The following is a 72,089-nucleotide window of genomic DNA, read 5'->3' on the forward strand; positions in this document are numbered from 1 at the left end:
AGAGCTTGCCTATAGATAGTAGATCTATAATAAGCAATGAGTCAAACCCTCAGGAAGAGAAAGTGAAATTGTCATTTGTAGACTCTCTTCATTATGTGATTATTTGTTTCTCCAAGTTGATTGGCTGATGTTGCCTCAAACATCAAGCTTAATGAGTTTACATCTTGATCCTGTGTATGTATATATGCATATCTGTCTGATATGTGTATGTATGTATTTGTGTGTGAGTGATCATGGGTATGTGTGTATAAGGAGGCCAGAGGTCAATATCATGTTCTTTCTCAACTGCTTTCCACCTTTGGGGGGGGGGTGACAGGATCTCTCACTGAACTTAAAACTCACCCACTTCCCTAGTAAGCTGCAAACGTCCTCCTGGAGTCTGCTCTTCTCTGTGCTGATATTATGAGTGTGTAGTACTGTACCTGTTTTTGTTTTTGTTTTGTTTTTAATGTGTATACTAGGGATCTGAACTCAGATCCTCATGTTAAAGCAACAAACACTTTATGAATCAAGCATGAATCAAGCCCTCTCTCAAACCCCTGCATTTTGTTTCTTAAATTGATACTTTGATAGAGATGTTTGAACCACAATATAATTAATAAAATTTGGGGTTTTTTTTCATAAGCTATCAGTAAGGCATTTGTATCACACATTTTGAAGAATTGGTGTAAGGTTTCTGACTTTAGATAGGAATACATTAAAAAAATAAAAGTGAGGCCAGAATATTTTCATTCTGAGTTGAGTGAATGTGATGATTAATGTAAAGCATGTGCATGGCAATACTAATTGAAGGAGGAGGAGAAAGAGGAGGAGGAGACATTATAAAGTTGAGAGGGAGAGGGGATGTGGAAGAATTTGGAAGGGGGAAGAGTTAGGTGAAAAATTATATAAAAATAGTACTCATGAAATTCTCTAAAACAAACTAAAGAATAAACTCTTAATTGCAATCTTGACAGAATATAGAGTCATCTGGATGATGTGCCTCTGGATGTGCCAATAAGGGATTATCATGATTGCTCATCAAGGAAGCTGACACCATCTGCCCCCTGTGGGCACACCATTCCTTAGGCAGGAGACTGTGGATTAGCCGAGAAAATACGCTGATCGTTAGATCTTCTCATTTGTTTCTCTCTTCCCCTGACTGTGGATGCAAAGCAGATCAGCTGCTTCAAGCACCTGCTGCCACAATGGACTGCAACCTAAAACTGTGAGTGGAAATACCCTCTTCTTCCCGAGGCTACTTTTGAAAGTATATACATGACAGCAGTGGAAAAGAAGACTCAAACAGTGAATGTGACACTGTTAGAAAATGGCAGTGGAATTGGAAAGGCTATGCAGTTCAAAGCAAACACTGTGATAGACAAATGAGTCATGAGAATCACCCAAGAGAGTCCATACTTGTGACATTGTTGAAATTATTCAAGTGTCTTTTATATTTGTGGTTCATTATAGAACCCATAATAATGTTAATTTAGCAGAGAAGTTGATTTTTATAGTGTGATTGTGTGGCATAGAGGAGGGCATGCAATTTATGGGAAGATCAGGTCTTTGTTCTCATTCTAGCTATGCATCTTAGTTCCTATCCAAGTGCTTCAGCCTCTAATAATGAATCTGCACATCTGTGAGTGGTTAAATGAGGAGGGTGGACCAATTCAATTGATAATTCAGCCTTGGCACACAATAAATGTTCCACCAATGACAAATTTTAACTGCTTTTTCTTTAAGACAAGCGTTAGATTAAAAATATGTTGTTAAAATAATATAAAGCCAGTCTCTGTAAAGGCTCACAGTTTTTTTTTTTTTTTTTTGAATATTTTCTATTGCCTGGAGAATAAGTGCAAATGTGGATTCTCCATAATGATTAGCTCAGAACTCTAGCTGTGTCACCCTCAGATGGGGTTGTATCTGGGCATTCTGCAGCTACTTCTTTCGTGTGTCACTATAAAACTTCATATGTCATAATGGTGGGGAGGATGCTGTCCTAGTGTCATCTCCGTATGTCAGAATCTAAGTAGACAGTGGGAGCGTCTGGAGTAAGGGCATAGTGGATGACCTGGAGGTTAGCATACAAAACCCAGATGGTAGCCCCACAGTTCTGCTACTTTAGTTCCAGCTTCATTGTCTCTTATATATACTGAACTAACGGGGTTTCTTACTACAAAGAATCTACTTTCATAAATGGATTCATGAGAGAGGTTAGTAAAAGCAGAGCCACAGATGTGATAACAGAATCCCGGGGCTTATCAACATCGTCATCCTTCCAGATTCTCATTTTTGCATGCCTAACCATCATGGGCCTTTATTTGAAAGCGAGTACTTCACCACTGAGTTAAAACGCCCGAATAATTTATGAGCTCCGACTACATTATTTTTTCCTCAAGGCACTGTCTAGCATGCTATCACAGCATCTGATAGCTGGTTAAGGCAGGAAGACACCCTTCTGCATCATGATTTAGACGGAGGCAAGTTCCATCTCTAATGGTGTAAGCACTTTTGCCTGTTAGTAGCAGAATGGATACATATGAGGACTGTTAATTTAGCTCTAATGTGGATTGCATGGGAAAAGCTATAGGGGCTCTGTTTAGTTGGTGGTAAACAACTTTGGAATCAATGTGTTTTTCTTTACTTGCTTAGTTCGTTGGAAAAAAAATTCTATTAGTTTGCCTCGTTTAGTCGTCACCAAGCAGCCTGACGTGTGTGAGCCAGTGCTACACATTAAGGCCAGTGTGACTATTTGCAGCAAACTGAACCAAGCCATCTGAATTCAACCCCTGTGGCATCATTCAGCAGGCCAGACAGAGCCATGATTTAGGACATTCCCAACATTTTATGGCAATTTGTTTCATTTGCCGCAGGCCCATAACGATGCAAATTGCCATAAAGTGGGATAATCAGGCAGTAGAAGTGTCATAAAACTGCAGGGGAAACAAATTTCCATCTTGGAACTTTGCATGCCGATGAACATGGGGGAGAGTAAATGTGGACCTGGCTTTCCCCGTGTTCTCTGGTTGCCAAAGTCTATGCCAAGCAGAAATGATTCCATTTTGTCAATTTGTACTCATTTCAAGCCAAGGAGAGGGGATGAAAAAGGTCCAGAAAATATGAGGACGCATTGGGCCAAAGTCTTCTTCACATACTTGGCCTCTGGTACCAGGAGGAATGGCCCAGTGAAGGGAGGCCAAATGTATGCCATTAGATAGATGGAGGCCAAATGAAAGAACTGTTAAGGGTTGGAATGCTTTGGCCTTCGGAAATGTCAAAGTACTTCTCTGGATACATTTCTGGGATCACTTCTCTGTCTCTCTTGCCACAAAAGGCTTGTGTCACAGTGAGAAAGGACAGAATGGATGGAGCAAGGTTAGGACACAGCTCTCTGGGCCCTGCTGAGAATGGGCTGAGGCTGCAATGAACAGGTCCATGCTCGAATACCCATTGATTGGTCTTGAAGAGGAGTGGGAAGTTTTCCTCAAAGGCTGGGAAACAGACTCTCATTGTTTTCGGCCATTTCCTTCCTCTTGTTTCCTTCTAGATCATGGACCACTTGTGTCGGACTCAGGGGTCATCCCGGGAACACCCAGAAAGCCCAGAGTTTTTGCTGATAATGGGTTGTTTTCTTTTATATTTGTGTTGTTCTCTAGTTTGTAATATTACATCGTACTGGCTTTAGAGTCCCCTAAGGGCACAGTCTATCCCGTGGCTCCTGCTAAGTGAACTCTTGATGGATCTCTCAGTAACATAGCGATTCTTTGCCAAGCTCTTGGGGGTGAGACCTAAAATTATTTCCTCCTTTAAAAATGTAAACTATAAGCCAGGAGGAGGAGCTCTAAAAGTCCTCTGATTTGATTTCATAAATCAAATTTGTCATGAACTACAGAAGAGCAAGACTGTTTCCTAATCACAACACCCACTGAATCCTGAATTATAGAACTCTGAAGCTTGTGGACAGAGCGCTCCTGAGTCCAGTCGATTTTTTTTCTATTTTTTAATTAAGAAGATATGAACAGCATGCTGCATGATGTTGGGTTAATTGGCTCTCTTTCTATCAGAGGACAAACTCCCTTGGGTTATGTAATTTCAAGGTGTTGTCTTACAGTGTGCATAGAGACTAGTCTCTTCATAACTGAGCATTTAAATATAATACAGAAATTTACATTGGCAAAAATCTGAGCAAATGAGAAATTATGTCCAAAATACAGAAAAATAAACCCACTAGAAATTCTTATAGTTTTGAAGTAATTCAGTGTGGTAGCCCATAGAACTCTATGTAATCTCTATCCTTAATCATGTTAATTAATTTTACATTTTAAATATTAATTAATAGATAATAGTGTGTGTGCATGTGAATGTAAGCATGCTGTGGCATCCTTTTCAAGTTAGAGGACAGCTTGGTAGAGTTGATTCTCTCTTTCAATCTCTCCATGGCTTTGGGGGACTGAACTCAGGTCCTTATGCTTATGCAGGGAACACTCAACCTGCTGAGACATTTCTCCAGCCCTGATGCATGTACTTTCTTAAACAATGTCAGGGTCTCCCTAAGACAAAGTGCAAACTGCCACTGCACTGTATGCCTTTGGTGATGTCCTTCAATGTGTTTTACAATCCAGATATCCTTCTCTCAAACTTCCTACTGTCTTGTATGTCCCTACCTATTTTGTTTTTCTAGAAGTTACTCCATGAGCGGAACTTACCTCATGTCTCTACCCATAAACATTTGTTCGAGGTCCTTATAATATCACAGCTAATTGAAGAAACCCAGGGGTTTCAGGTGGAAAAGCAAATGATGAACATTATATGTTCTCAAAGAATTTTTGTTTTGGGAGAAGGTTTCTTTTTCTGTTTTTAAGAATGACATAATTTAGGGGGTATAGCTCAGTGGCAGAGCATTTGACTGCAAGAATAACATAATTTTTTAAAATTTATTTTATTTTTATGCAATACATTTTGATCATGTTTTCTCTCCCAGCCAAACTCTCAAACTCTTCCCAAATCCTTTCCACCTTCTACACAATATTATTCTCTCTCTCTCAATCTCTCTCTCTCTCTCTCCTCTCAGTCCCCCCCCAAAAAAACCCCTAAAAATCCAAAAACCCCAAACAACAAACCAAAAGACCAAAGAATGAACAAACTAACAAACAAGAAACAAACAAAAAATACAGACAAATATCAGGGAGGTTGATTTAACTCATAAAGCCAAAAATATGCTCGGGAGCATGTCTGTTATGTACAGGAACACATGGAGAATTAATTGAATGAAGTAATTAATAACTCACCTGCCTCTTAGTAGAGAAATAAGTTAGAAATTCTAAATATGAAGAGGCAAGTGCACTTGTGTAGGTGCTAAGAGGTTGATGAGGTGGGCAGTAGATGCTATCTTAATATATGATAAGGTGGCACAGTCATATTTAGGTAGTATCCCATAAGTCTAAGGATTGAGCCTCATCATAATGGAGCTCTGAGTGAAGATAAAATGAGGAAGAAATGGAAATGGTATTTTTTTTTTACTGACATAACTATAGGTTTTTCAGCCAGATCTAATCTCAGAACTACCACCCCTGTGGTAGTTATATTACTGATGGGGACTACAATGGTGGGAAGAATATAGTTGAAGTCTCATTCAGCCAAAAACCATTGGCTTGCTTTTTATTTATTTCACTCATTAAAATATTCTCACTGCAGAATGAAGAATGGAACTGCTACTCTGGACCCAATTTTGATCAAGTAGGAGGAACAATGTGAGTAGTTACTAGTCTATAGCCTGATATGCACCAGAGATTATGTGTGATTGAAAATATTAGAAGCATGAAGACATTGATCTAAAAGTGTGAGGAGGCAAGGGATCCTAAATTTCAAAGAAGGAGTAAGAAGTTTTTCAAAAGATATTTTTATTTTCTGAAATGAAAATATCATTACATTGGTTTTCCCCTTCCTTTTCCTTCCTCCAGTCTGTCCCGTGCATTCTTTTGCTCTCTCTCAAGTTCATGAAATCTATTTTTGAAATTGTAGAGTTGTGTGTGTATGTGTGTATATATATATAGTACTAAATACATAAATACAGCCTGCTCTGTCTGTTTGACATTGCCTGCATGTATAAGAATCCAAGGTTAATTGATGCTGGATTACCAATTTGTAGGTTCTTCCCTAGGGAGAATATTTCTTCTACTTTTGACATTCTTCAGGTACCTGTAGCTCTTTATCTAGGGTTGGGATCCCATGAGATTTCCTCCTTCTGTGTCAGCATGTCTGTTGGTGTTGGACTTCTTAGGTCTTGTTTAGGTAGTCATGGTGACGAGACTTCATGGGTATAGCTTCTCTAGCCTTTATTTCTAGGAGATGAAATCTCATGGGAAACTTCTTCCTTGTCTCTTACAAGCTTTTCTGGCCCCTCTTCAGCCATGCTCCGGAGTCTTAAGCACAGGAGTTATGCTGTAGATCTCTTAAAATTGAATCCCTGCTATTGTATCACAAATACTCCATGCACATACTTTGGCACACAATGTGGGAAGTTCTATAACAAATTTCATGCTTCAATTCAACTTTGATAAGAAGTAGAATTTAAGTGTCAGATGTATACTTCAGGTAAATAGATTTTCGTGATAACTTAGTACTAAGCACTTCCATATGGTGACATTATTTATTTCTAGTATTTGATTAATTTTGTATAAAGTAGGTGCATCAGCAGGTGCTGAATTGTCAGTGAGTTCATCTGAGGAGCGAAGGAGCTACAGTGTCCATGTACAGCATAGCAATCTTGGTGGTAGAGTTCTGGTGGGATGTGACTTGCTCTAATGCATAGCACCAGGGTTGGAAAGGGCCTTCTAGGAGAAGTATGAGACCCACTCATCAATTGGTCTGTCCTCAGGGTTCTTATACATCATGGTTTGAAAATTCATTGACATCCAACATGCTTTACTAATTTGCCCCTAACTCAAGATGGCAACTCTCTGTAGGGAAAAGGGGCTCAATATGTGAGGAATCTTTCTTTTATTGACCAGAAATGAGGAAATACCCTAATAGTGAATCCACAACTTTTGCCTCATCAATAAGTGGACCATTATTCCTTTTTTATAGGAGCCTTATATTAATGGGTTGATTTAGGTTAAAAAGAGTGCTTCAAAGCTCTCAGAAATTATAGATACAACTTAGAATTTTACAAAAGGGAAGTGAGAATGATCCAAGTGATAGGAGAGATTCCATTCAACCAAGGCCATCCAAGAAAAGGAATATGAATCCCAGAATAATGTCAGAAGAAAAATGCACAACTACTTAAGACTGGCAGAACAGTAGAAGGGCCCATTCAAGGGAAAACATCTGAAATTGACTGTTTCTGAAAGGACACAAACAAATGGTTGCCTTTGTAGAGTTGCTGAGAACTGCTTAGTGGTTAGAGAGGAACTTACCTTGCACCAAATACTCCTTGGATTTTAATTTTCATTTGTTTATTTTTAAATTTGTTATTAACTTTGTGTGTATGGGTGTTCTATCTGGTGGGATGTAACCTACTTTAATGCATAGGGTCAGGACTGGAAAGTGACAGTGAAAATGAAAATTTGATGACTTCTGGAGGTGGAACAAATAGGACTTGCAGATGAATTGGAGGTAGAGATGAGGGGAAAATTCATGATGAGGATTTGCTTTTGTGCTTGGCCATATGTGACATTTTGAGGACATGAAAAATCAGCTGGTATGGAAAATGAAGTGCCCTATTAATCCACATCAGCTTGGTGTTCTTCAAATGAAGCTATGAAGTAAAGGGTTATGTTTATAAGTGTGAAGCTCAGTTGTGAGAGGAAATCTGTCTATTGATGTTTCCATCAGTGATGGATCTCATATTGGATGATGGCAGATTATAACTGATTTTAAAAATCCTATGTTAGCTGTTTTTCTTTGCAATCTTTTGTGTTTAGGGTGGTGGTGGTAAGACAAAACCGATGGTACCAACAACCAATAGAAGAATAGTACATACTTATATTCAGTATGTAATACTTGATAATGTTAATGCATGATCTCCTTATCTCTTATTGTTATTTTATAAAACACTGCATCTAAAAATTAGTTTAAAGCAATGAGCTGTATGATGAAGAAGTCTCACAGATCTGTCTTTGCTGTGCTTGTGATTCATGCTGAGGCCAGATCCAGTGACCAAGGAGGCTGTCATTCATGAGCCAACTGAGGTTCACCTGCAGAAAAAGTCACCTAATGATGCCTTCCTCATGTGTCCCTACCATGTATAACTATAGAGAAACATGCCATCTAGTGTAGGTTCTCGTATCTGTATTTAATTTGGCAGTCTTTTGTTTGTTTGGAACAGTGTGTCCATAAACAGATCAGGCTGACCTCAAGTCGTAATTCTTATACTTCTACGTGCAAAGTGTTGGGCAAAGAGTGTTGCTGTTTTCTGTCATTGTCCTAAGAGCTTGCCTGAGGCAAAATTTAACAGTAATGGACTAATTTCTTTGGCAGAGGAGATTTAAGACAGCCTAATATTGACTCTGTTGCATAGCTATTAGCAATCACTATTATAAAGGTCTTCAATGAAAAAGAGAAAGTGGTACAGAAAGAAATGCAAACTATGTGTTTGGGAGAGTAAAAGGGCACCCCTAAGCTTAATGTTACAACTAATGCTTTCACTGGAAGACAGGCTGCAACTCTTGAGGAGATTAGCAACATTAAGGAGGGGCCAAGTCTTCATTTGGAATAAAGGGAAGGATGCTTTATTTAGCTAAACTTCCACATTGTGAAAGGAAAGGTCTGAGGAATGAACAAAAGTTGCTGCACATATAATGTAGGTGGGATGGGGGAGAGAGTACAGTACAACAGGACTGTCTTGGACCCGCCAGTCATATAAACAATGACTCAGAGGCTTTTTAATATTTTAAGGCTTAGGTCATTTAGCTAGGGCAGTCTCCCAGCTACTGTAAACTTAACCCAACTAATCCTAATACTTATGTCCCAACACTTAGCGAGCTCTATCTCTCTGCTTCACTCTGGTCCATCCGTTCACCTCCATGTCTCTGGCAAATCCCCTGTATCTCCTTTCTTCTCCCAGTCTCTCTCTCTCTCTCTCTCTCTCTCTCTCTCTCTCTCTCTCTCTCTCTCTCTCTCTCTCTCTCTCTCTCTCTCTTTCTCTCCTGTATCTTGGTATTCCAAGCTTTGGGGCTACTATCCACTTATCAGTGAGTTCGTACCATGTGTGTTCTTGTGTGGTTGGGTTACCTCACTCAGGATGACATTTTCTAGTTCCATCCATTTGCCCAGGAATTTCATAAATTCATTGTTTTTAATAGCTGAGTAGTACTCTATTGTGTAAATGTACCACATTTTCTGTATCTATTCCTCTCTTGAGGGACATCTGGGTTCTTTCCAGATTCTGGCTATTAAAATAAGGCTGCTATGAACTTAGTGGAGCATGTGTCCTTGTCATACACCCTCATAGATGCAAGGGGGAGGAGGGATGGGATAGAGGGTTTTCAGAGAGAGGGGCCACTGGGAAGGGGATAACATTTGAAATGTAAATAATGAAAATATCCAAAAAAAGTAACAATACCATAAACCTTCCAGGATTCAGTTCTCTGCTAGTACAGAATTAACAATTGAAGATACAGAGACACACCTTCACACAATGTACCCCACAGCAGTGCAGATTCACCCCAAGCAGGTATCTAAACTTGGCAGTGTCATCTATGTGGTTCTGTCTTTAAAGTCATGAAATATAAACAGGTAAAGAGACTGAAGTCTTTCTCTGCAGTCAAGGAGAGCTGCTGAGATTAGGTAATGGGTCAGTAAGTGAGGCAGACCATCCAGGAAAAAACCAATAGGGCCAAAGGTTTTGAGAGGCTGTTGTGTGAAAGTGAATACATTGTAGACCCCAAGATTCTAGAAGTGCCTGAGCCATGGTTGATCTTCCAAGTAAGGCTGCACACAAAGAACGAGAACAATAGCACACACACACACACACACACACACACACACACACACACACACAGAGAGAGAGAGAGAGAGAGAGAGAGAGAGAGAGAGAGAGAGTATAAGCAGCATATTTGGAAGACCAGAGCCATCTCATCCCTTTGCCATCAAACATGGAGTAATAATAGGATTTAGTGTTTGTCCTGATGGGTTTTGGTCTTGATTTGGCTCAGTATTTCTTCACTATGTCCTCATTCCTCCCTTTTGAATTGATAATGTATATTTTGTGCCACTGTATGATTGAAGTATGTAATTTGCATTTTGATTTTACAGGAAGTTATAATTAAGAGATTGCTTAGAGTCTCAGAAGACTGCAATTTTTAAACAGTGTTTAGACTGTAGGGACTTTTAAATTTGGACTAAATGGATTTTACATTACAATATGACCATGAGATTGTGGGTGCTAATAGAGCAAAATTTGGTCGTTTGAATGAGATATCCTCCTTAAGTCTTTCTTGGATACTTGGGTCCTCATTGCTAGTGTTATTTATTTATTTTTTTTAAATTTGGATATTTTCTTCATCTACTTCTCAAATGTTATTCCCCCTTCCTGGTTTCTCCTCCAGAAACCCACCATTCCATCCTTCCTCCCCCTGCTTCTATGAGGGCACTCCCCCCCAACCACTCTCACCTTCCTGGGGCATTGGGCCCCCACAAGGCCAAGGGTCTCTCCTTCCATTGATGCCCGACAAGGCCATCCTCTGCTACACATGTGGCTGGAGCTATGGGTCGCTCCATGTGTACCCTCTGGTCTGTGGTTCAGTTCCTGGAAACTCTGGGGCTGGGGGAGGTCCGGTTGGTCAACACTGTTGCTCTTCCTATGGGGCTGCAAACCTTTTGCTTTTTAGCGAGGCTTAGGAGCCATGTCCTCACTGGAAGAAGTTGCTGTGTCAAAAGCCATGTGACATTCCCAGTTAGCTTTCTCTGCCTCCTATTTGTGATTTGAGCTGTGAGCTCTTCACTGCCATTCCCACTGCCTGCTAATTCTGCTTCTCCATAATGGACTCTCACCCCATGGAACTGTCACCTTAAATTAAACTCTTCCTTCTATAAACTGCCTTAGTCATGGGGTTTTATCACAGCAGTAGACAAGTAACCAAGATACTAATTGACTTTAGTTTGCAATACTTAAAAAAAAAAAAAGAAAAGAAAACCCTCACATTTAGTCAATAAGAAAGTTTCTGTATATATACTAATCATACATACACACACACACACACACACACACACACACACACACACACACACACACACTTCTAACCTGAATCATCTATTAAGTTCCACAAAGATTCTGGCTGTCAGTTACTAATAATTCTCATTACATTGGTAGTATCTGTAAATAATTATACATGTCTGATTTCCCTTTCTCCTCTTTATATTTTTAAATCTGTATTCATCTTCATGGAAGTGTTTTGAAAACCAAGCAATGTAATAACTTTTCAAGATTTTGACGGGCCAAAGTCTGTCTTTTCTATATGGTTAGTCCCGAGAAAAGAGGAAAATATCACTCTTGATTTTCTATTATGGGTCCTTTTTCATAGCTATGGAGACAAAATTCCAGATGAATCTTGCCCTCATTTTGAACTAGTCTTATAGACACACGAGAGTTAGATGACAATATTTAGTTTGCTTACATGTTAATTACCTTATTTCTGTTTTTCTGTTTTGCATATATATCTTCACATCACATTTAACAATTTAATCATTTGTTCATTGTGTTGAGATTATGGTATATCTATGGGTTTCACTATTTATACCACAAAAAGCTTTGTGAAAAGATGAATCCATTACTCCTACTGATATTTAAATCAGATTTATGGCTTTCAAATATAGCCCTAGATGTTAAAATTTTAATTCCATTTGAATGTATTATTTAAACACTATTTCAACATTATATCTTGCTTTTTAACTTTTGAATTATCTCGTATTCCATTACTCATTAGTGTTTTCTTAGTGTTTGGTGTGTATATGAAATATGTTCTTGCTCCTTCATTGTAGTAATTAGACAATAGTTCCCACTTATCCACAGTTTAACTTTATACACATTCTGTTACTATTGGTCAGCTATAATATAAAAATTTTAAGTGAAAAATTCTAGAAGTAAGCAATCAAGGGGTCTTACATATCTCATATCTTGTTAAAGTTATTTTCTTGTATTTATCGTGATCACTTTATAAATGGAATATTATTATGCGAATATTATAGGAAAATGTGATACACACCAAATGCCTGCATTTTCAGGCAGGCCTGACATGGGGATTGAGAAATGATAACTGGGAGTAAGGAGGAGTTCTTAGGTATAAAATTGGAAATGCTTAAAAGTTCCTTTCATTGGACAGAAAAATGCAAGCTGAAGACAGAGACCTTGTCTGTATTCAAATAGTTTAGCTTCTGTTCTCATCCTCGGGGTGCAGCAGCAACGTTTCTACCCCGGTGTCTCAGGCATATATTCAACCCCAAATTACCACGAAATGAGGATTCAGCCAAAAATAGATTTAAAAATGAGTCAGAGATCACTGACAGGGACAAGACTAGTAAGTGAAAGATGAAACTGAAATTTGTGATGAAAAATAGAAGCTATTACCTTCTTAGTTAATGGTGTGTGTGTGTGATGTATGTTTGTGTATATGTATGTGTGTATATGTGTATATGTGTATATATGTGTTGAGTATACTATCCTATAAATTAGATAAACGTGCTTATGTCTTTTCACAACGGCAAACTTTATTTATTGAATTACAGTAAACTCACAAGCTTTAGTGGTTTTGATGGCAGCAATGTGTCATAAAATCTGCCTACCTTATTAGCTTGGCCAAGGCAAATGCAGGTTCTTATTCCAATCTTAATTGCTAATATTAACTCACATATCACACACAATGCAGTGCCTCTCCAGCCCCATCCAGGGGGTGTGGCAGCAGCACATAGTCTACAATGTTTCAGGGTGGACTCAGGAAAGACACCGGATAGATGAAGACAAGGCTGCGGATCAGTGCTTGGAAAGATGCTGCTGAAGTGGCTAAGGAGGCTGCTGGAGTCGAGTCTGAGAGCTCAGCAGCACAAGATGCCAGATGAAAGGCCAAATGGGGTCAGGAGCAAAAAGCAGTCCAGGAGCAGCAATGAGGAGCAGGTCCAGATCCAGATGAATGCACAGGTCAGTGGGTGGGCAATCAAGCAGGCTGTGTCAGCAATGGGGAACTGAACTACTTCAGGGAGTCCTTGGTTCTTGATGTACACATCAGATATCAGATGACAGATTGGTGTGGGTCATGCTATCTCAATGTTAGGTTTCCATCACTTTATATTATAGTGTCCAGGCGAGGGAGTTACACGTTTTTAGAATCTGGTGTGTTCAATAAGTTCTTAGTCCTGGTTTTCCTGATTTTATTTTAATATGCCTCCCCACAGTGTTTGATTCTCTCCAATAAACTTACAGGGTGGCTCCCTTTCTATTCCTAGGAATAAGTCATTTATCATGTGTTAGATGGTAGAGGCCCTGCCAGTCCTCTGTCTACACAGAGGTTGCAATCATGCATCATCCTCAGAATGGAATAGAAAGCTGCTTTCCTAATAGAGGGCAAGCTGCAGCTAGAGACGACAATTTTATGCATTGTGAAGAGTCGACCAGAGGCTGATATCAACAGTCACATACTGTGTGTGTGCATGGCACATGCGCATAAGCACTCTCCATGCTCTCTGTGCTTTGCTCGGTAGCTGTAGAACTGTGCGTTTTCCAAGCAGGACTCTGTTTTGTTTTGTTTTGTTTTTTGAGACAGGGTTTCTCTGTATAGCCTTGGCTGTCCTGGAATTCACTTTGTAGACCAGGCTGGCCTCGAACTCAGAAATCTGCCTGCCTCTGCCTCCCGAGTGCTGGGATTAAAGATGTGTGCCACTCTTTTTTTTTTTTTTTTTTTTTTTTTTTGTAAAATATGGAGTACAGGGAAGACAATGGAAAGAAAAGTGATTTAAATATCAGTCAGGATTATGATAGATTTTGTGATTTCTTAGATTCATGGAGTATTTTCATATTTCTTGTTTGTTTCCACCATTCTTTGTTTTTAACTACAATCTAGGGGAAAAAAAACCCCAAAAACAAAACAAAAGAAAACCAACCCAGAAAGCATTTAAGCATTTTGTTTAGGGAATCAGTAAGTGTTTAACTCAGAGAGTGGTCAGCAAGCACACACAGTTAGCAGTGTGTCTGTAAATTTATAACTTAGGCAGAGCTGGGCAGACCATTATAGAGCCATCAGCTATGATGATAGAAAAGAACTGTTGAAGGCTCTGAAATTTCAGAAAGTCAGACGGAGGATTTCTGATGTGAGACACAGCAGTGCAGCCTCTATTGCTGAAAGAGGACAGGTGTATCTCAGCTGTCAATTGCAGATGAGATTTGATGCTAAAAAGGAGTGCATCCTATAAACGGCCTCTTATTAGCAGGAGATCTTAGCAGACACAGTTCTTTCTGATGGTGACAGATGTCACATTGGCTCCAGGAAAAGGTGTGATGCAAATGATGCTTGTTAGGGAAAAGCCGGATGTCCATTAAGAAACTTCTTTTTCCTCTGCCTCAAGTCATCTTGCCAAGCCTGCTCCCAACAATTGGATTTTACCCTTATAATCTCTTAATGTGTAAAACCTGGACAACCGGTGAAACTTTTTGCTTTCTTGAGAAATTTGCATTTTATTGGTAGTGTGATTTCTTATTTTTTCCTCCAGAGGTGTAAAGAAATGCCTATCCAACCCAGATAGAAGGGCAGAGGCAAAACGAAAAACTTCTGAGAGTTTATTGGCATCACTTTAAGGCATGTGACTGAACTGATTCTCGGACAGCTGTATCACTAAAATGTCCCACTTCCCTGGATGGGCAACTTTGGAAAAACTGCATCCTCTGCAAGTCACAGCTTCCAGTTAGCCTTTCTATATCTTTGACTAGCATTCCTAAGAAAATGCGCAGCTGCAGCAGGGTTATAAACTTGGGGCAGAAGGGAATAGGGACTAGAATTTCCTGTGAGGGGACATTGCGGTTTCATCACCATTCCTACAGATCTGGCTATCAGCCGCATAGCTCTGTGTATTTCCTCACCTTGGTACAGCAATCAGAAATTGAAATATGAAACTAAAGACATGAGGTGCCCAAATCGCAATATTTTAAATTAATGAATCAATGAGAATTTTTTAAAAGATGACTTCCTTGTGTCCTTGAAATACACTAAATCAAAAACAAGCAAATGAAGCCATAAATAATTTGATAAGCAGAATTTGTATCTGTTTGTGCTGTATTTTCTTTTCACTTCAAGCATTTCAACACAATATTCTCACTTCCAGAAATGGGGCAAGAAGCCCATGTGAGTTCCCAAAATGTAAAGATGTAGTATTTGTGATAGACATTTGCGTGGTTTGGATTAAATTAAATTCGTTGTATTTAACTTTCTCTATATCTTGCCCCTGAGAAGGAAGAGCTGAAGAAAAGTCTACCTATTATATATGTGTGCTAGTTCAACTTGAATTATCTTATCTTAATTATCCTGTCTTGAATTCTCCTGTCTTATCTCAGGACTACAGACATTACTCTAGGTCTAGTGTTATTCCTGACTTGATAGTTAACTTCAATTTGTTTGTTCCCCAAAGGTTCATGTGTAGAGTCTGGTCCCTGGGGTCTGTTGGGGGATGATAGAGTCTTTAAGAGGTAGAGCCTTAACAGAGGTCTATGAAAGGACTGCCTGATGCTCTTACAAAAGGAGTGAACTTACTTGTTGTTGCAAAAGCAATTAAAGACAAGTTTATTTTGGCTTACAGTATTGGAGGGATACAAGTGCAGGATGGTACAGCACAGGTATGGCAACACATGGTAGGCATGGCAACAGAGCTCACATCTTTTACCATGAGCATGAAGCCAACAAAGCAAAGTGGAAGGGGAGAACTTTTACTCTTAAAGACCCAGACTCCTCCAGTGTTATACTTCCTTCAGCAGTGGACTGTTGCTGTAAAGAATCTTAGATTTTTGAAGAATGTGGAGGACTTCAGAACCCTGGGCTAGAAAGGTGGCTAAAAGCTGTAGGCAGAGTATAATGGGCTATCCTAAGTCCTAATAGGAGCTTGGCAGGTAGCAGTTCTGGGAGCAATGAGGACTTGTCCAGATCAAGAGGTTTCAGAGGATAACAAGATGAGAAAATGGGGCTAGAGGCCATTCTTGTGATGTTTTGTCTGCCCATGGTCTGCAGTGATCCTAAGAACTTGACTGACATGAAGTTAAAAAGTAATGAACTAATTTCTTTGGTGAAGGAAATTTCAAGACAGCATCATATTGAATCTGTTGTATGACTGTTAATAATGACTTTATACAGGTCTATGATGAAAAATAGCAAGTGGAACACAAAGAAACACAAAGTGTACATAGAATTTAAAGAGTAAAAGAATACCTCTAAATTTATTCTTGCAGCTGAAACTGTGACTTGTTCTGAAAGATAAGGTTAAGATTAACACCATGAAGGGGAGACCTGCTACTGTGCATCAGAGTAGAAGGAAGGATCCTCCTCAGGAAAAGACCCAGCCCAGTTCCCATCTATCACTGAGGGAAAAGCTGCTATTACTGTTGTTTAAGTGGCTCAGAGCCTGTTCAAGGTGAGCTCGATGGTGTTGTCTACATGGTGCTGGCGTTAGAAGCATGAAGGATGCATGCAGAAAGGGTCGTATATTCTTCCTCCACAGTTTCAGAGAGCAGCTGAAGCTAGGCAATGGGCAGCAAGGGAGTCCCAGCACCAAAGCTCTGAAAGACCAGTTTGTGAGACTATAAATGTGAATCCTTGATTGCGTTGGAGATGCTAAGATGTTGGCGAAGCCAGAGCTATGGGACTATCACAGACAATAGAACATAAGGAATGCTACCAGCCTAAGGGTGAAGGGGTTGGGTGGGGTGGGGGTGCTGTATAAACCCTAGACAGTGTGAATTGCAGGCTTTGATGTTTGTCCTGTGGGGCTTTAGCCTTGCCTGGGTCACTTGCTTGTCACACTATTGCCTTGTTCTCCCTTTTGGAATTATAATGTGCAGCCTGTGCCATTGTATGCTTCAAGTATGCAATTTGCTTTTTGTGCTTGCAGGGGTGACAATAAAGAGATTGCCTTGAATCTCAGAAGAGGCTTTAAAATTTTAAGCAGTTTTGAGATTGTGAAAGACTACAGGTACTTTTTAAGTTGAACTAAATGCATTTTTGCTTTATGATATGGGAAGAAGACTTTGGGAGCCTGGGAGGGAAATCTGCTGATGTGAATGAGAAATGTTCCCCATCTTCTTGAGTAGTGAAGCACTTGGTTGATGGTGCTGTTTGAGAAGGTTTGGGTAGTGCAGACTTCCTGCGGGGAATGAGGGCAGGCTTTGAGATCAAAACAGCCTAGCTTAATTCCGGATTGCTCTTTGCTTAGGGCTTCAGATGTAAATTCTCCAGTTGTTAGCAAGGCTCTCCCTAAAGATGTAGCCTGACTGTGGTATCCGTTCCCCACCTGGGCTGCCTTGTCTAACCTCAGTGGAAAAGGATGCTCCTATTTTGGCAGAAACTTGATGAGCCAGGGAGTAGGCATATGCAGGGGGTGGTCCCACTCTCTCAGAGGAGAAAGGGATGGAGGACAGAAGAGAGTCTCTGTGGGGAGGGACAGGGAGCGGGCAGTGTTTGGGATGTTAATAAATATAAATTAACTTAAAAAAAAAGATGTTAACTCTCATCGTCCAGTTAATATTACCATGTCTGACATTGGCCACTATGCTTTTCTGCCAAAACATAATATTTCTTATAAAAGTTACCTTGGGTATGCTGTTTTATGACAGCGACTAAAAAGTACGTAATACAGTGCGTGTAAGGGAGTTCTCCCCTCCGCATGTAGTTTTTCTATGTCTTCTCCTCTATTGTGTTGTAATGTAGTTGAGCATGTGTTTATTATTGGTAAACAGATAGCCATCAACAGTGGACTCTCAGCCTCCAAAGAAGTGTGAGTTAAATAAACCTTTTCTTTATGAAGTTCTTTGCTAATATGTCATAGCAGTAGAAAAATGGATACACAGAAAAATTTTGAACAAATTATATATATATATACACACATATATATATGTGTGTGTGTACATATATATACTTTTTGTTTCAAGTTTTTCACTGAATCATATATATATATATACATATATATGTATATATATATGTATACAGACACACACATATATATTTATATATGTATATATACTGTGAATTTGGAACAAAAAATTTGTTTTCCTGAATATTGCTATTTTAGACATATATAAATTGATAAAATATCAGAATGCATAAAGTTGAAAACATGATCATGTGTGAATAAACTCAAGTGTACTATCTGATGTCAAACAGAAATGAAAGAAGAAAGAGAAGTGATACTAGGTGTTCTGATGGACTTTCGGTGAAGAATAACATCTGCTGCTTTGATGCTCTTACTTTAGGTTAAGAACTACTTATTGGGAGCTGGAGAGATGGCTCACCAGCACTGGCTACTCTTCCAGAGGTTGTGAGTTCAATTCCCAGCAACCACATGGTGGTTCATAATCATCTATAATGGGATCCAATGCCATCTTCTGGTGTGTCTGAAGACAGTGTCAGTGTACTCATATACATTAAATAAATAAATAAATAAATAAATAAATAAATAAATAAATAAAATCTTTTTGAAAAAAGGAACTATCCATTGAATAAACTTAAATGTATTATGTTTAAAGCAGTAATGGTAAAACCCAACGTCTGGGATTATATAAGTCATCTAATATGGAGGCTAATATCATGCATATGTTAATGGTTTTTTTTTCAAGATTCTAGATGCTATTGGTTCTTAGCCCTCAGCAATGGGTTCAGTCTTAGCTATGGTTACTAAGAACTCTTTCCTCTTTCTGCCTTCCAGGGACTGCCAATTACTCATTTGAACAAGTGCAATTCTCTTTGATTATCCCAGAGCAGCCAGATGGAATAGCCTGTTTCCCCATATTTCTGATTTCTTTCTGTTTCATTTGGATGATACCCTACAGCAGAGGAAGTAGAATGTGAGCTGTCAACCAGAAGTGTGCAAGATGACTCATGGTATTATGCATTGACCAATGGGCAATAGGAGATCAGAAAAAAAAAATGGAAAATAAATCTTATGCCTGCATTTCTCCCTCTCTTGAACAGGCTGTTCCTCAATCAAGTTCCTCTGTTTGTCATATTTGGAGAAATACTGCCAGCCTGAGTTGAATTCATTTGCACAGCAGATCATGTGTCTTATAACCTTTGGTGACATATGACCAACCCAACGTAAGAATGTGTCACCATGCACCTCTTCTCAGATGTCTATTCAACTTTTTTTTTGCTTTGTTCCAACCATAGAATTACATCTCTCATGAAAGCATAATTGTTGCATCATGTTCATTTGTTTGGAGAACCTGTATAAAGATATTGGTTTGCACATAAAACTTGCTGTTTAAATATTTATTTTCTTCTATGCTAATATTTCCAGTCTAACATTGTCCAATTCCAGGATAAAGTTGAACTATGTGCTATGTGTCTTGCTTCCTTTATTGCTTGTCTTTTCTTCTATATGAACACATTTTACATCATAAGAACTGATCTTCTGTTTGACTTTTATTTGATCTTGAAAAAGAATCGACTGTTTTGTTTTGTGTGAGAGGTTTGGTTTCTAGAAATGTTGACTTGGTCTAAATTCAGGCTCAAGTGAAAATATCTCATAAAAGTTTTAGCTAAAACAAAAACAAAAACAAAAACAAAAACAAAAACAAAAAAAAACCAACCAAACAAACAAACAAACCAAACCTCTGTAAACAGGAAATTTATAACATACCTTTTTTTGGTTAGGATTTTGGGAAAAGTATGCAGGTTAATACCCAAATCAACCATGCTTCTTGTCATTTAACTAATAGTGATATACTTTATATATATATACATATACATATATATGAATAGGTGAATGTGGAGTCTTACAAAGTTTAAATTTGGTGCAGTAAAGTGTCAATCTTGGGAAAAAGAAAATGCCTGTAGATCAAAATTCCATCTACCAATGCCAGAGATTGATAGACACTGTTATTGGGTAGATTCCATGTCTATTTCTGAAAGGACGAATACAGATTTTATTTGGTCAGATTCTTGTCTCATCTTAGAAGCCACAGGCACTTTTATTCCTCAACAGTAGGCAACTAGCGTGGGTTTTCATTACTTTTAGATCTGTGAAAACAAGTAGAGTTAACACAGGCTCCAAGGATGTGGAAACTTAAGTCTTACCTGCACAACTCTTTCAGCATTTTCCTGCAACATGCACATCTTTGTTCTTTGATCTCCAATAATCACTGGAATTACTTTAAATGGGAACCATTCCTCATCTTGTGTGAAGGGATTTAAATTTCATTTGAATATCTACATACTTTAGACCCTCTATATAATATTTTATTGACAAATAACTTGTGTGTTAACAACTGAACTTTTCTAGGGTAGAGGCCAAGTTTCAATGATTCTTTGTATTAGTTTCTTGAATATTATTTAGCTTCTGACATAATTAAAAATGTTTTTTCCACTGAATTTTTCCTGCCCATCTTACTTATTTTCTTGTACCCAGCATTGTGCTGAGTGTTCTGTAATTCAAATCAATTCTCTCTCCTTGGACCAGCAAATATCAATATGAATATTTCCTAAATGATACAAGAAAGCAATATTCACTCAAAGAATAATTCAGCTTTTGATCACCTATTGGTTTGAACAGATCTATGTGAATTTTAATATTTCTGTCCCAAACACTTCTTAACATTTTTTGATTATCAAGTCTCTTACTATTGAGCCATTCCTTGCTGCCTGCCATTCATGAGTGTTTCTCCAATTTCAGACCCTCCCAGTTTGCCTGGATGTTCTGAGTTACTTAGTCTTGTCTCCATCTATTACCACTTGTGTGATTTGGGGAGGATGCAGGCATCAGGGTTCTGCCACATTTCCCAGGTTCTTTTCTGTGCAAGAAAACTCATTGTGAGCATGAGTTTCTGCCTTAAAACATTTGTTAGTGATGAGATAAAAGTCTACAGTTTATAATTAAATACAAGATGCTACCTACGATTTCTGCAATAATATAAATTTCTAAATCTGCAGCATCCTAGAGAGTAGCCATCGGCCACTGTTGCTAAAAGGACATTTTCAGTTGGTTAATGCAATTGAGGACCTGGAGTTTTAATTTAATTTAGGATAATTTAAATGCTCATTGGCCTGAGTAGTCAGTGGATGTTACATTTACTGATATAGATATTATCATTGACAGAAGTTCTTCACATATGTTTTATAAATAGATCAAATGTCCTTTGATAAATGCTTTGAAAAAGTAGTGTAGTATCATGTACTGTGTTGCAACCCCCTCCCCGATCCCATTTAAAGATTCCTGATGTGCACAGCTGCATTTAAGGCACTAAAAGGTGCTATAATCTAACAAGCACATTGTACCTGCTTATACTGACTTTACTCAGAATTTTCTGTTCATATTTGCTGATGGACTCAGTGCCCACACCCCCTTCCTCTGTATCTGTGGAGAACTTGTGGCCATATTTTTAACTTTGAAAGTCTGCTTCAATAATTCTTCATATTAAAAGATTATGTTATAGCTTCAGTAAGACTCATTGCCTCCTGTATTTCAGGGGCAGCATCAAGATGACTTAAGTAGGGATAAAGGGAGCCTTCTCTAAGCTTTATAAAATGTGATTTGCTTCAAATCACATTTTCTCATGAGCAGGACGCCAGTACATCTGGGAAGAAGTTAGCCATTCTAGAGGTAGGGCATGGTTTTGGGGTATAGGTATGGCTGGGTTGTTGAACTCATGACCTTCCCTCACTATGGCCTGGAAAACTGGTAGTGCTCCCTTTTGAGAGCTGGTTGCTAGCAGTCAATTATGCAACCTCTGGAGTCACCGTTGCTATCAGCTTATACCCCTGTCAATAACATGTGAAGGAATATGATAACATTCAGTTGTCTTTTCCCCTTCCTCTTAATAGACAAGGTGGTGATGCTCTGGATGAAATTGGTCTGAAGGCTGAGAGCAGATCTGTTATTGGAGCATTTGCTTTAAATTATGAAATTCAGAGAGACTTGTGGCTGAGGCGGCCAGTTCTGCTGCAAAAGGCGCTCGCTTGTCTGTGTCTTACGTTCTGTTAAATATTTCTTATTTCCTCAGAATATACCACAAGGACCATTTGACTGTCCCCTCTGGCTTCTGCATCTTGCTTCCAGCATGAACAGACAGGTAATAACCGTTCAGCTGAGCCATTACCTCTTCTAAAGACTATTATCAAAATGGTCATTATACATAATGGAGATGATTACAGACAGCCTGAGAGATTTTCTAGATACATCTCTACAGTAATAGGTGGCCTTTTTTAGCCTTATATATCTGTAGGGATAATACTAGGGCACAGAATACATGACAAATGGTGATTTTTAGCAAAACTCTGTCAGCTTTTAATGCACTAATTGGATTGTGGATTTAAATGTCATTTATGCAAAAACTCTTGAATTTTAACTCATGAGAAATACACTGCTTAGCGGTAGCATTCCAAGAACTAGAACAAAAATATATAAAATGCATTGTCCATGTTTAACGATGAAGTCACATATGCAAGAATACTGGCATTAATGAATCCTTGGAGAGCAAACTCTTTTATAATGAAGTAACTGGTCTGTAGTGAGTCGATCAATAAGTATTTATAGACTTGGGCTACACGCCAGACACTGTATACGGTGGTTAGAAAGAGCAAAGGAAGGGTTAGAAGCTTAGATTCTAATGGCTTGGCATTTTAAAAGTCAAATTTAAAATTTTCTAGATCTGAGACAATATGCCATCTTGTAGAACTTCCACTTATCCCCAAAAACTTGAACTCAGGGTTGCTATTCTTGGTGAACATAAAAATTCTGCTTTATGACACACAACTGCTTGCTTCTCTGAAGGATTTTTTTAAAATCTTTAAAACTATAGCTCTTTAAATAAAAATGTTTATTTTAAGCATTTTATTTTTGTGTATGAGTGTGTGTCTGTGTACATATGTGTACCCCTATGGAGTCAAGGTGTTCTACACCTGGAGCTGGAGTGGCAGGTGGTAGTGAGCTGCCTGATGTGGGTGCTCGGAACTGAATCCCATCCTCTGTAAGAGCCAGGAGTATCTCTTGAGCCTGTCACTTTGTGTTAGATAGATTATCAATCCCACAATAACATTTTGGAGGATAAGATTTGGAAGGACCCAGTCAGTTTAATAGGATGTTAACATGATATTCTTTTGTATCTCAGTATTGGTGGGAGACAGAAGATAAAAGCAAGAGGTGGCTAATACTTTGTCATTCCAAAGAGAGACAGTAGATGCTAGATCACCCATGCTTGATTTTGAAGGTGTTATGAAGGCATCTAGTTATGCAAACTACCACTTAACTGGTTGGTATGTAAACTACCAACCGAGGAGTTGTAGTGGGACTCCATTGCAGAGGTGTACTCCTGCTCAGAGCTGCAGAGGTCTACTTCATCATGTCAATGTACAGAATGGGAGGGTTTTATTTAGGGACTGCAGCCTAAGTGTGTTCATGTTCTACAGCTGGGCTAGCCTTGCCAGGTGATCCTAGACTTAGTTGCCTGACGTCTCCCAGGATAGCAAGCTACCTGGCCAGTCTAGACAGAGCATCATCAATAAAGCCTTATGTTATCAAACATGAGGCAGCCTCAATGCCAGAGGAAGGAGTGATGTCATGAATAGAAGAGTCCCCAAAGGTATTAGTCTCTCAGCAAGAAGATAATCTAATGAATGTTCTGCTCTAGAAGTTTCTCAGGACCCAGCAATATCAGGAGAAGGCTAGTGTCCTTCCACATCTGTCACTGTCTTCCTTCTATATCTGAGAAACCTGTGATGACGTCCACCCATTTGAAATAGTGTCCTCTCAAGACTTAGCCAAGCCACATGCTTGCTCACGGATGACCAAAAAGATGGGAAGTAGATTTGCCGAAAGGCTCCAAGGTATGTATTCAAGCACTTTGGCCAGAGTAATGTTCTCATTAGCATAGGAAGGCCAAAAGGTTTAGTATTTGCTCTTTTGCTCTTTGGATAAGCCCTGTACTAGCTCAAAGATACTTGTGCTAGTCCGATTCAGCCTCTGTTTTGAGGTTGTGCTCAGAAAAATGAAAACTTGTTTTTTGTCATGCCAACTATAAATGTGTCTAGTCTTCAGAGTGAACACTCCACACACAAGGCAAGAAATTGTCTTCATTTTCCAAGCAGATTTCAAGAATTTCTTAAACACACTAACATTTGCCCCCTCCATGTTTTACCCTTCCAAAGAAAACCAGAGGGAAACCTTGGTAACTGGTCATTCTAAGCATCGCCCCTTTAATAAAACGAATGAGTGTCCAATTGGGCAATCAAAATATCCAAAAGAACAACAGGTTATTGAGCATTGGCATATAGCCTCTCCATTCCAGATATTGCAAACCCTGCTAACATCTATGTGGTCCTTGGAGCAGCCCCTCAGGATTATCTTTGGTAAAATAGATTAAGAGCTGGAGAATCTTTCTGTTCAAAATCAACACCTCACCTTCTTACAGGAAGCCAGAATCTTCACAGGACAGAGAACTTAGCCAGCATGGTTCACATTAAGAACCACTTGGTTTCTTCCTCTAGGGGTACCTCCAATCAGGAGAGGCTCAGTGTTAGGGAATACTCAGTTTGAACCTTCACATGATTTAGTCAAGGAATCAATGGTCTGAGGCAAAAGACTGAGAACAGTCTGTGCCTAGTGAGTCAGTTTCCTCAGCTGAGGTGTCTATGCAAACTGTGGAACATGAGGTGGCATAGAACACTAGAAAGAAACAGTCTAATTAAAGTATTATGTATAAACTGAACTCATAGGAAATGACTAGGATTTCAAAAATTATATAAGGAAATTATAAAATTATAAGGAAACAAGTAGAATTTAATTTAAAAATGTTAAAGTATTTTAATAGAAATCAAGAATGTAATTTATGTTTTTTAAAGGACTGAATAAAGACCACTGTGAAATGTCATCTACTATTTTTTTTTTTGGTGGTTTTAGATATTCCACCCTTGTAATTGATTATTGTGAGTTGTACCAGGAAAATTATAAAGAGAAATATTCTGTTGATTTTTACTAATTTTGGTTATTAAAGTAAGCAGATATTAAAAAATTAAAGTGAACAGAAAGGAGAATTTTTTTGTGGAAAGCATGATAGTTTTCATTGCTGGTGAGATTTCCTTCTACTTCACACCGAACAAGAGAGATTGTGAATAGCACAGAGACCTTGTGAACCCAGGGGTTGAAAAAAACACAAGGAACTGACAATGTTATCTGTGAATAAGAAATGTAAATGCAGCCAGGCGTGGTGGCACACGCCTTTAATCCCAGCACTTGGGAGGCAGAGGCAGGTGGATTTCTGAGTTCGAGGCCAGCCTGGTCTACAAAGTGAGTTCCAGGACAGCCAGGGCTATACAGAGAAACCCTGTCTTGGAAAACCAAAAAAAAAAAAAAAAAAAGTAAGTGCTTAGGACTTAGGTTATTAAGCTGTATGTGTAGCTGAGCAAAGATATGTCCCTTCCAGGCTTTACATGGTACCTTAGACTTTCAGATACCAGTGACACAGGAGTGTACTGTATGGACCACATGAGGGATGATCCCAGATAGTTGTCAGTTGTATACCAGAAAGGAGTCTGTGTGGAGTGTATCCTTGAAAATCAGATGCTGTGGATGGCAAAGTGGTACCGTGATGGAGAGGAAGCTTCACACGTTCACATTTGGATGCCTCAGATACCCCTGCAATATGAACCTCTTTAGTAACTCACTTTCTTTTCCCGTAGAAAGACTCCCCTTTCTATCTGTCTCTGTACTTGGTGGTTTTGGGTGTCAACTTGACACAAGCTGGAGTTATCACAGAGAAAGGAGCCTCCCTTGAGGAAATGCCTCCATGAGATCCAGCTAAAAGCATTTTCTCAATTAGTAATCAAGGGTGGGAGGGCCCAGCCCGTTGTGGTTGGTGCTCTCCCTGGCTGGTAGTCCTGTGTTCCATAAGGAAGTAAGCTGAGCAAGCCAGGAGAAACAGTCCAGCAAGCAGCACCCTCCATGGCCTCTGCATCAGCTCCTGTCTCCAAGTTCTTGCCTTGTTTGAGTTCCTGTCCTGACTTTTTTTGGTGATGGACAGTAATGTGGAAGTGTAAGATGAAAAAAAAAAACCTTTCCTCCCCAACTTGCTTCTTGGTCATGATGTTTATGCAGGAATAGAAACCCTGACTAAGTGTCTTACTGTTCACTCCCCCCACCGCCCCCACCTTTGGTAACAAGAGCAGATTTTCCTTCTTTAACATTAGTTAACAACCTTTCATTGTTTTGATCAGTATAGTTGGTTCCTACCATGATTCAAAGAATGGACACATATCTTAGAAATGACCCACTTATGGTTTATAAAGAGATTGGGGTTCAAGGATTGAAGGTGATCTGAGGACTCTTGTTAATACTGTTGGGAAGAGGTACTTGCTTTTGGCTGGAGCTTCTAAGCATGAATGTTAATAGTTCACATACTTTGCTTACTTTTAACTTAGGAGTTGAAGCCAAAGGATGGGCCAGAAAGCCTTGAGTGTCTGTATCCAGAAATAGATGAGATCACATGCATTTTACTTGCAATGAAGAATAAATTACTTTCCCATTTCCTTTGTTATTTTTGTTAGGTTCTGTCACTACAGATTAAAAACCTGCATGACAATAACTTCAAGTCTCTCAAGAAAGAAATCAAAGAAGATCTCAGAAAATAGAGAGATCTCCTGTGCTTATGGATTGGCAGAATTAACATAGTAAAAATGGCCATCCTACAAAAGGCAATCTATATATTCAATGCAATCCCTATCAAAATCCCAACACAATTCTTCAAAGACATGGAAAGAGCAATTCTCAAATTCATCTGGAAAGGCAAAAATCTCAGAATAGCAAAAACAATTCTTAATAATAAAAGAACAGTTGGGGGGAATCACCATCCCTGACCTCAAGCTGTACTACAGAGCAATAGTGATAAAAACTGCATGGTATTGGTACAGAGACAGACACACTGATCAATGAAATAGAATTAATCAAACAATAAATTCTACTTCCAATACTAACAACTGTAAATGGGACCAACCTAAGCACACCTGGAGCACCTGTAAGCAAGGGGTACCTGCTTAGTATCACAAAGATTCTCCGAGAAATTCCCCCGTATGCAGATTCCTATAACCACATATACCAGGTTAAATCCAGGAACTATGGTCAAACATATTTCCAGGCCCCAGACACTACCTGGCTTGCTTTCACTAATGGCTTAACCAAATGTGCATACTCTGAATTGTTTGCACTGGAGGAGATTCCACTCCTTTACGTCCTCATGTGTGTCACTCCTCAGATGGTCACCTATAAAGGAGAAGAGGCCAGGGCCTACTTAATCTAGATTCTGAGCCTCCTTGTTCTCAGTGAGATGTTCCATTCTCATCCTCACCCCGATGTGGCTAGGCATGGTAGGTAGGCTCTGCTGCAATTAAAACTTTGGCCCCAATAGTGAGACATACAATCTTTAAGGAACACAATTCTTAAGTAGACATAGATCTGGGCTATAAGGAGAATTCTTTTTCCTGTTTGGAAGATCAGGGTGACTCCTTAGTTAAGGTTGCTCATCAGAATCACAGAGGATTAGCCCTCCTTTTCATGAAACAAAGATGTCTCTCTATTGAACTTGGAGAAACTTGTTGCTTCTATGACATCCAATGTGGGCTAATTAGAGAAAGTTTAGCCGTGGTCAGGAATAACTTTAGAAAAGAAGAAAAGACACACCAAGAATATGACAACTGGTATCAATACTTACTCTCCTGGTCTTGCTGGTAAACTCCTGTACTTATGGCCATTGCTGGACTTTTTGCTTCTAGCTTTCACGATAGAACTCTGCATAACTGACTACCTAACTATGTAAAGCAAAGAACAAATTATTAAATTACTCTTAATTTACTTTTAAATTTACTTTAAACTGTTAAATTATTAGTACTAAGGAGACGATATATTCCTCTGCCCTAAGATGAGTACAATATTTAACTCATGACCATAGAACCATTGGGGAATAAGACTTTCAGACCTTAGCACAATTCACAACGTGTTAGAGTGACCATTTTGACCTTAAAATCTAGCACATAGGCACCAAAACCTGCCAAAATGGGAACAAACATCCAGTCCATAGTTCCAAGAAAGTCCCTAAAAGTACTCACCTTGCCTTTTGGCTTCTGCAGGTCTCCTTGCTAATTGAAATGTCATAATCAGGATGTGGAGTTGAGAAAATTAAGAAGGTAATTCAATAAACTGCAATAGTTGCTTGAATTCCATCTGTAAGTGTTTTACAATTATCTACCAGAATAAAGATTTTTTGTCATTTGTTCATTGACCTGGACTTTTACACCTTTTGGGTTTTGATTTCTTTCCAATCTTGAGAATTTTAAAATGGCATTAAACGTCTGAAGAATTCAGGCAGTTACCAATAAGAAAGATGGTTTTCTTCAACTTGTGTAGTTGTCTGCACGTTAGTTTGTCTGATCTTCTCACTTGTTCTTTATTCAGAGAAAAGTTAATAAATTGGAAAGTGGATTTAGAGTCAAATACTCACGATCATTTTTCACGTAAAATGCTTTATAGGAAATGCAATCTTAGTCTTTTGTGTAGGTACTCAGTGCCTTCTATACCTAGTAATATGTATGGTAGCATTCCCAAGTGTAGTTTTTGGCCCTCTATAAAAATTAATTCTCTTAATTTCATCTTCTTTCCCTCTGTCTCCTTCCTGCTAAACTTCCACTTTAGATCAAGCATGCTGAAAAGTTTGTTTTGCTCTTTTTTTCTTAAAAGGTCTTTACCTTAATAATGGAGGATATTGTCGCTAGGATTTAGAATTGCAGGTTGGCAGTTCTCTTCCATAGCTTCCAAGTTGGTGGTCCACTGTTTTGTGGCTGTAGTGTTTTTGTTGAGAAATCAGTTGTCCTTGGATGCAGATTGTCTCCTACTCTCCGACTGCTCCTAGGATGCACGTGTTATTTGTTACTCTGCACAGCTTTCCTGCCATGGATGTGCAGGCTGACCTTATAAGAAGTCCTAGCATGTTCCACATGTGATTCATGAACCCCACCCACACTGCTTAGACTCATCCAGTTCTAATAGCTACCAGTTTTGTATGCTTGACATTTTACAAAAGAAAAAAAATAAAGAAAAATCATACCTCCAATAGAGAGTAGCAATAATTTTTAAAATGGTCCCGGGATGAGGAACAGTCAGAGGGTGGACTGGGAGGGGGATAATGACTTGACCGTAAAAAAATGAAGTAATAATAATAATAATAATAATATTAGAAAAGGAAAAGAAAATGGGTACTGAAGAAGGTAAGATACACACACACACATATATATATGTATATCTACATATATATGTATATATATATATATATATGCTAGATTACAGGTTGCATACACACATATACACACACACTCATATATATATATACATATGCACACACAGACACACAGACACACACACACACACATATGTATAAAGGTTTCTTAGACTATAGGTTGCAGCTAGTCCCCAGGAACTGAAATTCAAGATGAAGTTTCATCTTTCTGTCACTCCCTGCAACTCTTGCTTCCTCTTCCCCTTCCCCTTCCTATTCTTCTGTCACAGACCTCCAATGCACATAATAAAAGATGCCTTCTTAGTGGCTTCTCTGTTCATATTTCTGCCATGTACAAAACCAAACAAGTCACTTGTTATCTTAACCGAGTGTCCTGGCAAGAGATTCATTGTTTGATTGGAAGAAAGGTCCAGTCCATGTAGCATCAAACTGTTCCAGTCAGTCAAGGTCACATTTAAGGACGTGTCCTCTGGGGATCCAGTGTTTTAATCGTGTGTGTTGGGAGGCTGCAGGATACTTTGAACAGACAACCCAAGAACCATTGGTAGATTCTTTCACTGTCTTTGGAGGATAGGCTTGTGCCTTGCTCTGTTCTGGAGGAGATGTGCTTTCAAGAATGTGAAAAGTCAGATAGGCATTTTTCTGGAAGTCATCTTAAATCTCACTTAAATGTAGTAATTTGAATACTTTTTTACTCTACTGTAGGGTCTTGAAATCATAAAGGTGTTCTTTTGGAGGATCAGCTGTACACTGGCCTTTCCTATGTAAAAGCTGCCGCTGCAGGCACTTTCTTTGCCTTTTGACATTGTTTTGAAAGCTGCCCTTCTGTTCTGAGCTCAGCACTGTGAAGATCCTTCAGTGCATTAAAGGATTTGTTTCCCATCAGTTTCCTTTTATCTGCGATTGCAGACAGCAGCTCTCTGTGCATTTGATTTGCTGTTAGTTATCAAAGTCACTGTCAAAGAAGTGCGTCATAGGAATTAATTGTCTTCATTAGGAGAGAATGATTCTACATAAATGTGCTATCTCAGAGCAAATTATTTAGCATAATTTAAACAAACACAAATTAGGCACTTAATTCCAACAATCAATGAGGTATACTTGAAGGTGAAATTTTTAATCTGTTCAGAATATGGACCACATGCCTTCTAATTTCTGTTTTTCCCTCTATTCTTTTATTATTCTCTTTATATAACACACACACAAAACAGACACACACATGAAAGAATGACTCTAAAAGGAATGTACAACTTTGTTCCCACATAATCTAATAAACTAGCAATAAAAACATTAACTATAGCATCAAGTGTTTCTTACAAAAAAAATTTCTACCCCTTATTCTTAACACTGAGAAAGTTCTCCTAAATATACGGTTAGCTTTGCTAAAAAAAAGTACATACAATTTTGAGGTCATGGTTATGCTAAAATTAATACAAATTAATCACATTCTGAGAGCAACATGATGCTAACAAGTGGTTTTGATAGCTGAAAAAGTGGGTCATTTTAATTCAGTTTTCTTCATGCATAGCTGATATAGCTAACAAAAATCTGTGATAAGTTTTGTTACCACACACACCTGTTAATAGAAGCCTGTTCCCTCAGGTATTGGCTTACAATTTCTGTTATAAGAACAGCAGCAGCAGCAGCAGCAGCAGCAGCAGCAGCAGCAGCAGCAGCAGCAGCATGTGCTAAGAGATTTGGTAAGAAACATTCCCAAGGCTCTCTTTTGTTGGGGTCCCAGGATGAGACGTTGCTGTGGGTCAAACGGTTTTACTTTCTCCATACCTGCTGACTGCCATTTATCAAGGGAACATTCACCAAGCGCCACTGAATGATGTATTTCTCATCTGAGAAGGTTGGAAAACAAAATGTCTTGACCCAGTGTCTTCTGAGCTGGCACAGTTACATTAGCTACTGATGCTGTGACAGCCCTCCTCTGCCTGGCTTCTGCTTCAACTGAAACATTTTCAAAATTTAGTTCTTGTTAAATACTTTGTAACACTTGTGAAGGACAAATTAAAATCAAAACCTAAAAACCAATTCTAGGCTAGTGCAATATAGTAGAATCACTCAGTGGTTCTGGTAAAGTACTGCTGATTTGGGCATTAAAACAGCAGATATGTGGTCTCTCGTGGTTCTGCAGACTTGAAGTCCAATGCCAAAGTCAACAGGGTTTTGATTCCTCCTGGATGATCTTAGAATCTGAATCTGTTCTGTGTCTTTTTTCTAGCTTCTGGTGGTTGCTAACCTTCCCAAGGAGTCTTCATCTTTGTAGATGCATCCTTTTAATCGCTGGTCTGGCACCACATCACCTTTATGCAGTAGTCCTGCATTCTACCTTTGTGTAAGGATAGCACTTATTAGATTTCATATTCTCTGCTATGATTTTATTTAATTTACATTATTTTCTCTCTTTTTGGTGTGTGTGTATGTGCATGTGCCTGTGCCTATGTCTGTGTCCTGGTGCTCACGTTCCTGTATTTGGGGACCAAAGGAGGAAACTGTGTTCTTCACTGTCACTCTGAACTTTATTCCCTTGAGTCAGGATCTCTCACTGAGCCTGGAGCCTGGATGATTCCCCTGTTTTTGTTATCTACAGTGCTGGGATCACAAGCACAAAGCCACAAGCTGTGCTTTTGTAAGGGTGCTGGGAATTCAACCTCAGGTCCCAAAGCTTGAACAATGAGTGCTCTCACTCACTTGATTACATTCTCAACAACTTCATTTCCATAAATCGAACTCTGGTTGTCACAGACAGCAAAGCTGGAAGGACAGAGCCATTTAAGCCTTCAGGTATGGCACCAGGTACAGAGCTATAGGATTAAGAGTTTGCCCTTGTAGGTACAATCTTGGTTGGATCTAGAATTTCTTTACTATGCCTCAATCCCTCTGTTTTGGAGAGGTAATAAATATGTGACATTTTGGGTTGGAAGTATGGAATTTGGCATTGTTTTTGAGGAGTTTTTGACTTTGGTCTTTGAAATGGTGTTGAATCTATGAAAGACTGTGGGGATTTGTGGAGTTGGATTGAATGCATTTGTAGTTTAATAGTCAGAACCCTGTGGGGGCCAGGGAATGGAATGTGGCAGATTGAATGAGATAACCCTCATTAATCTCAGGCATTTGAATACTTGGTCCCCATTTGGTCGCCATTTGGGAAAAACTAGTGGGTATGGCCTTGTTAGAGGAGGCGAGCCACTGATTGAGGATTGAGGCTTCAGAAGTCTCCCACGATCCACAGCTGCACTTTCTCTGCTTCTTGTATATAGATTCAAGATGCGAGCTCTCAGCCATTCCTGACTCAATGTCTTTGTTTGGTTATCACTCTGCCACCATGGACTTTCACCATCTGGAATAGGAAGCCCAATTTAATACTTTCTTTCATAGGTTTCCCTGGTCATGTTTTATACCAACAGTAGAGAACTAACTAATGTGCCATTAGATGGTATTTTAACATATTTTTGATGGAGGGTATAACTTGACAAATTATAGTTTGATTTTGTTTCACAATTCTTTTGACTCTCATTCCTTCTATCTTACCCCTACTTCATCTCACAAATACAAATTTTGTGGGTTTTTTTTTATATTTTATTTCTTATAGATTTGACTTTTTTAGAATCCTCATTAAAAATTACCTTAGTTGGTGAGACAAGTAAAAAAATTCAGTAACTATTTTCAACACTCTTCTAAGATGTCTATATAAACATATTTTATGGACAATATCTAAAATTAACTTCAGTTAGTACATGCTGTATTTCCTTATACAATCTTTTTAATCACTGACTAGATTGAAGTTCAGTTCAAGAAAGAGGTCTTCGATTGACACTGAGGCTAAGACAATGCTACTATCTGAGGATAAATTTAACAGGGTGGTGTTTATCCTGGTTAAACATATAGGCAGCATGGGGACACAGGTAACCAATCATCTTCCAATAATTTGAAATGAAAACACGGCACCACAAGATAGATTAGTCTTACCATTTTTCAAGCCAGTCCTCCCCAGAGGAATGGTGGCCACTGTGTCTTGTAGTTAAGTCAAGCAAACATCTCTACCTTAAGCATAGTGTGCAAACACCTGGGGTGGCTTCACTGTTTTCATTGCCTTGGCAGTTACCGGAATCTTTCACCATTCAGGATGACCTTATCTTTCTTGCTTTAGTAACCCTCTTCTGTGTGATGGAGCCCCATAGTCTCAGCCCCACAGATCTTGCTTTACAATAGTCTTAGTAGCTATGGTGGCCAAACCTTTGAACCAATTTCCCCCAATACTATCTGTCATTTCTATGAATATAGATGCCATTTGATAGAGTCCACCTAAATAATAAGCACAGAGATTCTCAAGATATTAGTAAACAATTAATGACTATTGCAATAAGCATATGTATATCTTAATAAACTATTCAAAGAGCTTGTGCGGGTATAAAAATATGAGGGTTATATAAACTGCTTTGTAATTATAATCTTTGGCTATAAATATCAATGATGAAGTTCTATGAATCCAAGTTTGAACAGGCAGTTGTTAGGTAACTATATTTGCAGAATTGATGGTATTATGCACAATTATGGCAGGCTTTTTTCAAGTTTGTGGTCTTAGTGGATTCTTCTGGTCCTAATGTCAGACTGATAGGTATATATGAAATCCTAATATCCTGAGTCTATTTATTGTGAAGGTTTGACAAAGAGATTCCATTTTGCTTCTGACAACTTTCAAAAGATTTAGCTTGTTGTCTCGTTAGCATAAGCTTTGAGAATGTTTAAGTACCAATTCCAGCATCCAGTTCCAGAGAACTGCTAGGTTTCCCATGGAGGCATTTCTTCCTCAGAAATGAAGACCTGTGGACCATCAGAGCTTAAGTAAGGGGAACTGAAAGTAAAACCTTTCTAGTGGCTCATTAAAGACATAGTGAGATAAGCCTCTTTCATATCCAGTATCCTGGCATTTTAGCTGTGGTAGAAATGGCTTTCTATATGGAAAACAGACTGCCTCCTGGAAGGCATTGTCCAATCTCTTGAAGTACTGTTTCTAGTCTTTGGGCTGATAAAGAAACTCAGTGAAAATGGTCCACTGCATTCCTTATTTTCTATAAAGCAAGCTTCTTGAACAATAGCTGTGAGGAACGTCACAGTAGGAACCTTGGTGGTCAAAAGTCAAAAGAAGAATTAAAGGGGTTAAGATGGTCAAGGTTATCCTGCATTTACCAGTTTCTTTTGGGGAGAGCATTCTTCTATGGAGGCCAACATTGTGGCCTGGTGGTGCAAAATGGCGGCTCACACTGCTTGCTGTCTTCTAAACTCAGCTGCATCTCAGGTTCACTTCCCTGAATGAAGCGATCATCAACAGATGATGACACATTTCTGCTCCAAAGTTCTATTGGCTGAATCAGGGGTCTCCCCAGGTGCCATTCAGCGTTCCTCTCTGCCTTGGTCACTGAAGGGATCACAATACCTAACTGGCAGGGAAGCTTGTAGTTCTGTAATTGGGCTGGAGTTGCTCATGTGATTGCAGCCTTTGTGAATTCAAACTTCAGGCAATTACTTGTGCTTCAGTGTAAAGTCTTAAGAGGTTCATAGGATGAGTAGCTGCACTGGAATGGCTGTGTTAGTATACATTCATTAATTCTATTGTGAAATACTCATAAAAAGGCACTTGTATGGAACATTTTACAAGCTTGATTGACTGACTCAAACTTTAGTGATGGTGGAGAGTTGGAATGTTGCAGAACCAAATTATCTTGGAGTATTTTATCTCCCAAGTAGCCTCTATGTTTGAACAAATATCCATCCTTGTGACTGCCAGATGCTATCATTTTTGAAATTCACTAATATCAGATAGCATGCAAGGCCTATAACAGACTTCTCTACTTTGCTGTCACATGCAAACTCCATGTTTCATTCAGTGTGTAAAAATATCATGCAAGTGTATGTTATAACATGGAAACTTTCATTTTTTTTCTGCCATGTAGGCCAAGGTATCTGGCTCACGAGCTTCTGTGAATTCTCCTTCCTGCCTCTCTAACCCTGTAAAAGGTCTGGTATCCTGGAAGCTGTACCTATGCTTCCAGTTTCTGAGTCTGGGAATTTGAAATCAAGTCCACACTCTTGTATGGCATGTACTTTAATGAAGTGTACCTTCTCCATAGTCTCCTTCCTGGGTTTCTAAACAAAATTTAGAGCCCTTGACAGAGATGATAGATACATAGGATTTCTGTGCAGTGGTTGAAAATAAAACTCAACTCTGGGGTTGACTCTCAGCTCTCATACATACAGGTCATGAGACCTTCGGAATGCCTCACAGTCTCTTTAATTTTGTGTATCTGTATTTGGAATAACAGCTCCCTGTAGAAGCTGAGGTTTATGTGTTTAAAGCATGGGAAGCAATGCCCAGCTAACTGAGCCCATTCTGCAACCAAACCACTGTATCTCTGTGATTGGTCCAGCATCATCCTGGGCCTATCTATTTTTGATCACTATCAAATCAGTCCAAACACTTCTCACTTGTTCCAGTAGTTCTTGACTTCACCGTGTGGTCATTGCTGTTTTCCTCTGCCTGGAAATGTTCTCTTCTGTACTCTATGGTTTGCTAATGAAGCCTTTAGACTGAGTCTTACAGATCTTCTACAGAGAATATGACTGATTGAAAACCCATCTTATTCCCTTTTCTATTGCTATAACAAAATACTCAAGGGCAGGTAATTTATAACATTACTGAGGCTTATTTACATTGTAGTTCTAGAAGCTTGGAAGTCTAAGCAAAAGGCAGTGGGGTTTAGTGAGGGAGGGCCTTTCTGCTGTGTTGAGAACAGTTTCACCAGTTCATTGAGACTGCACAAATATTCCAGCTCTGTTTTTCTTTTTCTATGATGACTAATTTCACAGTGGGTCCACACCCTCTTACCTTACCTAACCACTTCCCCTAAACCTAATCTCCAAATACCAACATGTGAATTTGATGGTTAAGCGTGCAACACATGAAATTTCAGAAGTACATTCATAATAGGGCCCCAGCTGCTGTGTTTGAAGCTATGCCCAGTGGACTTATTGGGCTGTTCCTGGGAGATGTGGTACTTTGCTGACAGGTTATTTTGGCTCCAGGAGTCTGTGATGGAATCTTTGGAATGTTCTTAGACTGCATGGCAGTCTAGAACTCTTCTCACAAGGCCCACACCCTTTCTTTCTGTACCTGGGATTAGACTTGCATTGTATTGCAGTGACCACCTCAGTCTTTCTCTGCCCCCCCTGCCTTTCCTCCCAACACAATTTTCTTCAATAAAATTCCTTCATCCTTAATCTTGGCTTCCTTTTGCCTCTGTTGATACCTTTTTGTTTTATTAATTTCCCCATCATTTTTTGGAAGCATAAAAGTTAATGCATTTGATCAATTGACAGAAAAGAAGTGGAACCTGCAACTGTACATTTATTGCCTACATCCCTGTCTATTACCAGAGAATTAGGAATATATATATATATATATATATATATATATAGGTGTGTGTGTGTAAATTTTATTTATTTGATTATGTATACATTACTTGTCTACTCAAGAAGAATAGGCTCCAACAAGAATAGGAGATAGACACATGGCTAGCTTCTGCACTTAACTCCATTTTGTGACATATTATATGTACAAACCATATATTGTTGAGTTGAGTGAATATTAGAGATTTTCTTTTTTTTTTTTAAGATTTTATTTATTTATTATATGTAAGTACACTGTTGCTGTCTTCAGACACTCCAGAAGAGGGAGTCAGATTTCGTTACAGATGGTTGTGAGCCACCATGTGGTTGCTGGGATTTGAACTCCAGACCTTCAGAAGAGCAGTCCGGTGCTCTTACCCACTGAGCCATCTCACCAGCCCATTAGAGATTTTCAAATGAGGGACTAGGAGTTTGAGGAGCTAAGCAACTATGATGATTTGAGAATATGAGATATGTTTAATGTGATTAAGTCTAAATAAGATACTAATGAATTGCTGATGGCAATACAATGTCTTGGGGAAAGATGTAGCATATATTGGCTATATGTGCCCCATGCTCTAGAGCAGGTTCATTCCTATTTTGCTGTTTAAATGTGTTAGATTTTGTCAAGATATTGAGAAATTGAGAGCCAAGGGAACAAAAATGGGATATCAATAATCTCCAAAGCAAGCATAGCTATAATTTAAGATGGTTCTGTCTGGCTCAGCCCTTGTCTTCCCTCATTATGTGGAAGGAAGGCATGGAGCATCATTTCCTCAACTAAAAGGGAAGGAGCCATGTCTGAGTGTCAGAAGTTCTGCTTTTAGAAAACACAGACCTTAGGGGAGAGAGTGGTGGCTAATTGGCCCTCATGCGTAGCTATGTGGAAAGTTACATAAAAATTAACTTCTATGAATCACACCAAAAATTCCACTGCTCAGTGCTCAGAAATTGTTCTGTTTTGGAGGGAAGTTAATCTAACTTCTGAGACTATAAATCATCAACATCCCATAACTCCCGAGACACACACACACACAGAGGCAGGGGGAGAGAGAGGGAGTGAGAGAGAGCTGAATGTTTGTATGTGCATGTTGTGAAGAAGCAGGAGGCAGTCAGTTCTGTCTTTTTGGGGTTGTGTGGCTGCTCTCATCTCATCGGGGCAGCTTCTCAAAGACAACTAGCCTAGTAGCCAACCATTGACTTGGTTCCAAATTACAGAGTGAATGTGTCTGCGTGTGATGCACAGCTGGGTACAGATGGACAGAGAGATGGTGACTTTTCCGTGTTTCCACATTTCTATTAACCTAAGCTTGTAGAATGTAATGAAAACATAAGAAAGACCCATAAATGCAAAACCCTGATCAAGGTATACAAACCTGAGGCAACTGAAAGCAGAGAGAAGCTATCCCTTTGCAAGGGGACAGGATATAGAGCATTTCAAGTCTAGGGGAAAGGCACATTTGCCTGCCTTCACTGTCAGGGTGCAGAAAGAAAGAAAAGAAACCGGCAGGGGAGACTGGAGTAAAATTGTCCTTTCTTTTACAACACAATGGCTTGTGTAATTCTGTCACATGCATCTGTTGCTCTTGTCTCTTACTAGCTGCTGAAGTGCCCACCAGAACATTCAGGGGAGCCCTTCTCCCTCCCACCCCTGACACCTGCCAGGAAAATGCTGCATTATTCATCGGGAGCTAATGGCAGGTGATGAGATCTTTTCACGCTGTATCCCTCTCAGTGGGTGTTTATCACCCTGTTCACCAGCAGCCCTGCTATTACTGAGGGGCCAGAAGAACCCTACACACTCGCTTGAAAGTAATGGGAAACGTGCCCAGCTTCCTGGACTCCCAAGTGCAGATGAAGGTTATCGCCAGGGCAGATGCGAAGGCCTGGGTGGGAGGAGGGTGGTCACTCCGAACAGCTTAATTTTGGAAATCCATACAAATCATGTCAGAGCCATGGTAATCCATCTTCTTTAGCTTCTAGCCTTTCAGCAGTCATTGCGCTGTAATAATTTCCCCGATTCACCTGTGATCTCTATAAATAACCAGACTGAGGGAGGGAAGCGGAGGAGGAAGAGATGAGTTCAGCTGAGTGTCTGATGAGCGTTCTGGCAAGGAATTCATCTCTGTCTAGTAAGCAAGATGTTATCTTCTCAAAGCTGTGTGGGCGAGTGACCTCACACAGGAAGCTAGTGGAGGGGACAGTTCTGAGACCCCAGCTCAGGGCTCTGGTGTCATTTAAAACCAGCCTGACAAGTCAGGCAGTGCTGCTATTGATTTATAGAAAAGCTTATGGCAAAAACATTATACAACCAAGTCACATCAGCATGTGGGCAACACTGAGGTATAGTCTCCTCTTCAAGTACTGAACCTCCAGGAGCCCCCAGGTCAGAAGTTTCTTTTTTGTTTTGTTTTGGGGTGTTTGTTTGTTTCTTTGTTTGTTTGTTTTTTGAGACAGTGTTTCTCTGTATAGCCCTGGCTGTCCTGGAACTCACTTTGTAGACCAGGCTGGCCTCGAACTCAGAAATCTGCCTGCCTCTGCCTCCCGAGTACTGGGGTTAAAGGCATGTGCCACCACGCCCGACAAGATCAGAAGTTTCTTCGCCATGTTTGCCATAAATACTTCCAGTTAATTCTAGCCAGTGTACTCATTTGCTTACTTCATAGTTTTGTTTTAGATTTTGTTTGTTTTGGCTTTTTTTTTTTTTTTTGTAAAAAGATGTTTGCTACCCAGTTTCAGGGACATCAGGTATAGGAAAAAAAATACAAGTTGAAAAACCCATTTTGTTCAAGCTAAACTGAACTGAGTTAGGTGGGGTTTGGCTTTCTGTATTTACTGCCACAGACCTCACTCTTTGGATGCTGCCTCTGCATCCTTGGTGGAGTGGCTTCTTTCAAACCATAGACAATCTAGTGTGTGAGAGCCACTGGGTGTACATTTCTTAAGATGGTAAAGACAGGTTTTAATCCTAGATCAACTACTTAGTAGAAGTTGGACTTTAACCTTCTATTAAAAATTGCTTTTATTCCTCTATGCGTGCCTTTCTGTATGCAGGTGCCTATGTGTAATGGCACATGTGTGGAAGTCACATAATGGCTTGCCAGCACTGGGTCTCTTCTACCATGTGGGTCCAGGGACCAAACTCAGGTTATCCGACTTGGCAATGTACAACTTCTACTTTCTTGTGGGCTGCAGTTGAACATTTTTGACTTTTGCTTTTATTATCAGTGAAATGTCACCCAATGTTACTTTGATTAAAAACAAAAAAGCTATTTAGAGAGTACATGACAATGACTACATCACTTTCTTGGCTCAAACTTAAAGTAAGTTACTGCCCACACATGTTTCAGATCTCTAGGTAACCTAAGCAGACCTAGTTTGGGTTTTTGTTTTGTTCTGTTTTGTTTTCACAAGAGAAGAAAGCCCAAACATTCTGATAAATGTTTTGAAATTGGCCTTGGTCACTGGAGAGATGCTTAAACAGCTGATAAATACATTTAGACCATGGTGCAGTCTTAGGAAGATCTCTAGGTATACTGTGCTGAAAAAGTCAATGTCCCCAAATTGGATGTTACACAATCTTATTTACACGACATTTTTGAAATAGTGGCAAAGGAGGATAGATGACTGGTGACAAAGGTTAGGAGTGGGGGAAGGGAGACAGGAGGTGGGGAGTTATAAAAGGACAACAGGAAAGAGTCTCATGAGGGTGGGAGTTCTGGATCTGAATTGTGATGGTGGACCCAGGAATCAACACCTATGGGAAAATAACATGGCATTAAACACACTCATGCACACACATGGGAAACTGAACTGGTCAGCATACTTGCTATACCATAATAGCAGTTTGACTGAGAAATTGATCTAGGTGTGGCCCTGCTTCATCATTGGCCTCAATGAAGTATATGGCTGACACACACTTTTGTACATATTTGGACAAGGCCAGTTTCTCAGGCTACTATGCTTTGAATACTTACAAATGAGCAACTGGACAACATCATCAATTCCAGCTTTGTAGCTAATGTGAGGGGTGTTTCTTTAATCTCCATCCCAATGCCTTTACTCTAGATATTAGAGAGCAATGGTAGCAATTTATTTTAATTTGAACTTTGTCAAGCTTCTTTTCTTTTGAGTAAAACTTGTTTAAACTATATTTCTTCATTAAATATCTCATCATAACTTGCTGGCATCTTGGGCTACTGACTGTAATAGCTTTAGTTTTCAAATGATAAAGAAAGATGACAAGATATTTTCAAAAGATAAGATAAAAAAAGATGTGGATATAAGCCTTTAAAATATAGGAAAATTAAAAAAAAACTTTTACTAAATGGAAAAATCTATTTTTGTTAAGCAATTTAATTTCTATAATCTTCTCTATCTAGAACATAGTCTCAGCCTAGGAGATAAAAGAAATATCTTCAAAAATCTTAATATTCCTTAGTAGAATAGTCAACATTATGTGGGAAGAGCTATCTCTCTAAAAACTCATAATCTGAGAACAGTGCAGAAAATCATCATAGAATTTTGTTTCTATGCCTTGACTCTTGGTGTGCCACTAAGTGAGTAGGGTCCAGATGCTTAGAATTCTGAATTTGACTTCTAAAATTTTTGGTGACTTTGGATAAGGTATTCTTTCTTTCTAGGTTTTAGTGCCCTCTATTACTTATAGACTATTTAGTGATTCCATGAAAGAGTCCTTATAAAGTTATTAATTCATCAGCAGGGACGAATAACCAGAATTACTAATGCTGGACAAATGAGGCTCATCCCAATTAGTTGCTGAGTTTGGCGAAGGTGTCTGAAAACAGTGGCTGTCAGGGAACTGACCAACACATCAAATTCGCACTTGAAAGAAGCTTCAGTAATATTTCAAGATGCCCACCAGGGACTGAGAGTTCAGTGGCTGTTCTCTCTATCCCATCTAAATAAATATTCAGCACCAGAGAACTTTCCTATTGTGTGCCATCAATTATACAGTGGGCTATAGCAGTCTGAGGACCACCTGCACTTGTGCATGCTTGAGCAAGGGCTTCTGCATCAAATCGAAGCATGATTATCACATAGTCAAGTAGCATACTATTTCTGAGGCTGTGAAATCTTTTCATCTCCTTTTGATCTAGATAGCTACTCTTTCTTCCTTCTATGCTGAAGCATTCCAAGCCTCTAATCTAGTTCTGTCAAATTAATACTTGAGCATTATGAACTATGACACTTATGCTATTTTTTAAAAGTCCCACTATTTTGCAAAATTTTGCAATACTCTGACCACAAAAGGACTTCTATTTTCCTCTGTGTGGAGAAGACGGTGATATGTGGTAACTAACAATGTAAGGGAAAATGCAGGGCAGGATCAGCTCTGAAGGAGGAGGAGGGTGTTGAAGGGGCGAGCCAGGGAGAGCAGGTTGCACAAAATCTGGTGCAGGTCTGATTTCTTTTCCAGCATTTTCATTAACAATCTTGGTGAGATCACAAGATCTCAGTGAGCCTTTGGCTTGTGAGCTTTATAGTGTTGAGGATGTAGGCTCACAGGCACACAAATTGGCTTTGAATTCTGGCTTTTCTACTTAGCTGGTTATGTGGACGAGGTATTTAAAGGTTGTTTTTTTTTTATGCCTCAGATGTAAAATGAAGATATTAATAGGTGAATTGCATAAGATTTTGAGGGGATTAAATGAAGTAACATAGTTAAATATACGTAAATCATCACCTATGTAATAACAGCTAAATTGGGACTACTGTCAAGGGTCTGCTTGAGTTAGAGAAAACTAAAACTCACAGTCAGAGACAGTGGCTTCTTTCCCTCTGGTACCGTTTCTGCTTTCATGGTTCATGGTGGCAGTGGTACAGCAATGCTCTCTCCAGAGTTATGCCCATACTTTCACTCTTGGGACTTGGGAATGTGTTATTTTATGGAAAAGGTGACTATCCAATTAACATCAAAGACTTTTAGAGAGGGGTCTTACTCTCTCATGTACCCAGATAAATTATATAAGTCCTTAAAAGCAGAGAAACTTTTCTGGTTGGAAATATAAGACTCAGCAGAAGGTGTAGTCAGAGACTTTAAACGTATGAACGATTCCAACAGCTGCAGCTGGCACTGAGACACAGGGATCATATCCTATATAATAGGTCCCCAGTCCTAAGCCTCCCCCAAAGGGGAATCTACCAGCAACTGGAAGAGCTGCAAACCAAATTCTCTGAGCCTTCTTTTAAGAGCCCAGCTGTAGAGCCTGCAGCTTGCTCTGCCTTCTCTGTGAAACCAAGATCAGAAAACCCAAACCCAACTTCTGGCCACTTAGAATTTGGAGATGTTGAATATGTGTTGTTTCAGGCAGCAGTTGCCACAATTTGTTACAGCTGCGATAGAACATTAACATTTCCTTCCGGATGTGAAGGTTATTGCTATCAAGAATGTTTCACAGGGATGATGTCACCAGCACAGAGAAGTCTGTATGGAGACCGAGATGCTACAGTGTGTGAAGACCGAGATAAGAAAGCTGGAAGGGGTTAGTAGTTAGATGTAGGCAAAATTAACAGCTGAAGGCTTTCTTTATTGCTATCCCCTTAATCCCTTGTTTTAAAACCAGGAAACAAATGACTGGACTTGTACAAGGTCAAACATCTGACTGCTGCTTCTAGGCTTAAACTAGACTGTTCAATTTTCACAATATTTTTTTCTCCTTTAGTACTGACCACATGTGGTGGACCCTAGTCCTATAGTGGCCTGTAGAATGGTGTGTCAGTCATTTGTATCACCAGAGGCAGAAAGCTGACATAAAGTTCAAGCATAGGGGAGACTGATTTCAGCTGCTGCTACTGGAGCTATTACTCCATGGTCTGTTGACAGTGTTGGCAGTAAACTGCTCAGCCCATGGCAGGTAAGAAGCAGACAAAGAAGGTAATGAGAGGGAACAATGTATACCACCAAAGGCAAGCTCATAGCAGCTAGATTCCTCTAGCCAGGCCCATCTCCCTGTTTCCATCACCTCCCAATAATACTATCTAATTGGGATTCTATCGATGGGCTTCACTGTCAGTGAAGCCACGGACATCAGAGCCAATCATTTCTACAAAGCCCTAGCCCCAACAAACTTTTTAACACATAAAACTTCAGGGGATATTTCAGATTCAAAGTATAAGAAGTGTCAAAACTGAAGCCCGAGTAGAAATGAAGAGTGTTTTCTTATTCAATCAGTGACTAGCCTTTTCCTGTTCAAGATTAATTCCTTAAAAAATTGTTTATTTATTTATCTGCAGTTCTGGGGCTCGAACCTGTCACTTTATGTAAGCTAGACAAATCTGAGCTAGATCATCAGCCTTAAAAATAATATTTCAGATATGAATCCACACAAGACTTTATTAGTCAGGGCTAATACATATGGAATCCTACCTCGAGTGTCTGTAGTTTTGTAGAGTCCTGCTGATGTTTTAGCTAATATAGATTGAAGTGAAACATCAGAAAAAGTATTGAGAAAGATGACTGCCAAGAAAATGCCCTGTACTAGTTCTGCTCACTAAACTCAACAGGATGATTTATGTGCACCTAGAAGGTTGCCATCCAGAGCTGGACCAGAGTTTGAAATCCATTTGCCGGTCAGCAATGCAAGGAGATAATTCCTCTAGTCAGTCATGTTTCAGTATATTGTCCATGAAATCACTGAGCAGACAGGTTGCTGCATCGTAGAACCCTCACCCAAGTTCATATAGGCAAGGGGTGATTGCCTTTAGAGGCATCTGTGAGATGTATGGCAGCAATGGACAGCAGAGGTCTTGCAGTGCTGAAAATATGGCTCTCTTTCTGGATGTTGTTAAAAGCCTAGTAGATGCCAAAATCATGTAGTAGGCAGGGTATTTTTTTTCTTTTGTTGCTCTAGTATTGATGTTAAGAGTTAGAGTTGAAGAGGGTCCAAGTACCTCCTCTCATTTAAAGAGAGCTATGTCAACCATGTAGGCTTGTCACTTGTTCAGAACCTAAGCAAAATGAGCCACCCTTCCTATGAAGCCATTGCCCCACATCAAGTTGATGAGAATACTAGTGTATGTTACTTTACTTAAGTTGTCCTAATAAAATACCATATACACAGTGGCTCATACAACAGAAGTTTGCTTTACAATGTTCAATGTGCTATCAGGTTAAGGTTCTTCCGAGGAATTTTCTCTTGAATGATAGATGGATTCCTTTTCTTTCCATCTGCTCTGGGTATCTTCAAAAGAACACCCCCTTGCCACCACCCTGTGCTTGTCTGTGTTCTGACTTATTCTTGTAAGAGCACAGTCATATTGAATTAATGTTCTTCTCAAGGATACAATTTGAACTTAATTTCTTCTTTAAAGACCTTTTCTCTAGGCACAGCCACATTTGAATTTTAGCATGTAAGTCTTGGGGTCCACAATAACTGAGAAAGAAAAGAGACGCCGAGGACTGTAGGTTGTCTTCTAAGAGGTGTCACGTTTAAACATTTACCATAGAAACAAATGAAATGAAATTCCCTCAAAAGCCAAGAACAATGGAGAAAGAGAGAAAAGGAAGGATGGGGAGAGGAAGAGAAGGAAGGAGGGAGTAAAGGATGGAGGGAGAGAGGGAGATAGATGGATAGATGGTGATGATGATAAAGATAGGTGATTGATGGACAGACAAACAGACTGATAGTATTAGAATATTTATGAAGATTGGGATGAGTTTTTTTTAAAGTGTCCATATGTGTTGGTAACATCTTATTCCCCCACCGAGAGCATAATGTATACAGTTGTATGTGGAAGACAATTTTTGAAAGGCCTTGGAATATATTTCTTGGAGTTCTAGCAATTCCTGGGAGCATAGAGGATAGTGCCTTACTGTCTAAACATTCTGAAGGCTGTGTGAGTTTTTACTGAAATAACTGATAGCAGTATTATAGATGTGATATGCATGTACTAAATACCTCAATGACAAAGACAGAGATCGCTTCTAGTCTGATATCATAGTGATTTTGAACAGTTCAATGGAGAAAGATAGCTTAGTATAGCTATATGTAGTGGATTAGGGGTAGACTAAGGGATAGGCCAATATATCAGATTAGCCTATCTAGGCAACACTTTAACCAAGCTAGGGGATACCCTTCTGAGTAAGGACAGACAAATCTCCTTGGTGAAACTGTTCAAGAATTAGACATCAACTATCTGTAAGTTAGTGTTTTCTCCCAACACGATTCTTCCTTCCAGAGGACAATTGTAATTTGGATTGTTATACTGGGAGGAAGGTGCTACCGACCAAAGCCAGGGATGCTGTTCATTATGCTAGGATACACAGGGAACTTCCTGACATCCAGGCTGGGATGTCAACTGCCCTTCTCATGCAACCATTCCCCCATATCAAGTTGATAAGAAAAGCAGTGTATGATAGTTTACTAGAACTGTAGATAACAATGACCTTGTGGCATAAGAATCTTGGCATAGCGTCTTGTTACACTAGTTGCATACATGAGTGAAATGTTCATAAAAGCCAATAGTTGGTAACTGTTCATACTGGGGGAGTACATCAGCCTTTTCCTCAACTTGACCAGTATAGACATTATGTATTTTTTATGTCCCAGGGATGAGGGGACACTAAATGATTAAGACAGGTCTTTAGCTTCAGGATCTTATATTCTGATATAGATATGTTGGATTATGAACATGCTGGCTTGTTACACAGAAAAGGCTATGTTGAAAATATGAATAGGTTATTAATGTATTAATGAAAATATAAATGTATGGTTAATTCCTTTAAAATCATGTTTAGTGTTTATAATTCATTATATACAAAGTCATATTCATAATTATACTTTAAGACATTAATTATTGATAGCAAAAAAACAGAAATAGGAATACATGTATATTATATTTGCTAATTGTAGACCTATGTTGTTTTTTATCACATGTAGGTGTGTGCCTATGTCTTGGTTTTGTGAATGCAGAAAGCAAGAGGGTATCAGCTGCCTGAAGTGGATGCTGGAAATCATACATTTTTTTTTTTTCTGCAGCAAAAAACATTCTTTTTTTTTTTGATTTTTAATATTTTTATTACATATTTTCCTCAATTACATTTCCAATGCTATCCCAAAAGTCCCCCGTAGCGCCCCCCACTTCCCTACCCACCCATTCCCATTCTTTTGGCCCTGGCATTCCCCTATATTGGGGCATATAAAGTTTGCAAGTCCAATGGGCCTCTCTTTCCATTGATGGCCGACTAGGCCATCTTTCGATACATATGCAGCTAGAGACAAGAGCTCCGGGGTTCTGGTTAGTACATCATGTTGTTCCAACAATAGGGTTGCAGATCCCTTTAGCTCCTTGGGTACTTTCTCTAGCTTCTCCATTGGGAGCCCTGTGATACATCCAATAGCTGACTGTGAACATCCACTCCTGTGTTTGCTAGGCCCCGGCATCGTCTCACAAGAGACAGCTATATTTGGGTCCTTTCAGCAAAATCTTGCTAGTGTATGCAATGGTGTCAGCGTTTAGAAGCTGATTATGGGATGGATCCCTGGATACGGCAGTCTCTAAATGGTCCATCCTTTCATCACAGCTACGAACTTTGTCTCTGTAACTCCTTCCATGGGTGTTTTGTTCCCAATTCTAAGAAGGTGCACAGTGTCCACACTTTGGTCTTCATTCTTCTTGAGTTTCATGCGTTTATCAAATTGTATCTTATATCTTGGGTATCCTAAGTTTTGGGCTAATATCCACTTATCAGTGAATACATATTGTGTGAGTTCTTTTGTGATTGTGTTACTTCACTCAAGATGATGCCCTCCAGGTCCATCCATTTGGCTAGGAATTTCATAAATTCATTCTTTTTAATAGCTGAGTAGTACTCCATTGTGTAAATGTACCATAATTTCTGTATCCATTCCTCTGTTGAGGGACATCTGGGTTCTTTCCAGCTTCTGGCTATTATAAATAGGGCTGCTATGAACATAGTGGAGCATGTGTCCTTTTTACCGGTTGGGACATCTTCTGGATATATGCCCAGGAGAGGTATTGCTGGATCCTCCGGTAGTACTATGTCCAATTTTCTGAGGAACCGCCAGACTGATTTCCAGAGTGGTTGTACAAGCTTGCAATCCCACCAACAATGGAGGAGTGTTCCTCTTTCTCCACATCCTCGCCAGCATCTGCTGTCACCTGAATTTTTGATCTTAGCCATTCTGACTGGTGTGAGGTGGAATCTCAGGGTTGTTTTGAGTTGCATTTCCCTGATGATTAAGGATGTTGAACATTTTTTCAGATGTTTCTCTGCCATTTGGTATTCCTCAGGTGAGAATTCTTTGTTCAGTTCTGAGCCCCATTTTTTAATGGGGTTATTTGACTTTCTGGAGTCCACCTTCTTGAGTTCTTTATATATATTGGATATTAGTCCCTTATCTGATTTAGGATAGGTGAAGATCCTTTCCCAATCTGTTGGTGGTTTTTTTGTCTTATTGATGGTGTCTTTAGCCTTGCAGAAGCTTTGTAGTTTCATGAGGTCCCACTTGTCAATTCTCGATCTTACAGCACAAGCCATTACTGTTCTATTCAGGAATTTTTCCCCTGTGCCCATATCTTCAAGGCTTTTCCCCACTTTCTCCTCTATAAGTTTCAGTGTCTCTGGTTTTATGTGAAGTTCCTTGATCCACTTAGACTTGACCTTAGTACAAGGAGATAGGAATGGATCGATTCGCATTCTTCTACATTTTAACAGCCAGTTGTGCCAGCACCATTTGTTGAAAATGCTGTCTTTCTTCCACTGGATGTTTTTAGCTCCCTTGTCAAAGATCAAGTGACCGTAGGTGTGTGGGTTCATTTCTGGGTCTTCAATTCTATTCCATTGGTCTATTTGTCTGTCACTATACCAGTACCATGCAGTTTTTATCACAATTGCTCTGTAGTAGAGCTTTAGGTCCAGCATGGTGATTCCACCAGAGGTTCTTTTATCCTTGAGAAGAGTTTTTGCTATCCTAGGTTTTTTGTTATTCCAGATGAATTTGCAGATTGCACTTTCTAATTCGTTGAAGAATTGATTTGGAATTTTGATGGGGATTGCATTGAATCTGTAGATTGCTTTTGGCAAGATAGCCATTTTTACAATGTTGATCCTGCCAATCCATGAGCATGGGAGATCTTTCCATCTTCTGAGATCTTCTATAATTTCTTTCTTCAGAGACTTGAAGTTTTTATTATACAGATCTTTCACTTCCTTAGTTAGAGTCACGCCAAGATATTTTATATTATTTGTGACTATTGAGAAGGGTGTTGTTTCCCGAATTTCTTTCTCAGCCTGCTTATTCTTTGTGTAGAGAAAGGCCATTGATTTGTTTGAGTTAATTTTATATCCAGCTACTTCACCGAAGCTGTTTATCAGGCTTAGGAGTTCTCTGGTGGAATTTTTAGGGTCACTTATATATACTATCATATCATCTGCAAAGAGTGATATTTTGACTTCATCTTTTCCAATTTGTATCCCTTTGATCTCCTTTTGTTGTCGAATTGCTCTGGCTAGGACTTCAAGTACAATGTTGAATAGGTATGGAGAAAGTGGACAGCCTTGTCTAGTCCCTGATTTTAGAGGGATTGCTTCAAGCTTCTCACCATTTACTTTGATGTTGGCTACTGGTTTGCTGTAGATTGCTTTTATCATGTTTAGGTATGGGCCTTGAATTCCTGATCTTTCCAAGACTTTTATCATGAATGGGTGTTGGATCTTGTCAAATGCTTTTTCCGCATCTAACGAGATGACCATGTGGTTTTTGTCTTTGAGTTTGTTTATATACTGGATTACGTTGATGGATTTCCGTATATTGAACCATCCCTGCATCCCTGGGATGAAACCTACTTGGTCAGGATGGATGATTGTTTTGATGTGTTCTTGGATTCGGTTAGCAAGAACTTTATTGAGGATTTTTGCATCAATATTCATAAGGGATATTGGTCTGAAGTTTTCTATCTTTGTTGGGTCTTTTTGTGGTTTAGGTATCAGAGTAATTGTGGCTTCATAGAATGAGTTGGGTAGAGTACCTTCTGTTTCTATTTTGTGGAATAGTTTGTGAAGAACTGGGATTAGATCTTCTTTGAAGGTCTGATAGAACTCTGCACTAAACCCATCTGGTCCTGGGCTTTTTTTAGTTGGGAGACTATAAATGACTGCTTCTATTTCTTTGGGGGATATAGGGCTGTTTAGATCATTAACCTGATCTTGATTCAACTTTGGTACCTGGTATCTGTCTAGGAACTTGTCCATTTCATCCAGGTTCTCCAGTTTTGTTGAGTATAGCCTTTGGTAGAAGGATCTGATGGTGTTTTGGATGTCTTCAGGATCTGTTGTTATGTCTCCTTTTTCATTTCTGATTTTGTTAATTAGGATGCTTTCCCTGTGCCCTCTAGTGAGTCTGGCTAAGGGTTTATCTATCTTGTTGATTTTCTCAAAGAACCAGCTCCTTGATTGGTTGATTCTTTGAATAGTTTTTCTTGTTTCCACTTGGTTGATTTCACCCCTGAGTTTGATTATTTCCTGCCGTCTACTCCTCTTGGGTGAATTTGCTTCTTTTTGTTCTAGTGCTTTTAGGTGTGTTGTCAAGCTGCTAATGTGTGCTCTCTCTAGTTTCCTTTTGGAGGCACTCAGAGCTATGAGTTTTCTTCTTAGAAATGCTTTCATTGCGTCCCATAAGTTTGGGTATGTTGTGGCTTCATTTTCATTGAACTCTAAAAAGTCCTTAATTTCTTTCTTTATTCCTTCCTTGACCAAGGTATCATTGAGAAGAGTGTTGTTCAGTTTCCACGTGAAGGTTGGCTTTCTATTATTTATTTTGTTATTGAAGATCAGCCTTAGTCCATGGTGATCTGATAGGATGCATGGGACAATTTCAATATTTTTGTATCTGTTGAGGCCTGCTTTGTGACCAATTATGTGGTCAATTTTGGAGAAGGTACCATGAGGTGCTGAGAAGAAGGTATATCCTTTTGTTTTAGGATAGAATGTTCTGTAGATATCTGCCAGATCCATTTGATTCATAATTTCTGTTAGTTTCACTGTGTCCCTGTTAATTTCTGTTTCCATGATCTGTCCATTGGTGAAAGTGGTGTGTTGAAGTCTCCTACTATTATTGTATGAGGTGCAATGTGTGCTTTGAGATTTACTAAAGTTTCTTTAATGAATGTGGCTGCCTTTGTATTTGGAGCATAGATATTCAGGATTGATAGTTCCTCTTGGAGGATTTTACCTTTGATGAGTATGAAGTGTCCCTCCCTGTCTTTTTTAATGACTTTGGGTTGGAAGTCAATCTTATCAGATATTAGAATGGCTACTCCAGCTTGTTTCTTCATGCCATTTGCTTGGAAAATTGTTTTCCAGCCTTTCATTCTGAGGTAGTGTCTATCCTTTTCTCTGAGATGAGTTTCCTGTAAGCAGCAAAATGTTGGGTCTTGTTTGTGTAGCCAGTTTGTTAGTCTATGTCTTTTTATCGGGGAGTTGAGTCCATTGATATTAAGAGATATTAAGGAAAAGTAATTGTTGTTTCCTGTTATTATTGTTGTTAAAGTTGGCATTTTGTTCTTGTGGCTGTCTTCTTTTAGGTTTGTTGAGGGATTACCTTCTTGTTGTTTCTAGGGCGTGGTTCCTGTCCTTGTATTGGTTTTTTTCTGTTATTATCCTTTGAAGGGCTGGATTCGTGGAGAGATAATGTGTGAATTTGGTTTTGTCGTGGAATACTTTGGTTTCTCCATCTATGTTAATTGAGAGTTTGGCTGGGTATAGTAGCCTGGGCTGGAATTTGTGTTCTTTTAGTGTCTGTATAACATCCGTCCAGGATCTTCTGGCTTTCATAGTCTCTGGTGAAAAATCTGGTGTAATTCTGATAGGTTTGCCTTTATATGTTACTTGGCCTTTTTCTCTTACTGCTTTTAGTATTCTATCTTTATTTAGAGCATTTGTTGTTCTGATTATAATGTGTCGGGGGGTATTTCTTTTCTGGTCCAGTCTATTTGGAGTTCTGTAGGCTTCTTGTATGTTCATGGGCATCTCTTTCTTTAGATTTGGGAAGTTTTCTTCTATAATTTTGTTGAAGATGTTTGCTGGTCCTTTGAGTTGAAAATCTTCATTCTCATCCACTCCTATTATCCGTAGGTTTGGTCTTCTCATTGTGTCCTGTATTTCTTGGATGTTTTGAGTTAGGATCTTTTTGCATTTTACATTTTCCTTGATTGTTGTGCCGATGTTCTCTATGGAATCTTCTGCACCTGAGATTCTCTCTTCCATCTCTTGTATTCTGTTGCTGATGCTCGTATCTATGGTTCTAGATTTCTTTCCTAGGGTTTCTATCTCCAGTGTTGCCTCATTTTGGGTTTTCTTTATTGTGTCTACTTCCCTTTTTAGGTCTAGTATGGTTTTGTTCATTTCCATCATCTGTTTGGATGTGTTTTCCTGTTTTTCTGTAAGGACTTCTACCTGTTTGATTATGTTATCCTGTTTTTCTTTAAGGATTTGTAACTCTTTAGCAGTGTTCTCCTGCAATTCTTTAAGGGATTTTTGTGCTTCCTCTTTATTGTCTTCTGCCTGTTTAGCAGTGTTCTCCTGCATTTCTTTAAGTGTGTTATTAAAGTCCTTCTTGAAGTCCTCTATCATCATCAGGAGATATGCTTTTAAATCCGTGTCTAGCTTTTCCTGTGTGTTGGGGTGCCCTGGACTGGGCGAAGTGGGGGTGCTGGGTTCTGATGATGGTGAGTGGTCTTGGTTTCTGTTAGTAAGATTATTACGTTTACCTTTCGCCATCTGGTAATCTCTGGGGTTAGTTGTTATCGTTGTCACTGTTTAAAGATTGGGGCAGAAGCTGTGTTCCACTCACCAGCAGTCCCAAAATCCTGCGGCGGGGGTCGTGGGTAGCTGGCGGGTGTCAGGCAACCCTGCGCTCCCGCTACCCCGGCGCTGATCCGGCCGGATGAGGCCTGTGGCCCTACTCAGGCTGGTTTCTGCTTCCCTAACTAATGCAGTCTCAGGTCCCGCGCAATTGGATTGGAGCAGAAGCTGTGCTCCACTCACCACAAGTCTTAAGATCCTGTGGCGGGTGTTGTGGGTAGCTGGCGAGTGTCAGCAGACCCTGCCAGCAAAAAACATTCTTAAACTCTGAGCCATCTTTCTAGCCTTGTGGATGTGTTTTAAAATTTAATTTTCAAAACTAAAATGTTTTTTACAGGTTTAAGATATGTGCTCATTAAAAAATTAATTAAGTAATATATAAAAGCAAAAATTACCAGTAATCCATTTTCTAAATATAAAAGCTGAGACTTATTTGTTTCATGCATTGTCTTGAATGCTTTTTTTCTTTGTATACATCTTATAAATGCATAGTTCATATTGTGCTCTGCGTTCCATTTAAGACATCTGTGTTAATGTTTATGTCACTGTTCTAAGGGAATTATACACATGTTCATTGTTGTGACCTTAGAGCATGGAAGAAAACACCCAACCCCTTCTGCTTATTCTTTCCTAACCTCTGTTTCACACTGGAAGGTAATTGTTGTTGTTTCTGTGGCTGAGATAAAACACCATGACCAAAGCACCTTATAAAAGAAGGTGTTTACTGAGGCTTGTGGTTTTCAAAGGTTAGGGTCCATGGTGATGGGACAAAATCATGTTGGCAGAGACAGCTGAGAGCTCACATCTCAACTGTAAGCAAGAAGCAGAGAACACACAGAAAATGACTTCCCCAGTTATACACCTCCTCGAACAAGGGCACACCTCCTAATTCTTCCCATATAGTTCCACCAATGGGAAACCAAGTATTCAAAGATATGAGCTTCTGGAGGCCCCTCTCATTCAAGCCACCTCAGCCATAAACACTGGGATTCCTAGTGCCTCTTGAAGCTACTTCCATAAATGTCAATGCCTTGCTTACCTTACTTCAACGTATCTCTTCACTTGTCCTGTTTTCCAATTTATAGTGACTTTTAATTTCATTTTGTCATGGTAAGTGGCTTAACTTTCTTTGTGTAAGTGCTTTTTTTAGACCTTTGGCCATGACCTTGTCCTGAAGATCGATAAGTAGCAATAGGGTCTATGGCCATTCATATACAGCTCTCCACAAATTCAATGAGCATGTCTATCTCCATTCACATTAGTTCACCACAAATTCAGTTCAAGGTGTTGGATTGCATTTCTTCCTTTGTATATCCAATATTATATACATTTTGACACTTGAGACTTTATCTAACTTCAAAATCAAATAGATCTACCTTTTAGTAGAGATTTTTTTCTCACATTTTAGCCTGGCTCATGTATACTGCTCCTACCCTATAGTTTCTATGTGTTTTCTGTTCTTTAAAAATAATGAATTCATTAATGCATTTATTGTCTTTCTTTATAATTTCTTGCCATGGGGTCAACTTCATGGCAGGGATTTTGCTGTAGTCTCAAGTCATACACATGCTCCTTCCCCAGTGATGTCCCTTCTAGAGTATACCAGATTCCTGCTGTCATCTGAGCCAGATGTTCTTTTGACCACTTATCTATCACTCCTACTTCTAAGGTCACTTCTCTCTTTTGGGATCCTACATCTTCCCTTTTGGTTTTCGATACCATATTACTATTATTACTACCACTGCTCATTGTAAGTCTTCACCCTTTCCTATTTTTTCTTCTTCTTTCTCTCCCCTTTTCTCTTCTTCACCTTTTTTGTCTATAGCACATACTGAAACATTTGCCTCACAGGCACTGTACAGTGCTCATGCTGTAAACATTCTGAGGCTGTGCATATTTAAACATACTTTTATTTCACCTCTGCACTTGGCTGGTATGTTGTTAGCTGTGGACTGTAAGGCTCAGAAGCATGTAGATATTAGAATGTATACTTCTCTTCTAATATTTAGAGTTAACAATGAGAAGTCTGGAGCCAGTCTGATACTGTACCTGTGTTTTTGTCTTGAAGATGAAGCCATATTTTATCCACACTGGTAGATAGTGTCTAAAAGTAAGAGTTATTGTCCTGGCCAGAGGTAATGATGTTATTATCTGGCTCATGGGATAGGTAGCCATAAGACACAAACTACAGTTAGGATCTGTGTGATTTCACTTTCTTTACCTCTTGTTTTCCTGAAAACCCTAGCTGAAACACACAATCCTTCTTTTACAATTTTTAAAAATTACACTTAATTTACTTAGTGGGTGTACACACTCAAATGCATTCATGTGGAATTGGTCATCAGAAGGACATTGCCTATCTAGGTCTTTCACAGGCAAGTATTGAACTAAGTCTTTGTTTCCTAGTTATGGTTTATATTTAGAATTTTATAACATTTATTTTCAATCACAGAAGCACCAGAGATAGCCACAGGTTCAGGTAAAGTAAAGTATGTATTCCCACATGTAAAGGGATAGTTTGTTTTATATATGAGTAGCAGAACCACCATGAATTGTGAACCCTGGATTTTAGAAACCCAGGGTGAGACAAAGTGAGAAGAGGAACATATGGAAATGGTAGCATATAGTTGGGAGTCCTGTTTTGTTATCCAAACTGATGTTAATGGTCTTTAGTTGACCAGGTCTAGACTCCTTCTTGTTCAAGGGCAAGTTCCCTTAGAGTCTAGAGAGAGTAATTTTTGAAAGTGGTAAAATAACTTAACATGAATGAGGCCAAATAGAAGGAAAATGGATGGTATTAGAAGATGCAGAATTACAGTTTTATGTATTATAATTCAAGTTTGTGACATAAATACAGATGATGATCTCTTTGTCAAAATGCTTGACACCAGATGTATTTTGGATTTTTCAAAATCTTGGACTATTTGAAAATATATGACGATATGGAACTGAAGTGTATTTGGACATGAAGTCCATTTATGTTTCATATATAACTTATAAATATTTCCTGACATAATTTTATAAAGGACTTTAGAGAACAAAGTTACATATATAAAGATTTCCATCTTGCCTCAATAACTATGTGGAAAAGTTTTGATTTGGAACATTTAGATTTCAGATATTCAGATCAGGGTGCTCAAATATCAATCATGCACTGAGAGATGGGGTAAAAAAAAGCTCTCACTTCTATGACTAGAACAATAATAGCACATATTCACAAGGACATTTTAAGCATGTCTCTTATTGACATCATGAGTCTACCAGGTTCTGAAATATTTATTGGATGAGATTGGAATCATCAGTAATTGTGACTTGGTGGCGGTTTGCAGAAATAATGCTCTTGCGGCCCTGAGAACCATGTGGTTCTATTCTGATAGTTATCACAAATAATTAAGGTCAAGAGTATCATGGGTTATTATTTTGCCACAGTGCATTAAAATAATATTCCGTGTCTGAAAGCTGCCGAGCCTGATGCAGCACTTTGAAATCTTCAGGTGCATTAGGCAAGCGGACGCCTTTGGGGGTGGCTGTGCCCAGTGAACGATAGTGCACAGAATTAGGTGATGGAATTACACAGAATGATTTTAGCTTTCATGGTCTAGAATTATTGGACTATATATAGATGTCTATGGGAACCAAGAGACTAAGGTAAACTCGTCACATGCAAGAGAGGAATTTTATGTGCAAGCTGTCTGCAGTACTGACCTTTGCCACCTCTGGCTTTTGCTTTTCCTCTCCCCCCCATCTTTAGTAATGGGTAAGGTTCCTCCCTGGCACCTCCTAGAACCTCTAAATCTCAAAGGCAAATGTGGAAGAAACTTTTTTATTTTTGCCACTGGGCTCCTGTGTCTTTAGATTTATTATCATTATTTAGAGAGAGCAGCCAGAATCAATACGCAAATCTGGAGGATTAAAAAAAAAATGACTGGTGAATTTCAGTTTGCATTTTTGAAACATTTCTGTCTTCCTTCAAAGTGTGAGGTGGATAATTTCCCTCAGTGCTTCCTGGCACTCTCCTGTTGAAAAGATATCCATTTCTGACACTTAAAGTGTCTTTTCATGGCAAGAGGCATGCTTTCCTTTTCCTGGTTCTTCCTTGGAACTCCAGATTGCAAGGCTGCCTTGGTGTTGCTGACCAAATCCCAGGGCCTTGGCTCAGTGGTCTACAAGTGGCCCCTTGGACGTTCAACCAAGTGACTGATGACAGTGGTATTTATCATGGAGATGCTTTCCAGAGAATAGGCAAAGTTTCTTCATGTTGGGCTTGGGCTTCTACTGGCAGAATCTTTGGGAACATCTACTATGACATGACTCTGACAGCAAAACAATTTCTAAATGTTTTATGACTCTAAGCTCCTTTAAAATTGCTCTTGTTGTCACTTCTATGGCCCCAAGTCAGAATTAAGTTAATATCAAGGGGAAGCAAGATGGCAACATCACCTTAGCTTGTCAAGCAAGAAAATCTAAACCTAAAAGGGAAGACAGCACAGAAAATAAAGGAAAACACATTTAGTTGTAAACATACACTGCTGGGTTTGTATGGACAGAGCTGGAAGAGACCTGAGAAAGGGAAAAAATGGTACTATCCTGATTTCATCACTTTTTACAGCTTATTGCATGTACATTTTCTCTTTTTGTTATCACAGCTAGCCAGTGTGCAAGAGAGTATAGTCTCCCCTTAAACACATGGTCTCCGGTGGACCTACTGAAGGCTGGAATGCTCTAGGAGGCCTCTTTCCCCATCATTACAGGTTCAGCATCCAGTACACAACCTAGTACATAGCTGGCAACTAAATAGATGCTAAATGATGTACACAGTGGCTGAGCTGATCTTAAATCTAGGCCACCACTTTCATCTTGAGAGAAGTGTTGATTGGCTTCCCCGAAGGGAAAAGGTAATTTAGAATCACAGCATTTCTGTAGATGTCACTGTTAACACTTTATTCCAAAGCAGTAGGGGGCCAGGCTTCTTCCCAAGCTAGGATGCTAAGAAGCAGAGCAGGGAAGCATCAGTGAGTCAGGGCAGGCTGGGAGATGAGAGTCATGGAGAACAAGGCTTGTGCATTGAGATAACTAGGAGGAAAAATCCACATAGGAAGCTCCCAAGTTTAAGCAGGGTGAGTCAGGAGAGTGTAATAATGAGGTCACATCTTCTAATGTGAGGACCCTGAGACCTAGGGAGGCATTCTGATTGAAGTCACCTTGACTTGAAGTCTGTTTACTCTGTAGCTTCAGTTCTTATTCACTGTACAATTCACTCTCAGTTGAAAATTGCTTTCACCTTACTTACATGGAAATCAGCCAAGTAAAATACAATTTATCACTTCATTTGAGTAATGTCCAGTATCTAGTGGAGGAGTCGGTGTGTAGCACACACATCAATGAAACCATGCCAGATGGCAAAGGAACTTGCAGGAGGGATGCTTGGCCAAAAGCAGATGAGTAGGGCAGGTCCAGTTAGGAAGTGAGCACAGCCTGAGCAGGGGTAGGGGTGGGGATGGGGATGGGATGGGAGATGGCACAGTGAGAGGAGTCTAGAGTACTTGGCATGACCAGGTGAATTATCTCAAGATACTAGAAAGTAGATAAGATCCAGACTGAGAGTGGATTTATGTCCCTTGATAGAGTTTGAATTGGAGCACAAATGTTACAACAACAGCAACAACAACAGCAGCAGCAACAACAACAACAACAAAGCCACTGGTGAAATCTCTGCAGGGGAATTGCTTTGGATAAGCATATTTCCCCAAAGAATTCCTTAGAATTATTTATATTGAAGCTCTTCATGTCATGCACATACCATATTGCAAAGAAACACTCACTCCTAATTAGAAGCATCGAATACAGGAGTCCTTTTAAATGGATAGGGCCAATGGAGATAATTAATTAACATGGCTAGAGCTAGATGCAGGAGGGGATCTCTTCATCCCTCAGGGCAGGGTCTGAAATCCATTTTTAATCTTTTTGAGTTTATAAATCCTGTAGGATATATGTTTTGGAAATCCATAGAGTATATTTTTCTACAATGCAGAAGCATTCTGATCCATGCAAATATCCCTTATTGATTTAAAAATTCAGTCGGACAAAGTAAAAGGAGATATTTAAGATGTGCACGGTGCGTGAAATTACCTCGCATTACTAGTAAATGCATGCCTTGTAGCAATTATGTCACTTACGCTCACACTAATTAAGTGTTGATGTGCGAGCAGTAAGTCGCAATGATGTCGTTAACTAATGTACATAAATATTCCCTTTAAACTGTAATTGCACTTTGCCACAATGTAAAAGAAGGCAAGCTCAAATTAGGAATTATGTAGGGCTGTTCTTGAGAAAGTGCTAACAAACTCTGCAAAAGAGAGCTTGGTCCCTGAGTGCTGTGTTTCTATTCAAATGGGAGAGAGAAGAAGAGAGGGTCTTAGAAATCTAATTTACAAATCTGTCTAGAACATGTTAATGTCCTCTTTCTCAAATTACTGGTGTTGTCAAGGCCCAGGGTATCAACTATGCAGACAGAGTTTTCAGAATTGAAGGAGCTGATGAAAACATACATTATCCCCTGCAGAGAGACACTGTGCTCTTTCTGTCCCAAGGGTTAGCTGCTCTCTGGGACATTAGTGGTGGTGAGCCCTTTTGCTGAAAGCAAGATTTATGAGGCTCTACATTAATGTGATTTTATTTTAAACTCTTAAATGCCAAGCCCTGTTTGTTTCCAAGAAAATAAAGGCTGTTAAGAGAGGGACCTAAGCTCTGAGTAGAGTCCACATAGTGTAGAATGCTATCTCTCGTTTGGAGTCAAGAAGCTAGAGTTGGCTGGGTAGGCATCTAAGTTCTCTGGGGCCACATTCTCCTCTATCTGAGCCTGATGATGGTCTCTCTCCAAAAAATTAGTCAGATGTTCCTTCTTCAACCAAAAACAAAAGAAAGAGTAGTCCCCTTACAGAACTCAGGATGAAGTCTGTTTACTCACGCTAAAAAGGACGAAGGGAGAATATAGATAATGCAAAGCAGAAACAGAAAAAAACTGACAGGGTTTTGAGGCCCCATGTGCGGAGGTAGAGGAGGAGGAAGAGGAGGAGGAGGAGGAAGAGGAGAGAGGTCAGTTTAGAAAGAGGGAAGAAAGACAAGTAATGCCAAAGCTGTTTGATAAAGCCTCAGGGATCTTACCATTTTATATTTACCTAAAATCATATACAATATATAGAAGGAAGTTATGGCACTAGGGTAGACAGTGCTCCCCATGAGAACCACAGAGTAAAAACAAATTTCAATACCAGGTATGAGAAACCTCCTTTTGAACATTGTTCAGGAACGTTCAAGTGACTCCCCAAATAATATTGCCTCTGGGTGCTGCCTTTAGTTTTTTCTCAGAGACTGGATGAAATTAAGCCCATATTGTTCAACTGCACACTTAGGACACAGGACTCTGATTGTTCAAGCTGGTTCTAATCTGATTCCCTCCTTCCTGTAGTCTAGGTTCCATGGTACCAGAATGTCTATGAAAGCAACCAAGAGAAGGGAATTAATAGCCCTATCCTGCTGTGACCCTTATGACCCAGAACAATGAACAACATGCCAAGATATCCATAGGTACACCAGTATCACTCACATGTTGATGGTAAACACCAGCTGTCTAACTGGATTTAAGGTCCACTCAGTAGAAAAGAAACCAAAGCTGATATTAGAAACTTGAGTTCTGGGACTAGGGAGGTCATGGGCCTTAGATGAGACCCTGCTATTGCCACTTGCTAAATCTGCATAGTTACTGACTGCATTGTAAATATTATCCTTACACTCACAGATAAATTGCTTTCTTTGCAGCTTCTCTTTACAGCAAATAGAGACCATCACAGAAAACAACAGCTGGAAAAAACAAAGAGATCAGTGGATTACAGGGATCCATGCCCCAGTGGGTTCATCTACATCACAGCGCCTGCATCTATGGCTGTTATGAACATCATGGAAAAGGTTGCAGAAGGATTATAAGAACCAGAAAACCAGGGAGTCTGCTGTAAAACAGTCTGCCCTAGAAATGGCTACCAAAGCAAGACCTGAACAATAGTGCTATCAATAGACACACTCATATGGAAAGGGGAAAATCTCACCAAGTCACCCTCGTAGACAAGGAGTTAGAGGCAGCTGATTACTGCTGAGGGGAAGGGAGCTAGCCTCTTCCAGGGATGAGATTCTTAATTGGTTGTCCAATACAAAGTGGTCAGCCCTGAATACATGTACACACAAACACAATAGTGGACTCAGCAGATTGTATTTATCCATTTGTGTGTGTGTGTGTAAGCACATGCATGTGCATGCATCTCCACATACACATTTACCATTTTAGAAAATATGAAATTGCTGGTGGAAAACTATACTGGAAGGCTATTTAAGAGCTCTGCATATGATGTTAAATTTCAGAGATCTCAGATGCTATGAGAATGTCTTTATGCATGCTGTTGAGCAATAAGACACAGAGACAATTACTTCTGGACTGTTTACAACTTAGGTACTAGAATGGCTTGAATGCTTGTTCCCTCTTAAACTTACACTGAAATGTAATGGTGTTGAAAGGTGGGACCATTAATTGGGTCATCCATGGCTTTCCCTTCAATGAAGGATGAATGCCATCATTAAGGGCTGACTTTATTACCCCTTCTTCTTTTCTGAACCTTTCTTTATTACCCCCACCCCTTTGTGGTGTTTTTAACTAGGTTACAGCACAATGAAGAACCACTTCCCTAGATGCCAGCACTTTGATGTTGGAATTCCCAGCTTCAAAAACTGCATCAGTACACTTTGGTTGTTTAAGAATTACCCAGTCTGAAGTGCTCTACTACACCAGAACTAAATGGACTAAAGAGATATATGTAATTCCTGTTCATTTAAATCTATCTTCAAACAAAGCTTATAATTTTCAATTGAATCATTTGGATCCTCATTAAATAAAAAGGAAGGAAAAGAAAATAGAAGCTGAATTATTTACAGATATTTAAGGGAGGCCGAATAGAAAATTTGAAATGGTTTAAAAACATTGGTAGACCATGTTTTTGGTTTTGTTGTGTTTGTTTGTTTGGGGTTTTGTTTTACTTTGTTTTTCTTTCTTTGAGAAAACCACATTAAGTTGAGCTAATGTGTTTTCAGGTCTCCCCAACAGTGAGATTATGAATGGCAGTCAAGGGCTCTGACATATATTTTCAGGTATTTTAACAGTGGGCCATGTGAGTGGGGAGTCCCAAAGGAGGCCATTGTTTGGGGCTTCCTTTTATAGGGTTTACTAGAAGAAGGAGTTTGATTATTATGGGCATATCTTGGCTATTGTATTTCAAAGGATAACCATTTCTCTGTTGTTCATGTCCCCACTCACAGTACATCCTATTTTAGTCCACATTCAATGAAGCATTGCTGTAAGTAAATAGGAGATTCCCCCTAGAAGTTCATTTGGAGACAGTTTTGTCTTATTGTACATGCAACTAAGTCTAGCCTTGGCTAGAGTTCCTCTCCCGTCTTAGAACCCAGAAATAAACAGAGTTCAACTGAATAGAGTACATTTAAGTTTGGTGATTGTTAAAGCGAAGAGCAATGTATTCCACTGTTCGGAGAAGAGTGTAATTATAGTTCAGTGCAAGTTGTAGTCCTAGGTTACCCACAAGTTGCTAGATTCATTGTTTGGAAGGTGTGTGTGTGTGTGTGTGTGTGTGTGTGTGTGTGTGTTGAAGGTAAGAGTCTCAGGCTATGAAGTATATTATTAGAAGAGGTGTATGCGCACAACCCAAAACAAGTGAAGTCCCAGTTCACTAAACTGTTCCCTAGGCTTAACTTCCTCAGACTGTAACTGTTACTAGCAATCATTACAAGATTTAGCAATTAAATGAGAGATATTTCTGAATTCATTCTTCTTCAAAAATAAGTTACAATAGAAATACAGTCTCTTGTTTCTTTTGATTTTTAAAAATTAATTAATTAATTGATTGATTTTAAACTCCATTTATTTTATTCCACCCTCCGACTGTTCCACATCCCATACCTCCTCCTCAACCCCTGTTTCCAGGGATCTCCTCACCCCCACCCCACCAGACCTCTAAACTTCCTGGGGTTTCTAGTCTCTTGAGAATTAGGTGCATCTTCTCTGACTAAACCCAGACCCAGCAGTCCTCTGCTGTATATGTGTTGGGTGCCTCATATCAGCTGATGTATGCTGCCTGGTTGGTATCCTAGTATCTGAGAGATCTCGGGGGTCCAGGTTAGTTGAAACTGCTGACCCTCTTACAGGTTGCCCTTCTCCTCAACTTCTTCCAGCTTTCCCCTAATTCAACCACAGGGATCAGCAGCTTCTGTCCATTGGTTGGGTGCAATTATCTGCATCTGCGTCTTTCAGCTGCTTGTTGGGTCTTTCAGAGGGCAGTCATGATAGGTCCCTTTGTGTGAGCCAGAATAGTGAAAACAATTCTTCACAATAAAAGAATGGCTGGGAGAATCACTATCTCTGACCTCAAGCTTTACTACAGAGCAATACTGATAAAAACTTCATAGTATTGGTACAGAGACAGACATGTTGATCAATGAAATAGAATTGAAGACCCAGAAATAAGACCACACACAGGCATTTGATCTTTGACAAAGAAGCCAAATAATATACAATGGAAAAAAGAAAGCATCTTTAGCAAATGGTGCTGGTCTAAGTGGCTGGTGATATGTAGAAAAATGAAAATAGACCCTTGCACAAAGCAAAATGAAAATTTGTCACCTCGCACAAAGCTCAAGTCCAAGTGGATCAAGGACCTCAACATAAAACCTGATACACTGAAACTAATAGAAGAGAAAGTGGAAAAGAGCCTTGAACTCATTGGCACAGGGAGATATTTCCTAAACAGAACTCCAATGGTTCATGCTCTAAGATCAACAATTGATAAATGTGACCTCATGAAACTGGAAAGCTTCTCTAAGGCAAAAGACAGTTGATAAGACAAAGCAGCAACCTACAAATTGGGAAAAATCTTCACTATACCTACATCCAATAGAGGGCTAATATCCAAAATATATAAAGAACTCAAGAAACTAACCACCAAAAAACCAAACAACCCAATCAAAAAAAAAAGGGGGTATAGAACTAAACTGAGAATTCACAACAGAGGAATCTCAAATGGCTGAGAAACACTTAAAGAAATGTCCAAAGTTCTTAGTGATCAGAGAAATGAAAATCAAAACAACCCTGGGATTCTACCTTACACCAATCAGAATGGTTAAGATCAAAATCGCAGGCTACAGCACATATTGGCAAGAATGTGGAGAAAGAGGAAGACTCCTCCATTTCTGGTGGGATTGCAAGCTGGTACAAGCTGTCTGTACCACTCTGGAAATCAATCTGGAGAGTCCTCAGAAAACTGGAAATAGATCTACCTGAAGACCCAGCAATTCCACTCTTAAAAATATACCCAAAAGATGCCCCACCATGCCACAGGAGCATGTGTTCCACTATGTTCATAGTGGCCTTATTTGTGATAGCTAGAAGCTGGAAACAACCTAGGGGTCCCACAACTGAAGAATGGATACAGAAAATGTGGTTCATTTACATGGAACACTACTCAGCTATTAAGAATCAGGACATACTGAGTTTTGCAGGCAAATAGATGAAACTAGAAAATATCATTCTGAGTGAAGTAACTCAGACCCCAAAGGACATGCATGGTATGTACTCACTAATAAGTGGATATTTTTTAAAAAAAAAGTGCCGAATACCCAAGATACAGCCTACAAAACTCAAAAAGGTCATCAAGCTGAAGAACCAAGTGAGGATGCCTCAGTTCCACTTTGGAGGGAGAAGAAAGCAACCACAAGAAGGGAGGAAGGGACCTGAGAGGGAAAGGGGATGGAGGGTGGTGGTGTGGAGAGGGGAACATGATCAGGTATTGGGTGGGGGGGAAAGGACTGAAATCCCTGAGGGCCAGCAGAAAGAATGGAAACAACCTCCAACCTTGGGAGGTAGGAGGTTGGGGGACCCTCCAGAATGTACCAGAGACCTGGAAGGTTAGAGACTAACTCCCAGGACTAAAAGAGAGGGATCCTCTACACTGGGGAGAGGGAACTTGTAGAGCTCACCTCTAGCAGAAATACGAGGTTGTCATCCCACAGTCAAAACTCTTACCCATAATTGTTCATTCCTGAAAGAACTGCAGGGATGGAAATGGAGAGGAACCTGAAGAAAAGAAGGTCCAGGGATAGGCCCAAAGTGGGATCCAGCTCAAGGGGAAGCCCCTAGACCTGACACTACTACAGTCCCTTTTTTCAAAAAAATTTTTTTTTTTGAGGTGGAACATGTAATTGGGTTGGGATGGGGGGTCTCACCATGCAATACAGACTACCTTCTAGTTTCTATATGGTTCAGGTAGTCTTGACTCAACCCTCTTGCCTTAGCCTTCAGAATATTTAGGTTACAAGTATGTACCATCATGCCCAGTTTGAAGTACAGCCTCTGGAAGGAAATTCTTTTCATGTTGGGTTTGAGATTTGTTGCAGTAAATTTAAATGAGGAGTGAATCAAAGCTATGAATTAATACCATGGACTTGATGGTTGATCTAAGGAAGGGTTTATAACATAGGTATCACATGCTTTCAACAAAATTAGTGCTTATGTTCTTTCACATTCTTTCTATAAAGGAACTCTTCTTATCTTCTTGTCTATAATATTCACTGGAGACTTCTCTCACATAAGAAGCCTAAGGCAACCCTTTCTGTCCTCAAGCACAGATGAAATTCAACACACGAAATAATTTGAGCCCTTACGATGTGTCAGGCTATATTTTTAAGTGGCTTGAAATCTGGTAGGAGAGTTAGCACCGAACAAAAGTAAGGGCAGAAATAAATGTTCAAACCTACCATAGCCTATGGGGACATGATGGAGATATAGCCAAGTTGTCCTTGTAACTTCACAGCCTCTCCCTTAAGCTATGTCCTAAAAGGTGGGCTGTGATCTGTGAGGCCATGAGCCAGGTAAAGAGATTCAAAGCAGAGGAAAAAAAACAGAACTGTTCAACAGGATCCCCAGGGCACTCTAAGCAATTCAGGGATAAGTGTGGAGTGACTTTCTCTCCTTCTTCCACCCTTCACTCTCTCTCTGGCTCTTTTGGTGCTTGCTGTGCACTGAAGTCAGGATGACAGATGGGGCCTTGGGGAGTACAGTTCAACTTGACAAAAGACTCAGCATTTTAAACACAATAACTCTGCTGCAGGTAAGGGAAAGGAAGGGTTGAATTGTTAAAAGATATTTAACCTTAACACCAGCATTCACGAAGCCTTCCTACTTCTCTCCATTGAAGTGTAAACACCTATAACTTCTAGGTCTCTGTCCACTCATAAGAAGGAATTACATGCTAATAGACTCTCTTGTGATTCAGGGATAGACTTAATGGCAGAGAGCAGGCCAAGTCATTTATATATCCTAGAGATCCTATTGTAGAGAGACAAGAGAAGGGACAAGTTAAAGAAAGATAGGTGGTAAGAAAAGGTCTCCACAATAAACAGAGTAATCCAAATGTCCATAATTTTCTCAGGAGTTTTTTCCTCCTACTAATTGCTTAACCACTTACTCACAAATCTATTGAATTTACCCCTAGTCTGACTTTAATGCTGCTGGAAGAATAGTGCCACAGGCTTCTGTTTGTACAGCCAGGGGAGAAGACTGTATGCCTTCCCACATGTGGGGACATCTTAGATTCTTTGCCTGCATCTCAAGCAATTCTTGAGGCTAAGATCATGCAATGGGTTATATTGACTGGAAAGGGCCATTCATCCTTCTTGACACTTATAATGGCTAGAAGGATGTTCTAATCTTGCTTGGCTTAGATCAGCCTAAGCCTCCCATAGTCACAACATCTTAAGGTTCCACTTATTTTCCAGTAGCAAAAAAAAAAAAAAAAAAAAAAAAAAGAAAAGAAATACTGAAGTCAACTTAATTTTAGAAATTAAATTATTCTTATAGATGATTGAAGTCATAGTTCTGCAAGTAACCGCAATATCTACTTCCTATGAACTAGTGTGATCACCCCAAGTTCCAGACTAAAGAGGTCAGGGTTACTGAAGGGCTCAGCTCTTCTTCCTGAAGACAGGAAACCAAGAATTACATCCAAGCAGTTCCTTGCATTACTTCTAGGCTATCTTGGCTTGGCTTGATTCAGGTGGATGTGACATTCAGGACGATATCATCCCATCTTGCAGTCTGTGCCTCGAATTAACAATGAATCATAGAAGAGAAGAAGGATACCTACTAAGGACTTTAGCAAGTATTTTGAAGAATTTGAAATATTCTTAGAAGAACTTTGAAATTTGTGTTAAAGGCAATGGCGATTTGTTTGTTTCCTTTGCTTGTTTTAAATAAAGCTTGTAGTTTGGCACAATTGCCTGTATAATGAACTAAACAGACAGAGACCAAAGAGAGGTTTGAATTATTTAATATAGGGGCCTGAAAAAGAAAAAAAAAAACATTTTCAATGGTGGTGGAAAAAAGGGCTTGTGAACAAAATTTTCAGCAAGTATGTAAGGACTTGATAAGCCAGTAATGTGAAGGGTAGTACAAAGTGATGACAGAGGGAGGCTATGAAGAAGGTTGGACTATTAGGGTAACAACCATCGAACCTATTTTTGAGGTGAAAGTAGTAATTACATAATACTCATTTCTGAATATTCTAATGTAATACTGAAGAAGAGATATCTAGGTAAAAAAAAATTCCTATGGTAAAAAAATCAACAGAGCTGGGCTATGGAATGTAAGTGTGTGGAAAGAGTGTGAAATGGTCTTTTTTCTGTCCATCTGACGAATTTCCAGCCATCAGTAGGTAACAGAATAATAATGGTCTTGTTTATTCTTTCCTTCTTAGAAGGGAGAAAGTCTGAATAATATTCTCTTCTGCTATGTTCATTTTAGCAAAGGTGCTGGTTATTGGTAGAGTTTAATATCTGAAAAATAGAGAGATACATGGCTTCCATTATTGGAAACTTCTAACACTCCCTGCTCATCTGAGTCTGGAGGGAGGACTCTGTATATTTGAAAATGTAGAGGTCAATGATGGTGGGGACACTTTCTTCTTTATTAGTTTTGAGTGCAACATGGTAGATGGAACTGAAACAACAATTTATAGCTGATTTGGATTTAAAGTTTCTTCACCAAGGAAAGAATGTAAATTTGGTTGATATTGCCTACATAGAGCAAGATGAACTATAAATTAAATGAATTTGTTAAAGATAATTTTGAGGATAGTATGGTGGCTCTTCTATACTTAGTCATGATGCATGATACAACCATACATTTCTTCTGACGGTTCTTAAAAGTATGGGCAGTTGGAGTGTTGTTTGACTGAACAAAGATCTCTCCTTATTTCATAATACAAGACAGAAATACTTGGCTGATCAATAGTCATTTGGAAAACCATGGCATGACTAACTCAGCAATGTTCTTGGCTTCATACCACTGTATAAGAGGTAAATGGATGGATATGAGCTGGATGCCTAGAGTACATTTATTGCTTTTCTTGTTTTGTAAGTTCTAGTATAATGAGGAAAATGACTGAAAGGATCTGTTCCTCTCCATGGCTCCAAGTTTGTTGTTACAACTAAATCTGTTTTCTGCTCTGGGGATCTTTGGCTGAAGAAGTGTGTGTGTGTGTGTGTGTGTGTGTGTGTGTGTGTGTGTGTGTATGTGTCCCTGAAGTGTTGTATAGGAAAGTGAACCACACAAAGGTATAAGCAAGAAACCCTGGTACAAATTAACTTTGTCAATCTGGATCAGACTTCGGGGAGTCTATAACAGGCCTTTTATTCCCAATGTATGTAAGCCCAATATAAAGTGGAAAAAAGTTTCCTTGTGTTATACAATCCCTGGTGCACAAAGGAGCACAGTTACATTGGAACACAACTCAGGGTACATGCTAGTTCTTGCAAGAAGATGAGCTCTAGAGTACTAGCTTAAGGTCTGAAGAGTCTGGCCTGCTCTTGGTTATATAGATAGTTAGAGATCATTTGGTCTGTTATCCATCTCTGGTCACAGTTGTGGAAGTTTGAGGGAGCCTATGGCTCTAAGAGTCATTTATAACCATCCTGGTTATAAGAGCTTGATACAGCTGGCCCAACAGATAACACAGACATAATCACTTGGCTGTTAATCACTTCCAATCCTCAGTTTTCTGGAAGGAAAAAACAAGTTTTACATCTTTTCCATTGGAAAGACAATCTTTTGTGCTTAACATTCCTGATTTCTTTGGCAATCCATAGCCTCAAGGACTTTCCTGCTATGCTCTCAACAAAGGCGGCTCAACAAACTTTGCGTCCTCAAGAGCTCACATATGGAATGACAATATAATCTTTCTCTCCCTCACCAGGAATGTTATCACTCCTCTTCAGCTCCAGTTAAGATGGCCAGGGCCATATGCCTTTCCCTGGCCTGCCCCTGGCTCCTCTTTCTACTTCATCTCTTTCTTATTCTACCTATTCCCATTCTCTACCCGTTCTTTGCATTGCAGACATAGTGGTCCTTAGTGTGATCAAAGTTCTCGGAGGATACACTGCCGTGGCTCCCTTCATATTTGCTTGCTATAACTCCTTCGGCCTAATGTTCTGGCTGTCTACTTTTGTTCTTACTCCTCACAGATCTTTAGATATGTCTCCTTGCCTTCCTCAAAAAACTCTGGACTAAGCACATACTGGCCAAGAGAAGGTAGGGTAGGATGTTTAGATATCTGAGGCGTCCTCCTCCCCCTAGATGATGGGAAGTCATTGGTTCTGATTTATGGATGGGGCAGATGAGTCACAAAGGGTTTAAGTCATTTTTCTAAGGTAATGAAACAGATAATCCAGAGTTGGAAACAGAACCAAGACAGTCTTCCCTAAAATCTATGGTGATCATGTTACACAGAGAATCGTGGGTGGCCATCTGCCCCTCTCTTTCCCCTGAGGTCATCTAGGTTAAAAAGGTTTGTAAACACTTTATTGAAGAGTTAATGATTATAAGAATAAGAAAATTAAATCTTAAGTTAAAAACTAGTAGAATTAAAAACAAAAAACAAAGGAATAGGAAGATAAGGTGTGTAGATGCATGTTCTCAGTGTAGATGCACGTTCTCAGTGTAGATGCACGTTCTCAGTGTAGATGCATGTTCTCAGATATTCCTCCTGTAATTCCTGCTTCCTCTCTTTCCATGCTTGCACTTAAGCACCTGTCTGGCCAATTTGAGACAGTCCCTCTCCTACTTGTGAAAATACAGTATTTTCCAGTGTTCTACCCTTCTTTCAGGTTCCGCATCCTCCTTTTTCCTCTCTTTATTCTAAGTCACTATGCCTATTTTGGTTATTTATTACTGAAAAAAGAAAAACTACTCTCAACTTTGGTGGATTAAAATAACATTTTGTCCTTTCTCATACCATCTTAAAAATTAGAATTTTGGATTAATTTTACTCATGTAAACATGTTGTGGGTCTTTATGTTTGTCATGTGGGTGCAGATGCCCAACTGAGACTGTAAAAGGGTGTCAGATCCCTTGGTGATGGAGGTGTAGGCAATTAAGAGCTGCCTGTTGTGGATGCTTGGAAATGAACTCAGGTCCTGTGGATGCTCAGCAAATCCTCTAAACCTTGGAGCCTCCTCTCCAGCACAGCAGTTAGTGCTTTCAACAGCACCTTGCTTTAGCTTTCCTTTGTTTCATTCAGGATTGCATGGTAGCACTGAGTTGAAGTTTGTGGCTGGAAGATCTTGTGGCAAGGCTGAGTTCTCCTCCTCCCCTCCCACCTCTCCTGGTCTCCTTAAAGGGACGGGCAGCCTTCTCTATAACATCTCTAGTTGCTATTATTGACTATCTTATATAACACACCTTTGCTCTTTTTTTATTAAGAAATCTTTTTTTTTAATCATTAACTTTTCCCCTACCATATACTTTGATTATATTTCCTTTCTCCAACTGGTCTCAGATCCTCCTCTCCTCCCTCCTCATCCAACAGCATGTTTCTTTTCTCTCAAAAAAAAAAAAAAAAAAAGAAAGAAAGAAAGAAAAAAAAGAAAGCAAACAACCAACCCCTATAAGAAAAAAAAAAATTACAAAGCACACCCAAAACCATGTGAGTCCATTTTGTGTTAGCCAACTACTTGAGCCACGGGGCCTGCCCTGGAGTATGTTTTCCACCTCCTCTTTTATACTTCTACTAAAAATAGATTTCCCCCCCTCATATAATATATCATAATTATGGTTTGCCTCTTCCCAGTTCCTCCATATCTTAGCTCCCTGCTGGATTTACCCCCTTTCTGTCTCACTAGAGAACAGGCTTCCAAGGGATAAAAGTAAAATGAAATATAATAAGATAAAACAAAAACCAAGACATTGAAATAGGACACTAAAGACATACAGAAGTAAAAGAGAGCAAAGAGAAGGGACAAGAAACAGATATAGATGCAAAGGCATCCTTCCTTGCACACCCAGGAATCCCATAAAAACATAACAATGGAAGCTATAATGTATTTATAAACAAAGGACCTGTAGGACAGAAAGACAAAAAATAGATATTAAAAGTTAAATAAAATAAAACCATAAAGATTAAAAAATAAAGCCCTTATAAGAAGACATCAAGAGACAAGGAATCTCTAACAATGTTATTGAGTTCATTTTTCTGTTGGCCATTTCCTGCTGGGTATGGGGCCTACCCACAAGAGTAGTTTGTTTCCCTAGTGGACTCCCTTGGAGAAAACTAACTTTTCATTTGAAAGTGGTTATTAATTGGCGATAGCTTCTGGGCTAGGGATGGAGGCATGTGTCCACTTCTTTTAGCTCTAGGAATGTATCTGGTACAGACCTGGATAGGTCCTGGTGCATGCTGCCTCAGTCCCAGTGAGTTCATATGTGCATCGATCTTGTTGATGTAGAGGGGCTTGTTTCCTTGCTGTCCTTCATCTCTGCTAACTCTTACACTCTTGCCTCGTCTTCCTCTGTATGGTGCCCTGAGCTCCAAGGAGATGGATTTTAAAGAGACAGACATCCACTTTGGGATGAGTGGTCCAGAGTCTCTCACTCTTTGCATATTGTCTGGCTGTGGGCCTCTATACTTGTTCCTATCTCCTGCAGGAAAAAAGCTTCTTTAATGCTGAGTGAGCAAGGCACTAGTCTATGAGTGTAAACCACCTGCGGCCACACTAACTGGGTTCCTGAGTGGGAGGCCAGAGCTGTATGGAAGGAAAGGGCGAGAGAAATAATTGAGGCCAAGACACGTTTCTGTTCAAGGCCCCTGAAGTTTACTAAGAGTCCGTGCTTATAAAGAGGGGAGGCCCATCCCCCGCCAGCCCATTTTTGGTGCCTGGAGCCAGCCCATAGGCGATCTACAGGGTGTG

General features: G+C 39.4%; 1 long non-coding RNA gene across 4 annotated transcripts; it reads left to right on the plus strand.

Moving 5' to 3' along the window:
• Positions 1 to 962: 962 nt before the first annotated feature.
• On the plus strand, positions 963 to 31,131 carry LOC115029994 (uncharacterized). Of its 4 annotated transcripts, XR_015046185.1 has the most exons (13): positions 963 to 1,207; positions 5,677 to 5,732; positions 12,904 to 13,114; positions 16,403 to 16,584; positions 17,062 to 17,142; positions 17,906 to 17,943; positions 18,419 to 18,570; positions 18,871 to 19,046; positions 19,137 to 19,259; positions 22,163 to 22,231; positions 23,789 to 23,984; positions 28,275 to 28,331; positions 31,040 to 31,131. It is a non-coding gene; the product is annotated as an uncharacterized LOC115029994 (long non-coding RNA). The 4 variants fall into 4 exon arrangements; XR_015046186.1 differs by lacking the exon at positions 28,275 to 28,331; XR_003835585.1 differs by lacking the exons at positions 17,906 to 17,943; positions 18,419 to 18,570.
• Positions 31,132 to 72,089: the final 40,958 nt, after the last annotated feature.

The sequence above is a fragment of the Mus caroli genome, unplaced genomic scaffold, assembly GCF_978045245.1.
Source record: "Mus caroli unplaced genomic scaffold, Mus_caroli_1 scaffold_20, whole genome shotgun sequence".
Classification (NCBI taxonomy): domain Eukaryota; kingdom Metazoa; phylum Chordata; class Mammalia; order Rodentia; family Muridae; genus Mus; species Mus caroli.